General features: G+C 37.5%; 2 protein-coding genes and 1 pseudogene across 2 annotated transcripts; 1 reads left to right on the top strand and 2 right to left on the bottom strand.

Annotated features, from left to right (window-relative positions):
- The first annotated feature begins 11583 nt into the window (after positions 1-11583).
- On the top strand, positions 11584-13455 carry LOC134751814 (uncharacterized; annotated as a pseudogene).
- Positions 13456-27822: 14367 nt separating this feature from the next.
- LOC134751697 (uncharacterized) lies at positions 27823-45116 on the bottom strand. Its single transcript, XM_063687141.1, has 14 exons — positions 44834-45116; positions 44419-44466; positions 43474-43539; positions 41997-42038; positions 41542-41583; positions 39531-39563; positions 39328-39366; positions 38281-38322; positions 37916-38065; positions 36665-36691; positions 30554-30580; positions 29429-29455; positions 28443-28469; positions 27823-28002 (listed from the first exon to the last, which is right to left on the bottom strand). Exons 1-14 carry the CDS (start codon positions 45065-45067, stop codon positions 27823-27825), a joined length of 984 nt encoding a protein of 327 aa, XP_063543211.1. The 5' UTR covers positions 45068-45116.
- A 163-nt stretch (positions 45117-45279) lies between these two features.
- LOC134751696 (uncharacterized) lies at positions 45280-57542 on the bottom strand. The gene is made up of 10 exons (XM_063687140.1): positions 57537-57542; positions 56284-56343; positions 56136-56171; positions 54620-54670; positions 52927-52992; positions 52565-52609; positions 52267-52377; positions 48910-48960; positions 45789-45844; positions 45280-45556 (listed from the first exon to the last, which is right to left on the bottom strand). Exons 1-10 carry the CDS (start codon positions 57540-57542, stop codon positions 45280-45282), a joined length of 759 nt encoding a protein of 252 aa, XP_063543210.1.
- Between the last annotated feature and the right edge of the window lie 14547 nt (positions 57543-72089).

Here is a 72089-nt window from a genome sequence, read left to right as displayed (position 1 = left end):
ATAAAAGTCATAAAGTGACAAGTAACACTTTGCAAAACCTAGGTTTCACAAAAAAAGTTAAAAATATTTTTCAGTGACTAATCTGTGTGTAAGGCACTGTTATCTGCCCGAGGATATGATGAAAACTGTAGTTATTCCTGTACCCAAAAATAAAACTGGAGATTTGTCCGACACCAATAACTACAGGCCTTTATTGCTACAGGACTTTGCGACTATTATTGCTAAGGTATTTGATAGTGTGCTTAATGTACAGTTAAATAAGTACTTATTTATTTATTTATTTATTTGGGAAACATACAGCACATAATAATACAATAAGGTAAAAGATATAGTAAGAACATAGGCCAAAAGAGTTTCCACTTATATATAGTTAATACAAAATTCCTTTGCTCCGAAAAAAAAAGTACAATTATTAGGTATTTTGAATTTAAAGTTGAATTTAACAATAACATTGAGTAATAATAACAAGCATAATTTAGAATTTGGAAAATAACAAGCACAATTTTCAATTTAGAATTTGAAATCAAATAGGTACAATTACAATAACAATCATAACAATACAACACAAGATTACAATTTTATTACTAGCTACGAGTTAACGAAATTTGCCATTTATTATATTTTTTTTATTTTGTTTGATGACAGAAACAAATCTATTACACCTATGCTGGAACAAATCAATGTGTGAATATTTCTTATTGTATATATTGCATGCTCTTGCTAAAAATTTGTTGTTTACATATTTTTTGCGAGTGAATGGAACTGATAGTAAAGCGGTGGACCGTGTACGATACGTAGGACATCTAAATGACACCTTGCTGAGAAGTTCTTCCGAATCAATTAAATTATTTAATATTTTGTACAAGAAAATTACATCCCGCTTTTCTCTTCTCACTTGCAAGGACTCAAATTTCTCGGGCTTAAAAGATTTGAATTTATACTTCATACGATTAAGAAACTTTTTTTGAACACTTTCTAATGAATTAATGTGCACTAAATAGTTGGGACTCCAAACTGTAGATGCGTATTCCAAATATGACCTTACATATGCATTATATAAAAGAAGTAACGTTGTGGGGTTTTTAAAATCTTTACTTTGCCTAAAAATGAAACCAAGCATTTTGTAGGCTTTAGATGTTATCTTATCTATGTGTGAAACCAATTGAATTTTACTGTCTAAATATACTCCCAAATCTCTAACCTCCGTAACTCTAGTAAGCTGTTGGTTTCCGATGGTATAATTAAAGTTAATAGGGTCAAGCTTCCGCGTAAATGTAATAATTGAACATTTATTTATGTTTAAGTACAGGTTATTACATAATAATCTATTAAGGTCATCCTGCAAATTGACACAATCAGCCTCGGACCTCACAATGGTAAATATCTTAGTATCGTCAGCATACAACAATACTTTAGAATTCAAAAAACAGTCAATGACATCATTGATATATATGTTAAATAGTAGTGGTCCTAAATGCGAGCCCTGTGGGACCCCTACGTACCCCTAGTACGTGAGCCTTAACCCCAACCAGTTTGGTTTTCGACCAGGATTATCAACGGAAAGTGCAATACTGTGCCTTAAGCACACTGTCAATTACTATTTAAACAGAAAGACGCCAGTTTATGCGTGCTTCTTAGACCTGTCTAAGGCTTTTGACCTGGTTTCCTACAATATCCTATGGAAAAAACTAGAAGCCATTAAATTACCTAATGAGACCATACAAATCCTGAGGTACTGGTATGGAAATCAGGTCAATAGCGTTAGATGGTCAGGTACCTTATCGGACCCGTATCGGTTGGAGTGTGGGGTGAGACAGGGGGGTTTGACCTCGCCCACACTTTTTAACCTTTACATAAATGAGCTTCTCGAGGCGCTCGGCAAAACTCATGTCGGCTGCCATATCGACACAGTTTGTCTGAATAATTTGAGTTATGCCGACGATATGGTTTTGTTGAGCGCATCGGCTTGTGGTTTGCGAAAACTTTTATGTATTTGCGAGACCTACGCCATCCATCATGGGCTAAAATATAATGTGGGTAAAACACAATACATGGTGTTTGAACCTACTGGGTATCGGATACCCAAGGTACCTCCCATCAACCTGAGTGGTACTCCACTGGAAAGGGTGAGGGCTTTTAAATATTTAGGCCATGTTGTCACCTCAGACCTAAAAGACAACATGGATATCGAGCGTGAACGGAGGGCCCTGTCGGTGAGGGCAAACATGATTGCGCGTAAGTTTGCGCGATGTACTAGGGAGGCGAAATTAACTCTCTTTAGAGCATATTGCACTTCCCTCTATACGTGCAGCTTATGGACATACTACACGCAGCGGGCCTATGGGGCTCTCCGGGTCCAATATAACAACGCGTTCCGGGTCCTGGTGGGGCTGCCCCGCTTCTGCAGCGCGACAGGGATGTTTGCTGAAACACGCATAGATTGCTTTTATACGACTATGCGCAAACGATGCACATCCCTGGTCCGCCGGGTGCGGGCCAGCCCCAACCCCATCCTGCGGTTGATAGCCGAGAGGTTTGACTGCCCATATATGAGGCACTGTGAGGACATGCATGTTTCTAGAAGTCCTTATTATGTATAAGCTATTTGGGTATGTACTTCTAGAAGCATAACTCAGTTCATTTCGATATTGTTTATTTTTATTATTTTTATTATTTATTGTAATGTTAATTTTGTGTTAATAATTATTCTGTATATATACCGATAGATGTAAGCACTAACATAGCTATAAGTACTTACTAACACAAGCTATATGAGTCTGTAAAGTTACTCGAAATAAAAATGATTTATTTATTTATTTTATTTAAATCGCATTTACATTTTATATACAAATACAAAAAATAAATAAAAAAAATATTTTTGGGTAAATTGACCTAAACTCATTTTTTCCGTCTTTTGGCTTCAGACATGCGTGGTTAAATCTCTCGGGTTCCTAGTGGCCCCTTTATACCTTGCTATACATGTGTCGCTTAACTTCAAACTCGGGTAAATCCATTCGACCCTCTCAGCAAATATCTACCCTATTACCTTTTCTTAATACCTAAATCGCAGAATCTGGCAGGTGGATTTACCCGACTTTGAAGTTAAGCGACTAGCGACTCACATGTGCAAGCTGCGGAAAGTTTCCAACAAGTGGAAAAATCAGGAAAAATTTACAAGAAATATGAAGTCAGAATTTAAATAAAATCGGTCGCCATTCGTAAATATGAGGTGTCCAAAATTTCTTTTTTTTTTTGTTTATTTATTTATTAAATTGTTACAAGACATATATGCTTGTACAAAAAATATGTTATCGCCGAACTGTAAGCAGTGATGTTTGGAAACATCCAACGGCACATTAGAATATACAGTAATACCTTCACAACTGGAATGTAACCTTAACACTACGCACGTGCAAACTTCCAGATGAGTGCAATAAACAATTCTAATTCTAATTCTAATTCAGATAGTCCCGTCACTCATACTGATCCATGCTTTTAACATCAATCATCTACGAATTTGTGCCTCTGTTGTTATTTATTTTTACAGCAATACTTTCACAACTGAAATGTAACCTTAACACTACGCACGTGCAAACTTCCAGATATCCCCGTCAATCATAATGATCAATGCTTTTAGCATCAATCATCTAGGAATTTGTGCCTTTGTAAATAACAATATTTATGTTTGTCCCAGCCTTTATAGGAAAAAAATACTGGAATATAGGTAATGAAAATGTTTAATATTGCCGTAATAATATTTGTCGCATAATTGAAAAAACCGGCCGAGATCATGTCGGGCCATGCGCAGTGTAGGGTTCTGTAGTTGCCAGTCCGTCACAATAACAGCGAAATAAAATTTCATCCTCACGTCTACGGAAGCTACCCTATTTATTTATTTTCTACTTTTTACTTTACTCCTTTGCACATAAAAACTGCGAATAGCTACAATTCTTTCGTACTCAAACATAAAAAATACCTAGTCTCTGCTGCCTTTTACTCGTTAAACGAATCCTTCTGATAGGAATAGAATGTCACATGAGTCCTGCATATTTAAAACATTATAATATTATATATAATAAACATTTGGTTAACAATTTGGTAGGTAAAGTTTTTAAACTTAGGCAAATTATATTTTTATCCGATAGTATTCATCGTAATGATCACGGAAATGCAGGTCTTTTATTTTTATTTCGTATTATTTATTAAATATATTTTTTATAAGTGACCGAGATGACGTTTGTGAAATTTAATAGCAGATCAGGCACTAATGCCTGTGCACGTGATTTAATTGATGAGATAGAAAAAAAAACGATGTCAACTGTCAGTGTCACTTAGCTGTCATTGCCGAAAAATAACAGACATAACGGCCCAACCCTTTCTGTTACCTTGCGATTTAGTGTTATCCATCTTATCATTGAAATTTTTGACGACCTCAGCACGACCCAAGGACTTCTGATTCCCCACGACATCTGCGAGTATTTGGACAAAGATTGAATCTACTTTCGACAACTTGGCACTGCTTATTGGACAACATTTTCTTCCCTTACGACGACCCGACCCCTGCGCTGACCCTTGGACTGAGTTTTGTAAGAAGGATGAGCGAGTTTATGCGAGCAGATTCTACAAAATTGCCCCACATGGACCTAGTTATGATTTTAAATTATTATCATAACAGTGATAAGCACAATGCCGCCGAAATTAGAGGAGCGAAGGCCCTCCTGTACGTATCCGTGAAATACGATACATTAAACATTTTGTTATTAACATTTTTCGGCAATGACAGCTAAGTGACACTGACAGTTGACATCGTTTTTTTTCTATCTCATCAATTAAATCACGTGCACAGGCATTAGTGCCTGATCAGCTATTAAATTTCACAAACGTCATCTCGGTCACTTAAAAAAATATATTTAATAAATAATACGAAATAAAAATAAAAGAGCTGCATTTCCGTGATCGTTATGACGAATACTATTGGATAAAAATATAATTTGCCTATCTTCAAAAAACCTTACCTACCCAATTGTGTACCGAATTTATAATAATGCATTGTAATTTTAATAATTTAATGTATGTGAATAATAATGTAATTTAGAATAGCATTGTAAATTACCTATACTATGACGTGTAAAATTTTAATTTTATTAATAATTGATTGTATTGTATTGTATTGTATTGTATTGTATTGCACCACAGCACTTTTTGAAAACTAGTTTTGACTGAAAAAATCTCAGTTAAAACTAGTTTTCACCAAGCTGTTTCGTAAAACTAGTTACGACGAGTGAAAGCGCGTTTCCGCTAACGCAATTCAAAAAACTAGTTTCAACTAGCTAAAACAATGTAACGCTGCGTCTTTCGTAAGCGAAAAACTCGCGAACGCGAAGCGGCGCGGCGGGCCCATGGCGTTCGCGTTCGCAACGAGATTGCCCACGTAGGATACTTCTATAGGTTGTAGCATCTCATACCTGGGTCCTAACTCCCAGTCCTTACTCCCACGGGCTGATGCTCTGGATTCTCCAATCGGCTATAATTCCTTAACGCTTTTGCGTTCTCTTTCTGTCTGATTCTCGTCTTCCAAATTACTCCCTGAAACTTTTGATATAAAATGTTTACTTTCTGGCTATCATTTCTAAATTCTCCCTAAACTCCTTCTACCCTAATACGGCCCTGACCCGTCCGGTTACTTACCTTGCTGTTTTTCTAATCATTTCATGTTTTTATAATAATTTCGAAGCTAATCGACCTAAAATTCACTATAAATTTTCCATTGACATATTTGTTTCTTTGTTTTGACATTATCCGTCAAACTAATAATTTACTCAAAATTCTTTAGCATGAAGTTTAGGTCGTATAGTTTTCAAATAGTTTGTTCTAAATTTTATCTAAAAATTGTTACTGGTGAACAAATATTTTCAAATATTTTCAAAATTAATAATAAGGTAAACAATAATTCTAGAAAATGTTATCGCTAGCTATATAAGCGGCCCAGCGGACATCTGAATTCAGTTTGCTTCTAGTTCCCAATAAAGGAACGTCAGTTGTAAGGGTCCGTGCGGGGCCAAGCCAGGCCCCGCACCATCAAGAAACCCTCGCTCGCGCTCCTTAAAAAGTTACCTGTGTTCCTGGCGAAGTCTGGCGCTCTCTGCACGCGCCCAAGTCCGGTGGTGCTTTGCGGTTGCTCTAGCGGAGCGCCTCGTCTCCTAGGCGCGCGCTATCGGCGCGCCTCGCCTCAACAGGCGCGTGCTGTCACCGCGCCTCGCCCGCTATCGGCGCGACTCGCCTCAACAGGCGCGTGTTGTCACCGCGCCTCGCCTCTTCGAAGAGCGTGCTTATCAGCGCGCCTTACCCAGCGCGCCTTACCGTGCGCGCGCTATCAGCGCGCCTTACCCAGCGAGCCTTACCGTGCGCGTGCTACCAGCGCGCCTTACTGTGCGCGTGCTGCCAGCACGCCTCACCTTTGCGCGTGCTATCTGCGCGCCTTACCTTTGCGCGTGCTATCTGCGTGCCTTACCCTTGCGCGTGCTATCTGCGCGCCTTACTGTGTGCGTGCTACCAGCGCGCCTCACCTTGCGCGTGCTATCTGCGCGCCTTACCTTTGCGCGTGCTATCTGCGCGCCTTACCTTTGCGCGTGCTATCTGCGCGCCTTACTGTGCGCGTGCTACCAGCGCGCCTCACCTTGCGCGTGCTATCAGCGCGCCTATCCGTGTGCGTGCTCCTGCCTTGCGCGTGCTACTAGCGCAACTATAAACGTATTTTTTATTCTTTTTGTAATTTAAACCATCTGTTAGCGTGTCATATTTAGACTATAGCCGATAAATAAAGAACCTACCCCTGTTATATCTATCCTTTCCTTTCTACCTCCTCACTCCCAGCTCCGTTACTCACTCCTCCAATATACGTGGAGGAGGGAGTAACGTGACAGTTTTGGCGCCCAACTTTTAAATTTACCGGCTTTCTTAACCCACTAAATTCTAAATTATAGACAGCATCCTTGTCTTTAAATCTTAAATAACTTTTCGGCCTCTTTCTGTTTAATTTTCTATTTCCTTAGTCAATATGGCACGTTTTTTAGATTATCTTATTATAGCAATCAGACTAGATAGCTACTTTTTTATCACTTTTATTTCTAATGATGTATTTTTCATAGGTCTTTAACTTTATAATAATTGTACTTCTTTTACTCTTCAGCTCAGCCCGTCCTCCTTCTCCCCTTTTTTCTTCTTCAAGCTCGTTTTCATTCTTCATTAACTGCCATTTTCCATTTCTTTCATTTTGAGTGAGTGTGTCATCTGTAAATATTTTTTCATATTCTCGGGTGGCTTAATAAGCCAGGTGCCCTTCTTTTTCTTTTCTTCACCCTGCAGAGCGGTAGTCCAACTCTGAAGAAAAAAATAAGCCTTATGGTCAAACACTCTTCTTTTTTACTCTACTGTGGTAGGTCTACCCCTACCACAACCTAGAAGTAGGTTCTACCCCTACTCTCTATTCTCGTCGGCTCTAAACCGACTAGAACTTGTACATAAACTTATCTTCGCGGAGCGGCTGACTACTCCCTTAAAATAAGCCTTAGGTCGTTCATTATTATTTTATTATCTTTTCCAGTGGAGCGGCTGACTACTCCCTTCTATAAAGAAGCCTCAGGTCATAGCGAGGACTTCTTAGGAGTGTGCGTCATAGAGCGTGAACCACATCCCCTTCCTTTGCCAGAGACTTATGAATGCGTGATTATGACAGGCGATGTATGAGTGCAGGGAAGTTCCTCGATCTATTCATCTTCTTCTCCATTATATCACTCATCCTCTCATTCCATTTATTAATCCCCATTAACGAGCTTGCTCTTTCTTCTGACTTACTGACTTACCTACCTACTTAATTACTTACCTACCTACTTACTTACTTACTTAACTACTTACTTCCTTTACTTTCCCCTAAACTTAACTCTTCACAAAAAAAAAAAACTTTTCCGTTTAAGATTACGACAAAGTTTTTTTTCCGTGGTTTTTGGGGTAATGTAGCATCTCATACCTGGGTCCTAACTCCCAGTCCTTACTCCCACGGGCTGATGCTCTGGATTCTCCAATCGGCTATAATTCCTTAACGCTTTTGCGTTCTCTTTCTGTCTGATTCTCGTCTTCCAAATTACTCCCTGAAACTTTTGATATAAAATGTTTACTTTCTGGCTATCATTTCTAAATTCTCCCTAAACTCCTTCTACCCTAATACGGCCCTGACCCGTCCGGTTACTTACCTTGCTGTTTTTCTAATCATTTCATGTTTTTATAATAATTTCGAAGCTAATCGACCTAAAATTCACTATAAATTTTCCATTGACATATTTGTTTCTTTGTTTTGACATTATCCGTCAAACTAATAATTTACTCAAAATTCTTTAGCATGAAGTTTAGGTCGTATAGTTTTCAAATAGTTTGTTCTAAATTTTATCTAAAAATTGTTACTGGTGAACAAATATTTTCAAATATTTTCAAAATTAATAATAAGGTAAACAATAATTCTAGAAAATGTTATCGCTAGCTATATAAGCGGCCCAGCGGACATCTGAATTCAGTTTGCTTCTAGTTCCCAATAAAGGAACGTCAGTTGTAAGGGTCCGTGCGGGGCCAAGCCAGGCCCCGCACCATCAAGAAACCCTCGCTCGCGCTCCTTAAAAAGTTACCTGTGTTCCTGGCGAAGTCTGGCGCTCTCTGCACGCGCCCAAGTCCGGTGGTGCTTTGCGGTTGCTCTAGCGGAGCGCCTCGTCTCCTAGGCGCGCGCTATCGGCGCGCCTCGCCTCAACAGGCGCGTGCTGTCACCGCGCCTCGCCCGCTATCGGCGCGACTCGCCTCAACAGGCGCGTGTTGTCACCGCGCCTCGCCTCTTCGAAGAGCGTGCTTATCAGCGCGCCTTACCCAGCGCGCCTTACCGTGCGCGCGCTATCAGCGCGCCTTACCCAGCGAGCCTTACCGTGCGCGTGCTACCAGCGCGCCTTACTGTGCGCGTGCTGCCAGCACGCCTCACCTTTGCGCGTGCTATCTGCGCGCCTTACCTTTGCGCGTGCTATCTGCGTGCCTTACCCTTGCGCGTGCTATCTGCGCGCCTTACTGTGTGCGTGCTACCAGCGCGCCTCACCTTGCGCGTGCTATCTGCGCGCCTTACCTTTGCGCGTGCTATCTGCGCGCCTTACCTTTGCGCGTGCTATCTGCGCGCCTTACTGTGCGCGTGCTACCAGCGCGCCTCACCTTGCGCGTGCTATCAGCGCGCCTATCCGTGTGCGTGCTCCTGCCTTGCGCGTGCTACTAGCGCAACTATAAACGTATTTTTTATTCTTTTTGTAATTTAAACCATCTGTTAGCGTGTCATATTTAGACTATAGCCGATAAATAAAGAACCTACCCCTGTTATATCTATCCTTTCCTTTCTACCTCCTCACTCCCAGCTCCGTTACTCACTCCTCCAATATACGTGGAGGAGGGAGTAACGTGACAAGGTATCAAAATGGTATCAAAGGACTGATTCACCCCGCGCCACTTCGCGTTCGTATGTTGTTCGCCTACGTGGTACGCTGCATTAGGTATATACTTACGAGCGTTTTCCAAAAAAAAAATACATTGTATTCATGTCTTCAAAATATTAACTTCTTGGGCTCATTTTACTCAGAATCATTTGTATATTCACGCCTGATACATAAAAAAATGTCCCAAAGTTTTGTATGAAAAAATATTTTTCCAGTGCGTCACGTTCATACAAATAAATAAATTATTCATAACAAAATGTGACGATCTAAAAAGGAATTCTTGGGACACAATTTTTCATATATAGGATGAAATTTGAACTACCGTTCATACTCTGCGTAGTGACCTTATAGGTCATACCGAGCAGCTTTTATTATGGGACCAATGCCGAAATCGCGAATTTTTTTTGGTTGTCCCATAGAAATCAGCGGCATCACATCAGCCGGAATGTATGAAACAGACAAATTTTTTTCGCTATTTCGGCATTGGTCCCATAATAAAAGTTGTTCAGTATGACCTATAAAGTGACTACGTAGAGTATGAACGGTAGTTAAAATTTCATCCTGTATGAGGCGTGAATATACAAATGATTCTGAATAAAATGAGCCCAAGAAGTCAATAATAGTTTGAAGACATTAATGAAATGTACATTTTATTTGGAAAACGCTCATACACGGTACCAAACAGAAACCCTATTAACTGTTAATCGATGGACCTTATGCCCTTTATAATAAGGATTACCGATGGCCAGTTAACTGCATGGGCGATGGTACCTACCAATGAAACTATAAGGTTTCCTAGTTGACTACGGAACCCTTCAACAAGCAAGCTTTTATAGCGAATAATAAACTCTTAAGTATCTTACACGTGGTTGGATTGCTCAAATTGCCTAGATGGGCGATTCTCTGTAAACTCGTAAACGGCTGTCCTGGTAATTTTTTCCGAAAATAAATATTATTTTCGAAATTAAAAAATTGCAGATAAAAGCATAACAATACAAATCTAATAAAAAATTACATCTAATTATTATTTCTGGTCATTATAATAAATATAAATAAATAAATATAGGACATTCTTACACAGATTGACTAAGTCCCACAGTAAGCTCAAGAAGGCTTGTGTTGTGGGTACTTAGACAACGATATATATAATATACAAATACATAAATACATAGAAAACACCCAAGACTCAGGAACAAATATCTGTGCTCATCACACAAATAAATGCCCTTACCGGGATTCGAACCCAGGACCATCGGCTTCACAGGCAGGGTCACTACCCACTAGGCCAGACCGGTCGTCAAAATTAATATATAATTTTTTATATTTGACATTATATATTTCAAGTACGTTTTATATGGTTATGCCCCCTTTCTTTATTTTATTTTACTTCTGATCTGAAGGTATTGCATATTATTATTTAAATTACGTTGTTGTTTTAACTATAATTGTAAATAAAATTGTTATTTAATCAAATTATATTTTATATTTAGGCTAGTTTGTATGATTTGCATGCTGTGGATGGACGGCTAAAACATGGAATTTCTTACAAATATAATGTACCAACTTTTGTAACTCTTTTTTTTGCAAATAAATTATTATGAATTATTTATATTTGGAGCGCTTGTAATTAAAACGAAATAATTTTTAGTTTTTTATATAAAAAATCTTGAACTACCTAAAGCACAGTCCCCTGGGCTGTCCCTTTTCCAGAATTGAGACTGAGAATTAATTTCAAGATGTTCATGTATATAATATAACTTATAGTCTTCCAAAATAAATAATAGCTAATATTTATTTATTTTTAATTCATTTAATTAAAGTTGTCCTGGCTTTTAAAAAACAGTCCCCTGACAAAAGCTCAAAACCAAAAATAAAATTTTCCGTTGCACTTATTTATATTATTATTATCTTGCACGTAAGTACAAGATTTTGACAGCACACGCAGTGCAAGTGTTATTTATACGTCATAATTTCATAGAAGTTTGACCTTTAAAATAACACCTGCACTGCGTATGCTGTCAAAATCTCTGCACTTTTCTTGGTTTGACTCAATTTCAGTTTATTATATCATTATCCTGTCTTCGTCCTTCGAGATTTAATCCTTTACTATGTAGTAGTAGCCTATGCTACGCGCAAACCTAATCGCACAAGTTTTAGCGTAGAGAGAGAGAAAAAACACATTCATTTCTCCCTCTCCTATCCCACCCGGCGCAGTAGTCAATCCAACTGTCAACTTCATTCTTGTCCGTGCGCGCGCGGCGCTCGGTTCGCACAAGTGCAATTTTCTACTGAAATAAATAAATTATGTCGAAGCGACCGCATGGAGAGTCTCAAGAAGAGAGATGGATGAGGAAATTGAAAATGTATGAACAAAAACTTGAAGCCAAACGTAAGCGGCGCGCTGAAAAGTCTGAAAATATAGCTCCAAATCAGCAGGATGTGCAAAACGAAGGTGATTTGTTTTTTCCATAGTAAAGTATTTTCGGTGCATTCACCGGAAATGCGTTTTTTATAAGGGTGATATTTGTTATTTCTGGAACCCGTTGCATTCATCGGGCAAGTATTTCATGAAAAACAAGTACCTAAGTATTTTCGTTGCATTCATCGGAAATACGCCATTTACGTCCGTTGTATTCTTCGGATGACATTTCATAATTTTTTTTCAAAAAACCGTTGCATTCATCGGTACCTATGTGTTTTGTTAAAATTAAGTATTTCCCTTGCATTCATTGGAAATACGCTATTTATATTTGTGATGTTCTTCGAATAAAGTCCATTGCATTCATTGGGCGTTGGGCGATGCAAGTACCTATTTAAAATTAAGGGATTCTCTATATAGGTACTTATTTATTTTTTCACTCGGATTTCAGAACATACCGAGCACAATGAGGCTTTATATGACCAGACACCAAATGAATCTGAGAATATAACAGATGTCGACAACACCGAAGAACATCAAATGCGTGATGTTGAATACGACGATTACTCGTACGGGCATATCGAATTTGATGATGCTAGTGAGATTACTGATACCACATGCACCAGCCCGGGCTACACGGCAAATGGCCAAGACAAGGAGATAAAGGAGAACGTCACAGAAGGTGACTTTGACCCTAGTCTTTTACAAGAACTGGGGATTGTAGAAGCGGATCCCATTGAGTTCGGTGATGACTTGCAGGTTGACGTAGCGGCAAGATTCCAAAAAATTTTGTTGGAAGGACTTAAAAAAGAAAAGAAAGAAGAACTTTTGAAAAAATATCCATTTTCCCAAAAACGTTCCTCTAGCAAAAAGCCCGTCTCTAAACCCGGAAATTGGAGCCATGCTGGCCGAAGCATGCAAGCTGAGAGACAAAAGGCTGCTCACGAAGCAGGACCAGCTTGGCAAAGCGCTTTCAGCGCTAGGCAAGGCGCTAACTGGCCTTTTGAAACGAACTCCGGATATCCCAGATATTATTCGGACACTCAATGATGCGGGCATTATGTTAGCTGATTCCCATTATGTTGAAACTGATACCCGCCGCTCAGTCATTATGCCACTAATAGATAAATCCTTTGTGGAGACTTTCAAAGACAGAAAAAGAGACACCTTTCTTTTTGGAGAAAAATTGGGTGAGTTGGTGAAGGACTCTCGTGGTATAAAAAAGACAGGACAGTTAATTCAACCACCATCAACGACTTCTAATTTAAATGGCAGAGGTCCATCGACGTCCCGAGGAATGCGATATCAGCGGGGAGGCCACACATACCAACACCGACCCGGTGGACCGAGAGCAGCAATGTCGGCCCAAGCATACCAATACCAATACCAAGGTCGCAGACGAGCAGCTCCGCCGCCGCCACCGCCTCCGCTGAGCCGCCGTCACCCTCCACATCCACCTTCAACACGCCGACCACCACCTCCTGCGCAGCGCTCCTCAACCAGTCGGCGGACTTAACTGCGCAATGTCAGGTACATGGTGGGCGCTTAAAATACTTTCTTAATGAATGGAAATTAATTACGGATGATGATTTTATACTATCCGCTGTATCAGGCTATAAGATCCCTTTCATTGTGAAACCTGTTCAAAACCTTTCTGATTATCCACGACGTTCCTTTACGTCGAACGAATTAACTGACATGTATAATGAAATACAACACTTAATGCAAATAAATGCTATAAGGCGTTGTAATCCTGTAACAGGTCAATTTATATCTGATATTTTTTTAATCCCTAAGAGTGATGGTAGCAAAAGATTTATTTTGAATTTAAAAAAATTAAATAATTACATCTATACAGAACACTTCAAAATGGAAGATGTGAGAACAGCTACTAAGCTAATGTTTCCGGGTTGTCACATGATTAATATAGATCTTAAGGAAGCATATTTTTTAGTTCCTATACACGAAAGTCATACAAAGTTTTTGCGGTTCTATTTAGAAGACAATTTATTTAAATTTGTTTCTCTCCCCTTTGGAATCTGTTCTGCACCATACATATTTACAAAGATTTTACAACCTGTGGCTGCATATTTAAGATCTCAAGGTCTACTCTCAGTTAGGTATTTGGACGATATTCTGTGTTTAGGAATCTCTGCAATAGATTGCCTAGAAAACGCAAAAACTACTATTAATTGCTTGACTAGGTTAGGTTTTGTTATCAACTACGAAAAGTCTAATCTGATACCCCAAACTACTTGCAAATTCTTGGGCTTCTTATTAAATTCTAAACCAATGTCTATACAATTGCCAGACACAAAGAGACAAACAATTTGGCAACAAATAATTAAATTACTGAAATCAAACAGAATGCGTATTCGTGATTTCGCTCGTATTTTGGGTTCGATTACTGCGGCGTGTCCAGCAATTGTATATGGATGGCTTCACACAAAGTCCCTAGAAAGAGCTAAGTATTTAGCTTTACTCAATAATAATGAAAATTATGATTCATTCATGGAAATCGCAGACAATTTACATGATGATCTTCTTTGGTGGAAGAATAACATTTTAGTTGCCATTAATCCAATAAGAGACCAAAACTATGAGCTTGAAATCTACACTGATGCCTCAACAACAGGCTGGGGTGCAGCATGCGGTACTAACAAAACTGGCGGACATTGGACTGCCACAGAACGTATCAATCATATAAATTATCTGGAACTGTTGGCAGCCTATTTCGGACTTATGACCTTCGCTAATAATAAAAAAGAATGTGCTATCCTTTTGCGTGTGGATAACACAACAGCAATTTCTTACATAAATAGAATGGGTGGCGTCCAGTATCCACATTTAAACAAAATTACTAGGGAAATTTGGAATTGGTGTGAGGAAAGGAACATTTTTATTTTTGCTTCCTATATTCGATCATCCCTTAATATCGAGGCCGATAGCGAATCTAGAAAATTAAATATTGACACGGAATGGGAGTTAGGTTCGCAAGAATTCGCTAGAATCGTGCATTGTTTTGGGGAACCGGGAATAGATTTATTCGCTTCTCGCGTAAATGCTAAGTGTGCCCTATACATAGCCTGGAAAAAAGATCCTTTTGCATATAACATTGATGCTTTTACAATTGATTGGTCTCAATTGTATTTCTACGCATTCCCTCCCTTTGCCTTGATCTTAAAAACCTTGAAAAAGATCGTTTCAGACAAGGCAACAGGTATTGTGGTTGTCCCACAATGGCCATCTCAGCCGTGGTACCCATTCTACATGTCTCTATGTATCAAAGAAACTATAATATTTCCACCTAGTGAATATCTTCTTTCTTCTCCTTTCAGATCAACACACCCGCTACACCGTCATCTTTCCCTGGTAGCGTGTGTGTTATCCGGGAAGGGTTCCGTAGACAATGTGTACCTGAAACGGCATTAGAGGTCATGCTGTCATCAATATCAGAGAAGACTAGAATTCAGTATACAACGAGCCTTAAGTTGTGGTGGGAATTTTGTTCTCAGAGTAATGTAGATTTTTATGATTTCAAAATATCATCTCTGTTAGAATTTCTTACGAATTGTTTTCAAATGGGGGCGTCATATGGCACGTTAAACAGTCATCGGTCGGCTATTTCTTTAATATCTTTAAATAGGATAAGTGATGATTTGAGTTTAAAACGGTTTTTCAAAGGAATCTTTCGGTTAAAACCAACATTCCCACGGTATGCTTGTACATGGGATGTTAACGTGGTTCTGAATTACTTAGAGAACATGAATAATGATGCAGTTAATTTAGAACAGTTGTCTAAGAAGTTAGTCATGTTGCTAGCTCTCGCAACGGGGCAGAGAATGCAAACGTTGTCCTTTATTAAAATGTCAAATATAAAAGTTTTTGAAGATCGAATAGTTATTACTATTAGTAACTTAATTAAAACCTCATCAATTGGCAGAGCTCAACCAATTTTAAATTTACCTTTTTTCCGCTCTCGACCTGGTATTTGCCCAGCTTCGGCTTTACAAAAGTACGCCTCAGTAACATCATCTTTACGATCAAATACCGAGGAGCACCTTATTCTGACTTATAAGAAACCGCACAGGCCAGCTTCATCGCAAAGTCTAGGGCGTTGGATAAAGCAGACCCTCACAGAGAGTGGCATCGACACTTCTATTTTCACCGCACACAGCACGAGGCACGCATCAACTTCGGCTGCCTCGCGCGCTGGTCTAAGCGTCGATGTCATTCGAAAGTCAGCTGGTTGGACTGAGCGATCAACTGTCTTTGCGAATTTTTATAATAGGCCTATAATTAATTCAGAAACAAGCTTATTTGATTCTTTATTATTGCAGTAGAGTCACACTCACTGTTTATTTTGTTGAAATATCATAAGTTGATAATTATTATTGTGAAATAATATAATATTACGTTGATTTGTTATAAGTATTACGTTGCTTTATTATAAGTCGATCTTTACGAACAGATAAATAAATGATAATTGTGAATTTTTATTTATTTACTTTAACAACATTGAATACTCTCTGAACATCTACATAGTAAAGGATTAAATCTCGAAGGACGAAGACAGGATAATTACATGATCAAACGAACTTACCTGAAGTGAAGTTCGATCATAATTATCCTGTCTTCGCCGAAGAGATTTAACTACCCACCCTACCCAGGAAGGTCACAACCTGTACACTTCTTCCCTGATTATCAATGTTGTTAGTTGTTATCCTTTGTTACTCCTTCGTACTCTAAAAAGAATGAAGTTGACAGTTGGATTGACTACTGCGCCGGGTGGGATAGGAGAGGGAGAAATGAATGTGTTTTTTCTCTCTCTCTACGCTAAAACTTGTGCGATTAGGTTTGCGCGTAGCATAGGCTACTACTACATAGTAAAGGATTAAATCTCTTCGGCGAAGACAGGATAATTATGATCGAACTTCACTTCAGGTAAGTTCGTTTGATCATGTAATTATCATTCGCTTGCCCTTGTCCCATTCACTTGGGGTCGGCGCAGCATGTCTTTTTCTTCCATACCTCTCTGTCACCCGTCATCTCATCATTCACTTGCGTTCGTTTCATATCATCTTTCACACAGTCCATCCACCTTTTCCTCGGTTTTCCTCTCCTCGTACCTCCCTCCACATTCATTCTTAATACTTTTCTGGTCACATGACTTTCATCCTTTCGCATCACATGCCCGTACCACGCTAGTCGATTTGCCCTTACTTTTTCTGTAATGGGTGCAACTTATATATTCAGTTTTAATAATTTATTTTGCTATTTATTTTTCCAGTAGGTTCCTATTTATTTTTCCAGTACTTCGAAAACTTCGAACAACGTTTTACCCTCCATATTGTTGAATTGCCAGGAGGTAGATTCTGTTTTATCAGTTTGATTGGTTTTCATTCATACGACCTTGACCGCGAGCACCAATCAGCGTTAGCGGGAGTAGTCTCATAAGGCATCTCGCTCACTCTTATTGGTGTGCGTGAGATGCCTGTAGGCCAATTCAAACTTACATTGTGATACTTTAGGAGTATATATAGTATTATATAATCTGTGCTCAAGCCTTATTATCATTTGCCCGTGCGTCTGGCTCGGGCCAATACATGTACGAACAAGTACGAGCGAAATGCGATTTGACGATCTGTCTGGCCTAGTGGGTCCGATATCCCTATGAAGCCCATGGACCCGGGTTCAAATCCTGGTAAGGGCATTTATTTGTGTGATGAGCACGAATATTTGTTCCTGAGTCATGGGTGTTTTCTATGTATTTAAATATTTGTCTGAGTATCCACAATGCAAGCCTTTTTGAGCTTACTGTGGGGTTTAGTCAATTTGTGTAAATATGTCCTAAAAAAATGCACGCACGAATGACATCATTTTGATATCACAATGTAAGTTTGAATTTGCCTCCAGATGACTCAAGGTCGTATCAAAATAATATAAAAACTTCACCAAATCGATATAATAGAATTGGCCTCGAGCAAACAAAAGCCATCGTGTTGATGATTGAAACAAAAGGGAAGATTGACGAGCTATCAGGAAGTTTGCACGTGCGTAGGGAGCGATTGATCGCTAAACAATAGGGAATATATTACGCAAAACTCTGCGTATAGGGCGTCACTAGCACAAACACAGGGCCTACCGCGAAACACGAAAATCTAGTTCCGTTTCTGCCTCTCTATCACTCCTGCATGTTCGATTGATAGAGAGGCAGATAACGAAATTTCGATTTTCGCATTTCGCGGTAGGCCACTTGTAAACAAACCGCCTTGATGAAACAATGTCATAGTGAAAACTTGTCAAAACTGTTTAAGGCACAGTATGTATAAGTTTATGGTTAAGGATGTGCACTAGTGCTGTACTCTGGCGGCGGGCTCCCTATTGTGAAGAGTTTAGTTTTTTTCCCCTCACTAGCTCGGAAAGCCGTCTTTTATCCTTTAAAACAAGCGGGGAAAAACGCATTTTATCCACTAGTGGGGAAAGTAATTTGACCTTGGATGGAGCGTGTTTAAGTAGCTTTTGACAGATAACAAAACGTAAAACGCTCATAATAATGGTTCGTTCGATATTAATTATCATAAATAAATGGTTTGAGAATTTAATAAAAAAATACCAAATTTAGCTTTATTTAATTATTTTAAGTCATAAACCTTAAATTCCATAAGAAACATTTGTTTTTTTAAATGATGTTGAATGTAATTCTGAACGTACAAGTTGAGTCGATGCAATTTCAAAACGCATTGCCAGAAATGTCAAAAATGTCAACAAAAATTTTCTCACCGACTCCGACACGTAAAAATACACAACTTCCAGAGTTTTCTGTTATAATATCGTATTATCGTAAAAAAATGAGTGATTCCAGTGATGAAGATGATCTAACGCCTGTGGATGTTGCACTTTCCTCGCTATAGTGAGGAGAAAAGTTTTGTGTTACACACGGGTGCAAATGTATTTTACTTCTCGTGTGTTGAAACACTTGCTAGGCTCAGGATTATATTTAAGAACCACTCGCTTCGCTCGTGGTTCAACTATAGAATCCTTTCACTTGCTCGTGTTTCAATTCCACACTCACGGGTAAAATACAACTTTGCACCCTTGTATAACAAATAACTATTGTAAATGGCAGAGCGTCCTTTGTGGACTTAAAATGTAATAAGAATCGCCTGTTGCTTAATGTAAGTACGTACCTATCTAGGTTTTTTTGTCCTAATGTTACTGACAACATTGATTTGCCAGACTATAACTGTAGCTACGAGTATTATATTATTCTGTTTATCGAAGTACTTGTAAAAGGTGAGACCTATTCCAATTTAGAATTTCCAGTGAAAGTCGGGCGTGCTACTGAGGTCCCCTTTGTGAGCCGCGTGAAACTGTTTCGACCGCAGGAACGGCGGCATGCAGTAGAGAACCACTTCTTAAAAATACAATAAAAAAGCACAGTTATCGGAATAGGGGATGATACTGCAATGTTCTGCCACCAGAGTGCACTGTTAAAGGTTAGTTTTGCACATTGTAGTTTTTTCCTCAGTCACCCGTAGACCACGAACGCTGCAAAGGGTTCGAAACGTCGGGATGTATCATAAATTCAATATACGCGATATAATCCGATTTCATAGTTTTATTTCATTAGTAACTATCGCGGTAACCGAAGACAATATTATGAAGTTAATTATTATTTGGGCTGGAATGGAATTAAAATTTTCGCTGTACGGTTCCATCGAAACTCTTCCTATTAGACGAATCTATCGAATTCTAATATACAATCATTTTACTTCTTTAAAAGGTAGTACTTAATCTTTTCTCAAATTATGTTTAGCTTTTCGTTGCGTTAGCGATATTATGTACAAACCGCACCGAGGAGAAAAATCTTCTAATGGCTATTCCGCTGTGTGTGCATAAATCAGCAATTTCAAATTGAATCGAAGCGGCTCCTTTCCGCATAAAACCGACCAAACATCAGTTCTCAAACTGCGCCATTCAGGAGAAATTGGCGAGCTGTGACAGATATTCAAACCCGGCGACTGTTTAAGTGGCGTGTGCTATATGTCCACTGTTGATTTGTGACCTTACTTTATGCTACAAAGTAACTTTAAAGTACGAGTTTATTCATATCAAAATGAGGTTAGAAAAACCGGACAAGTGCGAGTCGGACTCGCGCACCGAGGGTTCCGTACTTTTTAGTATTTGTTGTTATAGCGGCAACAGAAACACATATTCATAGATCAGCGCTGGAAGTCGCCAGCAACATCGTCGTGGCACTTTTTCTTTTTTATGTTTCTCTGTTTTGTATAATTTTCTATTTGTGTGTGCTTACGAATAAATTATTTCTATTCTATATTCTGTGAAGTTTTCAACTGTCTAGCTATCACGGTTCATGCGATACAGCCTGGTGACAGACAGACGGACAGACAGACAGCGGAGTCTTAGTAATAGGGTCCCGTTTTTACGCTTTGGGTACGGAACCCTAAAAATCAGGCTTGTACGACTACCATCAGTTTGGCACTGACATAAACGCTAGCGTGAACGTAACTTACTTTCTATGCATCTCGCTCGTACTGACATTAGTGTGAGCGAGATGTATAGAAAGTAAATTACGTAGACGTTAGAGTATATGTCAGTTTTGACACTGTCAGTGACTCATGGTACGGGTACAGTTTGAACGTACACTGACATCAGAATGACATCTGAATGATGTAAGTAATTTAGTTAATGTCGATCTTGCTCACGCCAATATATATCCAGACAAGTACGAGCCAAATGCACTATAACTGAATGACATCATCATTTGGATATCATTCTGATATCAGTGTACGTTCGAGTTGGCCTATGGCTCCTTTCAGCATAAAGTCATCCAAACATCAGTTCTCAAACTGCGAATTCAAGAGAAATTGGCGAGCTGTGACAAATATTCAAACCCGGCGCTTGTGATTTGTGACTTTGCTACGGTGTTCTTTTTAGGGTTCCTTGCCCAAAAAAACACCCATGACTCAGGAACAAATAGAGTTGAATGATTCACGGTTAGTTTCAAAAAACAACAAAGGTAATCACGGTCTAATATATCCCGGTCAATATAAGTCAGGAACAAATATTTGTGTTCATCACACAAATAAATACAATACAATACAATACAATACAATACAATTCAATACAATACGTTTATTTGTCGAAAAGCAGGTAGTGTTACAAACTTGCCCTTGCTTGCTTGAAATGCCCTTACCGGGATTCGAACCCAGGACCATCGGCTTCACAGGCAGGGTCACCCACTAGGCCAAACCTTCTTCTTCTTCTGCTACCATGCCCTAGCGGGCGTCGGTGGCCACCTTTCCAACCAAACCAAACCACTAACTAACCAAACTAGGCCAAACCGGTCTTCGTGATATAAATTATTATTATTAAAATAGAAAAGTGGTTCAGTTATGCATTCAAAATTGAATTGACCTTAGCTAAAATGCCTAAAATCCGATGAAAATTCAGTCACTTTTAGTAAAATAACATCAAAACATTGAGAAAATCTGATAATTTCGACAACAACTTCAGACTGGGTCTGATTATCTTTTAATGAAACGAGCGATAATCCCACCCGATAATACTAATTTAATTAAAATATAAGTTCCCTACGGAAAAATAAGCTATCAATTAACGATCAAAACAATCCATCAGAAGATAACTTGATTAAGGGATAATCGTCTCACGTTCAGAAAGAACAACAAATGAATCTATTTCTGACTAATCTAATAATCTCAATGAAAACACTATCCATTGCTTCCTATAAACCTTCTCAACGTATTTAGCCATCAAGTCAAGAAGCAATTTATTTAAGGTGCAGTAAAATCATCAACAGCAGAGTGCGTAGGTAGGTAAAAGGACCAGCAAAATCAATACTACAAAACCGAAATGGCTTAAGATACTTAAAGTTATATGAAACTTAGTTCTTTTTGTAAGTAATGATTAGTTTATCCTTTTATCCGATTAGTCAAGTAATTAAACGAAAGGAATTGTCAAGACGACGGTATTGATGGTTATCGTTTATTAATGATATTGTAGAAAGGGATCGTTACGACTTACGAATATTGAGTTTCCTTAAATACCCTTCAGAGCCATAGGCGGATTATATTTGTTGTTCAATATCATCTCATAAACTGAAATAGATGTCATATACTATGGAAGAAAAAGTGACGAAAAGCTGTGCAATATTAACTCGATAGATCGATTTTTTTTATTAAACTGTTGAAAAAGGTTTGGATACTAGTACCCGCACCATGTGTCACTGACAGTGTCAAACTGACATTTACGCTAACGTCTAAGTAATTTACTTTCTAAGCATCTCGCTTGCACTAATATGCGAGTACGAGCGAGATGCATAGAAATTAAGTTACGTTCTCGATAGCGTTTATGTCAGTGCCAAACTGGTGGTGGTGAGTTAATTAATAATTACACCAACTTAAGGAGGACTCACGCTAAAAACGGCCCGGGCCGGGGCGTCCGGCACTTTAGTTCTACATAGAAAGCGACACGTGATCATCGTCACATTTCATAGAAAAACTCGGAGTTTATACAGGGTTAAACTGTACCGTTAACTCAATGTTAAACGGTTAACTCCGAGTTTATTGGCTAACCCGGGAACGCGCAAGTGGCACTTTGCTAGCGATACATCACATGTGATGAATTTAATAAACGGTTTTTTTAAGTTAATTTCATCATAAGCGAAAATATACTTTACTATCAATTAATTCGGTAGGTACTGTATTAAAAACAGAAACCTATGCGTAAGATTAACATTTGATCGTATTTGTCGAGATCAATGGAAACAGGACAATGGCGCGAAGTGCTGGGATACTGGCGCGATCCAAGTCATAAACAGACGTCGGATTTCAGGGGGCAAATATTAATATTAATAGTGGCTTCCTATACTACTAATCCCAATAAGGCCTAGTTTCCCCTCTGGGTTGGAAGGTCAGATGGCAGTCGATTCCTGGAATTAATTGCCAAGCGGACCCGCGGCTCCCATGATAAACAAGACCAAGTGCGGGTAGTTCGAAAAACTCGCGCTCCTAGATGCTGATGTCAACTTTAGCCAGTCTTCTCCAAGACCACGGGGACAACGCCGTCCTCGAAACGTCGGTCGGAGGTAAATTTTATTAATTTTACGCTATTAAATCCCGTCGTTGTAAATAATTATCTAGCGGTTATTTTATCATAATTATCATATCATTTATTCCATTGTAATCATTTGTACATTCTGGTCTTACATTTTGGTCAAGTAGGTACATGATACCTTGCTAGGGTGTACAATATTGGATCTTAAACTACTTATTTTAAATGAAATAAAACTATGAAAACGGATTATATCGCGTATATTGAATTTATAATACATCCCGACGTTTCAAACCCTTTACAGCGTTCGTGGTCAACGGGTGACTGAGGAAAAATTATAAAGTGCACAAATACCCACATACTAAAAATAATGAACAATCATAGACTATAAACTTTAAGGCTGGTTGTACATGCAAAAACGGTTCATAAGGCTAGTTATACACTACAATTATTTTCAAATAAAGATATATATATATACACGCGATAAAAACTATGCCGGCTCCAACTCTACACCACGGACCCGAGAAGATTTAATTCCCTCCTAAATTGTAGGAGGGTATCCCAATATGGGACCGGCAACAAACTCGGTTCGGCTCGGTTTTCTTAGTTTTATTTCATGAGTAACTGTCGCGGTAACCGAAGACAATATTATACTTATTTTAAACTTATACCTAGTTTTAATTTCTTACTTTTATAAACTTTTAAATAAAATAAAATTAAATGTCAAAAAAAAAGAACAATAATAAGGTAAAAACTAATTCATGCATTAAAGATATTAACATAATCAAATCAATGAATCAATTTTAAAGACAGTAGCTCATGTCTCGGACCACAAATAGGCTTTTATAGTAAACACAGAATTAATCTGACGCCATGAATTTCAATTTAGCATTAAGCGATGTATTCACGAGATATCAGCTGTAAGCTAGTCCTAGGTAACTTGACTATGAGATGCATAACAATAGGCTTATAGGATATTGAGCAGGATATCAGAGCTGCCTTGGAATCCAATTTACGGAAATATACTTAGTGAAATAACAGTAAATACTTACATAAAAGTACGTAATTATTTATGGACAGCAATATTATTTTTGTTTTTTTTTTGAGTTTTTACTCCCATTCATAAAAAATTTGGTATCAGAACTGAGAAATTGAATTAAATGCCACCGGTGGACTTGGTCACTTTTTCTTTGGTGTATGATATCTATTTCAGTTCATAATTGATATATAGTAGTGTAACTACTTAAAAAACGCAAATCAAAATATTTCATAAAAATAATTTGATTTGTTCCCTAGTTGGTCACAATAATATGCCCCACATATTTAAATTGTGACACTTCAGTTAGTACCTCCCCTACAAGAGTATTTTGTGTTAGAGTGAATGACTGTGTCACACGTCACACGGAAGTTTCGTTATTGAAATTACTACAAAAGCTTATTGAAATCTTTAAGCCAACATAAAGGAACCTTTAACTGTACTATACGTACACACAAACCAATGTCGTTTTAATCCATTTATAATTTCTCCAACACTCCCCAAAATATAAAACGGCGTTTTGCACGCGGCCTCCGTGAGAGGAATGGTAACAAAATCATCCATTTGCGGATCTTAATTCAAATTCAGCCTGTTCACGCTTTAAGTGGATCATATTGTTAAACCCAGTTTAAAAGAGCTTAAGGGAGTGTAGGTTTTTGAAGAAATTGCACTTTTTGTAAGCGAAGCGTGGAGGGACTTTACTCTTTAGAGTACAATCTGGCAAAAAAGAGTAGAAATTAAAAAGTGGCAACACCGTAGTGTCGTCCCTTTCAAATCAATTAAAGAAAAACGGGACGACACTACAGTGCCACTTTTTAATTTTCTACTCTTTTTTGCCAGACTGTAGATTCGGCAACAGACCTGTAATTTTACGCGTAAAGTGATTGTGTCGTTGCTATCTCAATTCTGGCAACCGTATTATGATCTAAAAAAGCGCTGTGAAAGTAGTAGGTGCCATTCATTTATTACATAAGACGAGTTTTGCCAGTTTTTGACCGCCTCCCCCCATTTAGGAAAAAATAAGAAAAGGCTGACCCCCTCCCCCCTATATTGACTATATTACCTAAGAATCTACAGGAAAAAATGAATACACGTTTGGTCTGTTTTAGTGATTATTTAAAAAAAATATATATTTTTGGAACGTTTATTTGTACTTACCTTCAATGGTACTGGAGCCCGTTTAAGCTAACTCTGCACCGTGTTTAACAAGAGTGTTATTTTAAACGTTATAATTTCACAGGAATTTAAAAAATACTTATCAATCTTTGTGATCTTACGTAAGAACTATGAGAACCCCTCCCACCCCTTTGTAAGAAAATATAAGATATATATGTTCGACCCTCCCTCCCCCCTAAATCGTCTTACGTAATAAATGAACGGCACCCAATTGAAAAAATAGTCCCTCTTCTCTGAGGGCTGTGGGTGTAGGTTAGAACCGGTTGTAATTTTTGGCATTGATATATTATTACAATATTAAATTAAAAATTAAAATTTTCATTAAAACACATCACAGTTAAATGCAAAGATACACAAAGTATGCATTGAGGGTTAAGAAACTCATTCCGAAAACATGAAGATGTTAACATTATCTAATTAGCCTTAAACCAAGAATTTAATAAGGCTACAAGGAAAATTATTATAATTAATCTGTGTTTCTCCGTAAATCTCTGTAATGTAACTTAATTACTTACCATTTCTTTTCCTTTTGCCTTGTACCAAAATGGGATTCCAAGGTATGATGTTATTATTATTTTATTTATTTTCAGTCTTAGGCTAGGCTTTTTACAATATGAGTATAAAAGTAAAATATAAAAACACTTACAAAAAATATATAAACACATTATAAAAAACCTAACCTAGGGTGCCGCCGGTAGCGGGGCAGGGCCCAAGCTCAATGTTATTATTATTATTATGAGCCCATATTGTCCCACTGGTGGGCAAAGGCCTCCCTCTTATTTCTCCACGTATCCCTATCCCTTGAAGTACCCCACCAGTCTCTGTCAAAGGCGTCAAGCTCGTAGCGCCATCTCGGACGAGGTCTACCGGGCCGTGACGCCTTACAATTTGTGGGACCCAACGGGTGGCTGATTTGGCCCACAAAGCATCTGGATGCGGCATTCGTGTCCCGCCCAGTCCCATTTAGACCGCGGGCCAGGAACAGATTTCCATGACCAATCGCCTCCCGGGCGAAAACTCGTATAGTGGTTAACGGCTATGTATGATGAACCCTCGTGAACGTCAGCTGCCGCTCCGTTGGTGGGTTGAGGAATAGCAGCAAATAGTCTATAAAAAAAAATTTAGTCATCGCCTCCCGCTTGATATTTTGTCACATGATAGTTCAGATGCTATTGTGAATAAACAAAATGTCAGCCGATTGTATCGCTGTGGAAAGACCGTCAGCTGGTCACATGAACATGTATAAAAGAAAATTCTTTTCAGTCATCGGCATCATCGCCTCCCGTTTGATACTTTGTCAGATGATAGTTTAGATGCTATTGTTAATAAAACAAATCGTCAGCCGGTTATATCGCGGTGGAAAGACCGTGTTACGTGCTTCGGCGGCTGCCATTCCTCAACCCACCAACGGAGCGGCAGCTGACGTTCACGAGGGTTCATCATACATAATCGTTAACCGCTATACGAGTTTTCGCCCGGGAGGCGATGACTAACGAAATTTGCGCCTGGCTCGCGGTCCAATTTAAGCTTGGCGGCAGTTTCAGCTACATCAATGATCCGCGTTTAGTTAAGTAGCGCAGCATATGATGTAATTTAATTAAATTACAAGATAAATATTCAGCTATAAAGGACCTATTTTCCGCGATTTGTTCAATTCAGGACCCATTCGTACAAACTTAAAAGTATTTTCTCAACTATACACTCTTTTATCGCCGACTGTACTCCTTTTATCAATTGTGGTATTTTCTATAAAAAGGGACCTTATTGTCGATGGCGCTTACGCCATTATTAACGATGCTCCGATATAAATACAATGCCGCGCGACGCTGTGCGGCGTAAGCGCCATCGACAATAAGGTCCCTTTTCATAGAAAATGCCCCAATTAACCTTTCATGTGTGTGGTGGTCAATAATCGTGGGTTCAAAAGTGCAGAAAAAAATCGTTCTCGAAAGGTAAAAATTTTTTTTGCCAATAAAATTTAATTTTACAACTTTGTAAAGCTTTTTTATTAAATTAAATTATAAAACAGGACTTAATCCAATATTCATTGACCTCGACTTAATTGACCTCCGACGTTTCGAGGACGGCGTTGTCCCCGTGGTCTCGGAGAAGACTGGCTAAAGTTGATATCAACATCTAGGCGCGCGAGTTTTTCGAACTATTACCCGCACTTGGTTTTGTTTATCAACTTGAACGTTTTGCGCACTAGGAATGTTACTCTGTCGACACACACTACTAACGATATTCGATTTTTCGACTGTCGATATTCGTTTCCTCTTATTTTTTGTGAGTGCAATATTTTTTAATTGTCCTATTTTCTAATTTAATAATGTGTAAACATCGTGAAAGTTTTAATCAGTGTTTTTTTATGAAATATTTATAATTATTGATGTTTTTATCCCTTTGCCATCCGTTCACTAGATTCTATAGTATTTTTAGTCACTCTCGCGACATGTTTCGGAAAGGCTAGTTCTCCATTTCCAAGTACATAGCGTCATGATAGCCGGGCGCCGCGTACTGCTGCACGCCGCGCCGCGCGCATCAACATTTTTATACTGGAGATCGAAGGAAACAAGTTTTATTCAAGCCCATTTATTTAATCCTTGGTCTATCCGTTCACTAGATTCTAGTTGAAGCTCGTCATCTTCCACACTAGTCCTGGCAATAGGTCTCGTCCGCTGATGTTGCTGGTTCCGGACTTGCTGGATCATGCCACTTTTCACTTCGCCGTTTGTGGTGTAACGGCATGAGACGCTGTCACACTGGAACGAAAAACGTCAAATAACTAGAGTTAAACTAATAAAAATGTTCAGAGATTTAGACAGCACACGCAGTGCAGGTGTTATGTCAAACGTCAAACTTCTATGAAATTATGACGTATAAATAACACCGGCACTGCGTGTGATATCATAATCTTTGCACTTTTCTTGGTCTAACTCTAAGATATACATTGGCTAGTCAATTCTTTCAGTAGAAGTAGAGCAAAGACCAAATTTTGTATGAGAGATAAAGCCTTAGCGCCTTTAATTTTTAAAATTGACGCGAGACTTATTTTTGCTTAAAAATGCGCGGTAATTTTGATGTTTTATCCCTTTCGCAATTTGGTAATTTATAACTATTCTCTGACAATTCTTTTATAAATTCAGTGTAGCTGCTTAACTATGCCAAATTTACTAGAAAGGTTTATAGCGAAATAACTTACATATGCTTCGCACCCTTTGCCGATGCACTATTAAAAAACATGTAAACCAAATTAAGGAAACAACGCGGAAACGCGGCAAGCGTGATGGGCACCTTTGCGTCGGGAGCTATGCGGGGGGGGGGTTGTTCGACTAGTTTTTGGTGGGTTAGTTTAGATTTAGTTTTTTTTTATTGGAATTTTATTGTGTTGTAAATTAATAAATAGATTATAAAATTATTTCAGTACAAAAAACAAACTGTACTGTAATAATTAAAAAACACTTATTTTTATTTAGGTATGGTTATTACCTGGACTTAGCATACCATACAATTTCTCTAGTCTAAATAACATAATCCCCCTTTTCGGGGGAGTGGGGGGCTTTTTGGTAAATATATGTTTGTATTTTAAATCTGTACCTAAGTAAGTTATAACAAGATAAGATAATCATTTATTTCATTTCAATCTTAGTTGGTAAATACCTATACATAGTGGTGAGTCCTCCTACTAGGTATGAAGTACCTGTGTCAGGAGACCTCGCTCTTCGAGAATTACATTTTTTTTTACCTATACTAAGATAAGTAAATGAAATTAAAATTATAATTTTATAATGAATTAACTTAGTTGATCGAATTTACAAAATATAAGTATGTAAAATTAATAAATGTAAATAAATGTAAAATATATTGTGATAATAATAATTCAGCCTATTTACGTCCCACAGGCCTCCTCTCATGCGCAAGAGGGCAGAGGGCTTGAGCTATAGTCCCCACACTAACCCAATGCAGATTGGGGACTTCAAATACACCTTTGAATTTCTTCGCAGATGCATGCAGGTTTCCTCGCGATGTTTTCCTTCACCGGAAAGCTTTCGTACATGAGTTCCGGAAAACTCATTGGTACGAGCCAGGATTTGAACCCGCGACCTCCGGATTGAAAGACGGACGTCATATCCACTCGGCCATCACCGCTTCGGCAAGTAAGTTATAAATAATTATGTAAATACGAACCCGAGCATCACATGAATGACCTTTACACTAGAAAAGCAAAACAATTAAATCAAACGTTTTCACACATACACTACAATCATAATAATATATATTTATATTTATTTATGTATTTATATAAAGATATTTATTTATATTTAGGTAGTTTATAGTATTTAATATTATATATCTAATTACTTTAGGTCTAGATTTTAATAATTTCTTTAGGGTAACTGGAAGAGATCCCTCTTAGGGATAAGTTCGCCTTTGTACTACTTTTATCTGATGTAACCTTGATTCCTCTCTTTTTCGTACAATAAAGTACTTACTTACTTATTTACAATCGAGCAGAAAAATATAATAGTTCCTAAATTCCTGATTGAACTAAGATACCTACAATAAGAGCCTTTTCACATTGTCCGACGCGATATCTGATGTAGGATCCTACAATTCCTACACCCAAAAGTTTTCGGGCCGTGAGGTGTACTGGGTGTCAGAGTCGCACCGCCTCTGCCGTTCCCATGTATACGCACATACAAAAAATAGTGGTGAGACAGCTGACGGGGGTCCGATATGTCTGAAATTATCGAAAGTTCAAATCAGATTTCGGGTGTGGCCCCTATGGGAGAGACGGGTCTCTATTGTTTCCCACATAGTTTTAAGTCATAATGTATTGTTTGTCCACATTTTTGTTAGTCATAATTTGGTTTTTCTCAGAAACGCGTAACTTTTCAGAATTGCCATAGGGGCCCACTGACTATCAGTCCGCCGGACGACATCGGCCTGTCAGTTGTTCGGAACTGTCAAATTTTTGTTCTAACTGACAGGCCGATATCGTCCGGCAGACTGATAGTCAGTGGGCTCCTTAAAACAAACCTAACCTAACCAAACCTATCTATAGGATTACCTGAGGTAAATCCTGAAAAGTTAACGGTGTCAGAATCATGACTAATGATAATATTACAATCATTACATTATGACTTTCAATAATTATGTCAAACAAAGGGACCCTGGGAGGGGTAGATGTTAAAGAGTGCCCTGTGGGATGAAGTCGACAGAGAAAAACCGATATCCGATATCGGATCGTACAGTGTGAAAGCGATCTAAAGAAAAAATTGTGTGAAATATAAACAATATTAAACTATTTACCTGTGTCTTACAGTTGTCCCCGATGCACTGAAAATTTAAGATACAATTTTATAAAAAAAATTAAAGTTCAATAAAAGGTAAACATTTGGGGCGTTTTCTATGAAAAGGGACCTTATTGTCGATCGCGCTTACGCCGCACAGCGTCGCGCGGCATTGTATTTATATCGGAGCATCGTTAATAATGGCGTAAGCGCCATCGACAGTTAGGTCCCTTTGTATAGAAAATAACACATTTATCAGAAATGAGACTAGTAGAGGCGCGGCTAGAAAAGTCGCCAATTAGGAATTAAGACGAAAGTGGACGACCGCCCCGAAACCGCCTTTTCATACAAACGCAGTCCCCGTTTTCCTCTCTGAATATTTAAATTATTGAAAAAATACAATTTGATTTGATGTATCTCAACCACAGGTTGATGACAACCTTTTGTTTGATGTTTTTCTAATTATTAATTATTATAAGAGTTAGGAGCATTAATTTTTTTTATATATGAATTTGTTTTGTGCTTATAACTGGTATAATAATAAAAAAATCGAAAAACGTCAAACGAAGGGGCATAGATGGGCATAGCTATGGTCAATGTACACCAAATTGTATAGACATATGTTCAGAAACGTTCAAAAATTGATTAATTTTTGATCCTTTTTCTTTAGCTTAATTTTAATGTTTGCAATCAAAAACGCGCTTCATTAATCTTCTAAATAATTTTAATTTCATGCAACAAATAGTCTTATTACCAGCCACTAAGCAAAGTCGACCATTTTAAATACCTGGGATCTGTTGTTTCAAACGACGGAACAATCGACGCTGATATAACCCACCGAATTAACACTGGCTGGATGAAGTGGCGAGAATTATCGAGCGTACTATGTGACAACAGAATGCCAGTGCGCATAAAGGGAAAAATATATAAAACGGCTGTGCGCCCCGCCCTTACATACGGTGCTGAATGCTGGCCAGTGAAAAAAGTCCATACCACTAAAGTGCATACGACGGAGATGAAGATGCTGAGATGGGCGGGAGGTGTCACCTTGTTAGACAGGGTCAGAAATGAGTTCATCCGTGGCAGTTTTAAAGTCAGGCCCATTGAGGAGAAACTCGCTGAAACCCGTCTAAGGTGGTATGGACACGTAATGAGGAGACCCGAGGATCATATGACCAGAAAGGTCCTCATAAACACCGTCAGGTATAAACACCGGTCCGAAGAATCCCGGTAGACCCCTTCAAACTTGGATGTCTGTCATCAACAATGACCTAAAGAAAGCCCAAATCAACGACACGACGACCCAGAACCGAAGAGTGTGGCGAAGATTGACGAGGAGAGCCGACCCCAAATGAAATGGGACGTGGCTAGGCAAAGAGAGAGAGAGAGAAATAGTCTTATTATTAATTATAAACAAATTACATATTTTTTAAATAAAATATTCATTGATATGTATAAATTCAATTATCATTCAAATTTATATGTTCAATATTTAATTATGGCAATTTTGTATTCAAAACTTTGACAGTTAGAGCTTTCAAAAACTTACCATTCATCTCGATTCCTAACGACAATTCACTTTGCCACTTTTTGTATTTTTAGTAATTTGGAAAATAAACCAGCGTTAATACTACAGTCCACTCTTATTTCACCACCTAAACAACACCTGAGACCAGCGAAGATTTTACACATATTATAGATAATGTTAATACTCAAAGAAGAAAATAAGGACTACGTTCGCATGGGGAAGCGGTCGTCCGCTTCTTTTAAGGTCTGAGATACACTTGTAAGATTTACTTAGCTAAGTAGGGCCACAGCTATACTACAGAATGAGATATGAATATCGTTATCTCATTCTAACAAATAGCTCTGTCCCTACTAACGTAAGTAAAACTCACAAGTGTAAGGCTGATAAATTCGCGCGCGCCAAAGGCAACTCAACCTCGCACCAATTTCTAAATACCTTCACTAATTTCTAGTGAATACTCAAACTTAATAGATTGATGAACGTATACTTACCATAGTTAAACAACCTGGGCCTCCACACTGTAGAAAGTCGAGTTTAAAAAAATATGCCAAAAAGTATGATTATTCAAAATATAATTGCCACGCAAAGGAGACGAATGGGTCAAATGATTAATGAATTACACGCTATAAAAAAACATGGAGATAAGAATTCTGAAAACGCTTTAGGCCTTTCCAAACGCGGGACAGCTCAAAAATGATTATTATGTCAACTGTCTCGCAACTGGCAAATTACAGCTCTAAAGGGGCCTGTTAGTACAGGAAAAATAGCATATTTTGGCGGCAAAATATGTACATCCATGAAAATTTGTTTTTTATCTTTATCTTGGCACTAGGAATGAGGATCTGCCGAGTCCTATCAAAATTTAGGCGTCCTAACCCCTTTTGGGGGGGTATGTACAGGGGGTTCATTTAAAAAAAAAAACACATTTCACATGCTGAACCGAATGACCACACCCATACTTATAGGATCAGTATGTCAGTTGTTCGGAACTGTAAAATTTTTGTTCAAACTGACAGGCCGATATCGTCCGGCGGACTGATAGTCAGTGGGCCCCTTAACACGAATGTGTAAAATGCAAATGTGTATTTGGCATAATTTTAAAGTAATTCGTGGATAATGTCGTTGGCTATGCATGTGTTTGTAATAAAAACTTGATTATAAAAAACATTTAAAAATAGTAATGTCCAATTGGTCCGCATCAGGTAGGTACTTCGTTTCATTTCTCAAAAATAATTTATATAATCGCTTACCATTGCTTTGCAAGATGATCCTATACACTGTAACGGATAAACTATTAGTACTTATTGAATTAATGAAAATCTTTACAAATTATAAACATATATTTTCAAGCAAAACACTACAAATCACATTATGGTTGCGATACTTGCGATGCATTACGCAACCCCGCAGTGTCAGGAAGTCGGCCGCGGAAGCGCGGAACCGCCCACCGGACCACCGGGCCACGCGGAGTATTAGCACAAATCACTTGCGTTTCTATGTGTGAACGGCACGTCTGCGGCATGCGTCATAGTGTAAGTTGCTTAAAAACAGTACTGAGTGGCCGGCAAAAGGCCGACAATCTGCTGTCGCCCGGCGAGGTAATTCGAGTCGGGGCGGGGCGGTGCGTGGCCGTTCTGAATGATAATACTATACTTATTCTGTGGTATTAGGCCCACTTGCACCATCCCACTAACCCGGGGTTAAGCGGTTATAGATATAGCACAATTATTACCCCGGGCACCGTCCAAGGGGGGGCGCCAAATCGGGCGAAAAATATAAAATTATTTTCAAAAACATTGTTTGTTCCCGCCGCGTCGAACGGGGGTCTACAGGCTACGTTTGGGGGGGCGCAAATTTGGTGCCTGCCCCGGGCGCTATTTCCTCTAGCGACGCCCCTGAAACCAGGTAGATATGCAAATACTTAATAGAAATAAAGCTATTCACCCCGCTTGCGCAAGTGTCGCCCCGGCACTGAAATCAACATTAGTTTACGTTAAAACATAGTGATGTGCAGCTCAAGCCTTTTTATATTTATATCAAACAGATCGTATTTTTTGGCCCAGTCTTCTTCTTCTTCCTCCTTCCCTTAGTCCCAGTTATATCTCTAGGACAGTGGTTCCTAACCTTTTTAGTACGTACTGTGACCCCTTTGACTAACTAGGGAACTCGATTTTACCCCTCCTCCATAATCATTAATATTTTTTCTTATAGGTAGGTACCCCCGTAAAATGCCAGTTTTACTCCCACGGGGTAATTACCCCCAGGTTAGGAACCGCTGCTCTAGGAGGTTCTAGCGCCAGGACGCTTCTATGCTGGGTTGTCATAGGGGTAAGGTTCTGGGCTTTCATCTCCATTGCTATTGGACCACAATGTGTCGGGAGGTCTTCCTCTTCCCAGGGATTTTCTGGCACAGTAATAAATAAAATAACTAAATACTTAGTGATTCTGATCATATTCTGAGAGGTGAATATATAGATCATAGGTACTGAACAACTTTTACTATAGCGCCAACGCTAAAATCGCGAAAATAAAATTTGTTCTGTAGAAAACATTGACATGTGTTTCGCCGAAATGTGTGAGGCAGGGATTTTTTTGCGTTTTCGAGGTTTGGTATATGAAGAATGTTATGAAAGTGGAGGAAGCGAAAGAGCTATGTCAGGATCGTAGCAAGCGCAAGTGAAAATCCGTGGTCTCTGCCTACCACTCCGGGAAACAGGCGTGATTGTATGTAGGTATGTATGTATGTTCGAGGTTTGGCCTATAGTAAAAAAAATTCAGTATGACCTACTAGTTCACCCCTAATACATAAAATTAACACAAAATCCCACATGATATTTATTATGTGTTATAAATATTAAACAAACAAACAAAATAATTTATGTTGTTATTTAATATTATGAAATAGATAAATCTAAACTTAACTAATACCTAATCCTTATTTAAAGGTTATGCTTAAAAATAAAAAGTACTACTTTAATGGTCATTAAACTGAAAGTAACTCGCACCACAACTCCAGTCTAAAAAATAATACTCACGAGACGTTTCCACCTTTTTACAAACTCGAGCTCTCGACTTAATGATCAAGTACATCCCTAAATGGCGGTTAAAAATTGTCCAAGAGACGGTCTCACGCAAATGATTGTAAATGACCATCGTTTTTCTCAAACTCGAGAAGTGCTTGTTTTCCGCAATTTTTCTTGATTATCTAATGGGCTAATATTTTATGTTTTTAGCGCGATTCTTAAATAAGTTATATAGAACTTAGAAGTTCTGGAAGCGTGAGCGGGACTGCTGTGCGTACCCGGGATCGTGGATAATCAATCATGTTTTTGATTTGTGGTTTTTAGAGTTTAAACAAAAAAAGTCATCTATGAGTTCGATCAAAAATATAATTGCGCATTTTTAGAATCACTTCATATTTTGTGTAAAAATTGTTACAAATTATTAAGGCGCGTTTTAGACCACGTTTTTGCCTGACGGTCTTCCGAACCAAAAATGTTATATGCCGTCTTCTCCACATTGACCTTACGAACAATAATACATTGTGACACAAGTGTGCTAAGTTGGTTAATACACACGAGGCGATATTTTGCGCAATAAAAAAGCCGATGTGTGTAATGATCAATACACGCGTTTCATACGACGTTTTTCAACACACTTGCACACAAAAAAAGAAACTCATATTAATCAAATTTTAATTGTTAAAACAGTTAGTATGCAGTCTTGCATCTGTCATTCTGCCGGCCGCCCCTAGCCCTGGCCGCGACAGGCGGTCGGGGGGCGCCGGTGCCCGCCAGTCCAACCAATTAAAGAAGGCTCCGTTTCCATGCATATTATTAGCAATCAGTTACCTTCTTACCTCAGTCGGATAATAGAATGAAAAAGCACGAGTGTTATAATATACCTACTGAAAGTACTGAAAAGGCACGCGTGTTTAATATCTAGGATTATGAGCCAAAAATCGGTGGAATAAAAACGTCGTTTTGAGCAAGTGTGTTGAAAAATGCTAAAACGTTTATTGGACGTTTCAGGGGGCCTAGCAATGATGACAATCATTTACAGAAAACAATACGAAACACTCTCTCTGTCGCACTAATATGGAAGAGTGATTGTCATCTAGGCCCATAGGTTATATTTAATATTTTGTCAATTCTTACCGCTGTTTGACACTCATCTTTGTGGCACTGTGACGAAAGACATCGTGATAAATTAATTAAACCAGTATGAATATCTTCTTATTAGCTACAAGAAACACAATCCTCACCATCGTGAGGATTGCGTCTCTTAACCTTTCATATATGTGTGGTGGTCAAAAACGTCAGTTGTGCTGTATAGAGCAGAAAAAATCGTTCTTTGAATATGCAAAATTATGACTAAATAAAGGAAGACAAAAGGTTTAAATTGAAGCTCACAAGCTTAGTATTGAATCATAGTTGAGCGATCTTCAAGCTGATAAACTGGTGATTGAACGCGAAGGATGTGCGCAGGAATCAAATAACGAGCATTCAAGTTTGAGGCCAAGCCTCATTTTGGGTCACTGAACTGAGTTATGCCACACTTTGATTCTAGCTTGTCCAAACTGAATTTTTAAATTATAATTACCCTTGCTTGACATCCGTCTGAGTCGCACTGAAACATTGAAATTAAACTTAACGTTAACACAGATACTAAGGTACACTTGATGATGAATATAACAAACGTTTTTAAATCAAAAAGGGTACGTTATTTTGATTATTATGTGAATTATGTCTTAACTTTTAAGTAGTCTGTATGTTGTTCTTTTAGGTTATTTATGTAAGATTGGAATAGATCGAAGGTCACATTGTTCTTACTGATGCCGTATAAATGGCACGACCTGTTGCTGCTCTCGAACACCGCTTTTTGAATGGGTACATCAAAGACAAAAGGATGGAAACAAAAAGTAAAGTCAAAACTTTGCTGGTCAAGACCTTTAGCACTATAAAGCCTTCTTCAAAATAAGAAACTGATGAGCCTGGAGAACAAGTAACGACACACTGAAACTATAGTTTGGTAACCCATCTCCGTCAGTAAAAAAAGGCCACAAATTTAAAAAATGTAGATGCGATTGTCCTCCTATGGAAATTTGAGATCACTACGCTACGCAACAACAGAAGACACTACACAGAAGACACTTCACTGAAGATACACCAAGAAACACATCACAATCACGTAGAAGCCAAGCTGTCCGCAAAATGACAGCAAATAGCCCGGCCCATGATTGTGGGACCGCGACTAGCCACCACCTCTGTGACGAAAGTCAGAAAAGGCCACCCCACCGTCGTAAACGCAGACGCTTGTGGAAGACGAGAGCGCTATAACATACTGTCTTAAGCATCCTCTTTCTACTCAAGGTCACGTCGAAAACCAGCCAGTCTTCCGGCTTCAAGTTCCGAGGAGTCACGAACTGGAGCAGTGATTTTAATTTAGGGTCTGTGGGGATTTACGGCTTCGAAAAGACAAGTTTTAGTAGTATATACTGTATCAGGCGCCCTTTTCCTATCCAATATCGCGTCGAAAGATATTAGCTAGTCCTCTTGCTTCAAGTTTGTGAGGAGTCACGAATTGAAACTCACTGTCTCGTGACTGGGTCCAGAGCTGTTGGGGATTTTAGGCCTCGAAAAGACAAGTGTTAGTAATACATACCATCTCAGACGCTCTCTTCCTATTCAAGGTCCTATTGAAAACTAGCCAGTTCTTTTGTACCATGTTCCGAGTTCAAGTGTAGAAGTGATTCAAGTGCCGAGGAGTCCCAAATTGCAGCAGTGATTCCATGACCGGGTCCAGGGTTGTGAGGATTTAGGCCTCGAAAAGTCAAATTTTAGTTAGAAATACCATTTCAGGTGCCTTCTTCTTGTTCAAGGTCACATCGAAAGCCAGCCAGTCTTCCGGCTTCAAGTTCCGAGGAGTCACGAACTGGAGCAGTGATTCCATGACCGGGTCCGGAGTTGTGGTGACTTCGGTTGTGGTGGTTGTGGCTTCAGTCTGAAATTAATTTAACATGTCGAGCGTTTTTCGACTTAAAATAAGGTGAGTGGTCCGTTTTAATATATATTTAATAATTAATTTATCTAAGAAAAGGGACCAAGTGTATATGACGTTCGACTTTCAATCCGGAGAGCGGGTTAAAATCTTGACTCGTACCATTGAGTTTTTCGGAACGTATGTACGGAATATAATAAATAATTATCAATATTTACCGTTGTAGTTGGGTGGTAACTAACAGGAACGAAAACTGTGCCCTGAAATACAGATTTTTTATATGAAAACTGTTTTGCTAGAATAAATTTCTTATCTGTGTTATTGTTATTATTTCGTAATAACAGCATCGAATTCGATTCAATAATGAAATATCTGGAAAACAAAGGAATTTTATTTAACCTTGCTATTTGAAAAATTACAATTGCAAGCAGTTTGATCAATCGCAAAAGCGATCGTAATATGCGGTTCCTGAACCCTTCATAGAGCGCTTATAACTACTATTATAATAAAACAAAAAAGTCACCGCGACGACTAAGACGTAGACGGGTTTATATATTTGCGAAGCATTGGTAATCTGAAGTAAATCTGAGTTGATGAGCATCAGAAAATCTTGGTAACCGTTTCGCTTTGTCGTATTTTTGTTAGACTTTGAAATGGAAATGAATGTATTTCTGGGAAAAGCAACAGGCTATTTTTCAACAAAAATCAAATAACAAAACACCAAACGCAGCCGCAAGTAAAAACGACAAATTACTTACCAAAAAGACGCCTAAGTCTAATTTCGAAGTAACAACCGTTTTTATACTTAACCTTAAACCCGTCTTAATAAGACTGAAATTTGCATGCAGGAATTTTGGAATCTAGTCCTTTTGTAACAAGGGTACAGTTATTACGTCAACATTCCTACATTTTAACGGCACAGTCATATATTTTGTCAAAGAATATTATGTTGCTGGCCTAAGTTAGTGCCTGAGGGATTGCAATTGAACTCGAAAAATACAAAAGTAACAAAACTTATTAATATAGATAATTTTTAGTTCTTAGGTAGTTTTTAAGGATTGTATTTTTTTTTATTGTAAGTATCCAATAATGGTATATGGAATAAATGATTTAATTGATATAAGTACTTACGTTCTATGTTAAATCTTAAATCTAATTAAGTGCTAAAATTCATAGAACTTATACTGTATTAATAATCATTGTGATTTGCTTGCCTTGCTTTATTATATCAAAAGATTTTATTCATTGTACGAGAAATAACTTACATTTATTCTAGTCTGCATGTTTCTTCCAGTTTTCCTGTCCTAAATAAAAGGTATTTTATATTAGTTATGCTTTAAAAAAAGTTATAAATACAATTTTAGAATGTCTTCAGTCTACGCGGCTAACTCCTTGACCTCTAGCCAATCTTCAAAAGTTTAGAAAAGTAAGTAAGTACTTGAGTAAACTTGAAAATAGACAAACTCACAGTGACTCTCGCAAGACCGTCCTCTGTGTTAGCCTGTATCAAAGAATTCAAAGATAAGCGGTGATTAAATGAATTGAAATAATTGATACATATATTTTTATTTTGTTATGATTTGTTTGTTTTTTTTTTTTTTTTATTATTTTACTGAATTATTATTTTTTACAATTTGACGAACTTTTTGTGAGTTCATGTTATTTAGATACATTGTGACATTGTTAAATATCATGTAATTCCCAATAAGAAATAAATTAATCTAATCTAATCTAATCTAATCTAATCTAATCTAATCTAATCTAATCTAATCTAATCATATTGTTTACTACTACATGGGTCATTTGTATTGGTACTAATGGTTGAAAATTCGTTGGTTAAACGCATCTTAGATTAATATTTATTAGAGCGTTTTTACATTGTCTGATTCGATATCGGATGTCGGAAGGAAGTAAAATGTAAGATATTACATACATACATACACATACATATAATCACGCCTATTTCCCGGAGGGAGTAGGCAGAGACCACGGATTTCCACTTGCTACGATCCTGTCCTAATCCTGTACCTCTTTCGCTTCCTTCACTTTCATAACATTCCTCATACACGCTCGCCGGTTTAGGGTGCTCTTGACCTGGCCTTTCTTCAGGATTTCGCCGATCTGATCAGAGAAAGTCCGCCGAGGTCTGCCCCTTCCAACTCCCGTTTCTACCTCTCCCTTATACACTCTCTTTGTTAGCCTTCTTTCACTCATTCTTTCCACGTGTCCAAACCATCTCAACATACCTTTCTCAATTTTTGTCACTACATCTTCGCTCAGTCCACACTTTTCCCTTATCACACTGTTCCTAATGTGTTGTAAGATATTATCACAGTACTATTAGTTATTCTGTGATATTATGTGGTTCTCTGTATTTATTTATGCATTTAATAAATCATTATTACTAACAAACGATAAATAACGCAAAAGAGGCGGACTTAATGCCAATGGCACTCTCCTGCAACTGTTTTTGTCATAGGCGCCTTCCGACATACGATATCGGAAAGGCGCTTCCGATAAATTCAGCCATGTCGAAGCCCCCCGTCAGCTGTCGAACCGATAATATTTTTTTGCGTATGTGTAGGCATAATGTTTGTTGTAGTGTGCGTGACCGCTAAATACGGCGACCGGGCGCGACCCCGCGGTCTGACTACGCGGATGTAGGATCCTACATCCGATATCGGATCGGACAATGTGAAAACGCTCTTACTGTAATAAAGTCCAAAATACCTTTTTTTCTTGCAAAGGTTAGAAAATCCAATAACTAAGTTCCCAAATCCAATAAGCACGAAAAATTTAGTACATTGACCCGCGATTTCCTATCTCTATCGCACGTGCATAATTCAATTGCTTTCCCACTCACACAGTAGCATTGACTGTGATCTTCGGCGGGACAGCGATATAATTATGTTGGTCAAACCATTTTTTTTTTTTTTTTGGGAAACAAACAGCTTACAATAAATACAAGATATAGATATTATGACTAATACATGAGCCAAAACAGTTTCCACTAATGGAATAAAACATAAATGCTCAAAGGGAACTAGAGTAAAAATACATTATAACATATCATTTCAATCGTTCTAGGAAACAGAGAAAAAGAAAAGAAAAAGAAAAGAAAAAAAAAGAAAAAAATTATCAGTAAATAAGAACAAAAAAACTATACTCATCCTTTTCTTTTGGGTGCTAGTACTAGTGTAAGACAAAGATAGTAGGGTTCTGTCTGTCTATGTTTGAAATGAGACAGTCCTTTGACAAACTATATGCGCGTGCGTTAGAGATATAAAAAGACGGGTCCCTGTACGAAATTCTTTGGGCTTAGCGTCCTTACTTTAGATATTTATTTTTAATACTTAAATATTTAACAAACCCTTTTCAATTTTATTAAAATTTAAAACAGGGGCCAAGTATTTGAAAATATGCGTAGCGGGGAATAATTTTGCTGTCTAAAATGGCGTACGTGATTTTGTTATATTTACCGCAGTTAAAGCCACCCATTGAATCGGCTCACCAAAGTCATCCTGCAAAATCACTTTTTATAAAATTAAACTATTATTTACATGTAATGAATATGATGGAGTTGACATGTGCTGCTGCTGTTATTAGGTTACTATGTGGGTGGGTGTGGCCCGCCTGAGGATAAGCAATCACCGTAGCCTATGGACGCCTGCAACTCCAGAGAGAGGTGTTACATGCGCGTTGCCGAACCTAACACTCCGCAACCTCGTTGAGCTCTGGCAACCTTACTCACCGCCAGGAACACAACACTATGAGTAGGGTCTAGTGTTTGCCGGTATGTAAGGAACACACGGCTGCTGTTTTGGTTTGACTTTTGGTTTATTTTACGGTTTAACAATAATTTGTACGCAGATCTCAACCTTTTCGGGAACCTTCTCACTCTCCTTTTGCTAGTATGAAACTTTCAAATACTAACCGCTTGAGGCAACTCACGAAATGGATCAGGGGGCTTTAATTCCTAAAACAAACAAAATTGAGCTGCTAGACTACCAAACGTGGCTTTCCATCCGAGAAGGGTCCTTAATCCTTATGCTTCATGTGCAATAAGTACGTTTCTATCAGAATTTATGTTGGAATTTCAGATGGAGTGGACCTTATTGCACTTGAATGACTTGATGAATTTTTTGACTATTTCAAATATGGCTAGATTCTGACAATTATAATTAGATTAAGTATGACATTTGTTTTTAACGTTGTAATTATGAGAAGTGACATGTATAATATTAAGATTTATAAGCATTATCAATGAGGATAGAATAAGATAGAGCGGTACTGTCATAGTAAATTTTGTAACAACATTAAATTCACTGCCATCTATCGACACACGTTAAAACTAAAAATGAAGGTTTATAAAAATACGATAAAATGTATTTAAATATGGATAAATGATTTTTTTATTTGCATTAATTATTTTTATGATTTTGACCCATGTTCTTTCACTGATATGCGTTAAAATTGTTAAATAACAAACGAAACCGTCAGCGCCCTCTATACGAGAGTAGGCCAAAGGTAGTGGCGCCATCTGATCGAGAATCAAATTTTCGTGATTTTCGAGGCACGTTTTTTCCTTAGACTGTATCCATCTATTACGGAGTTATATCTATCTTTGGCATTATTAATTTTATGTATCATATTTTGCGTTTGTGTCTTTTGCATGCCAGTTGCTGGTGAAGTGATGCGTTGGTGGTTGGTGGTGCTTTCTTAGTTGCAAAGTCCATCTTTTGTGCCAAAAAAAAACAGAAAACAGGTTCCATAATATGGTTAGTAGCAATAAAAAATCAAATCAAATTAAATCAAATTAGTTCTAATTAAATTAATATATAAATAGGTAACAAAACAAAAACATATTAAACCGCACAGTATGCGACCATTTAGTTTCTAGGGTGTGAGGATGAACACCCTGCCGATGGCGAGCGGTGCGGAACTTTATCTGGGTTCTAAATTATTCGATATCAATATTATCAATAAATAAGCCTTTAAGTGGAGTTTCTATTTCCACGAACCGTTAATTGGAAAATGAAGCGGAATGGTTTTACTATCAATAGTTTGCGAATGAGAATGTATTTTCTATTTCGAATTATTTATGTTTGACTTGTTTTTGTTTGATGGAATACTGGTATAGTTGGTTGATAAATATTTGCATGTCTACGTTAGAAAGCTTATTTAAAAACATCTAATGCAAAAGTTTTAGTATTTGGCAGCCTAATTCCAATAGATAAGTAATAGCCTATTCACTCTTGCTTTAAAAAGACCGAGGTCATATATGGTATGTTGTTATAAAAAAGCGCTACGATTTTTCAAAAACTCTGCTCTCTGAACCTAGGGCACCTAAAGCAATATGGCGGTCGGTGTCAGCGTTAATTAGTAATACAAAACAATTAATATAAGCATACTCTCAATAGGTCTCTCGCAGACTGTGGGCCCTGGCCGTTTGGCTGTTGTCGTGAAACATCCCAGTTCTGAAACAATAATTCATTACCGATACAAATTTTTATCGGAAGCTAAACAGCTGACAAAGTATTATCTAATGAGGATAATGACGTTTAGTTTACATGTGTGAGTGTGTATACATAATACAAACGTCAAACCTATTTGTGCGACATCTGACGTCACATTGATGGTATAGAGGCTTATTAGGGCATAGGTATAATTTATTTAAATCTAAAAAAATATTAATCTTGTTTCGGTCGGAGCGGAGTATTTCTACCTATAGCTGATTCGATAGTCACGTTCGGTCTCCATCATAAGACATTGAAATAGGTAATCAATAATTATCAACTTTAACCAACAAAAGTACAATCAACATTCACAATAGGTAATCAAGACAACGTTGTCGCTCGAAGTCAAGTTTTAGTAATTTCTTCAACCAAAAACGTCACTTTTGACACTGACAGATCAGTATCATATCGGAAACAGATCGAATAACTAAATCTCGAATTGGCCCGTGAGGCGCGCCGGTCTTCTCCTTTCACAAGTTGTAAGACTTGTAAGTGATCTAAAAATCTTTAATAAATAAATATCAAAACACTGATTGACTTTCGTGATTTTTGCAATAATAGCAAACTTGATAGCTAGTTGATTTTACGCTTTTTGACAGCTGCGATAAATAATTAAATTAAGTTTCGTTTTCGTAAATATTAAAGTATAACTCGAACAACATCCTTTGTTGTAATTTGTAATACCTACAATTACGTGTTCTTAAGTAATAGATATGTAAATATGTAGTTAGTTAGTTAATAAGTTTGTGTGTGTACCTACTATTAGTTCTAAGATTGTGTCAGTAACGAAATTGATCCTTTGTTGGTTTTAAATCAATTAAATAAAATTTATGTTCTTACCCATGTATCTGGAGGTGGACCTGCCGATCCTAGATATCGTAGTTTAGACTGAAATGAACAACTAATGTTAAAATAAATAATTTACAAGTAACTGAAAAAAAAAAAATGTGACACACTTTTATTTCTGACTGTACGTCTAATATGCATGTCTATCAAGTACTTCTAAAGACCTTTTTAATGAGCCTAAGCTCGATGTGTTTGTGCTCTTCAATCAAGGAACTCCTTTCCAAGATATCGCATCGCAAGTTGAAAAATCGAATATCGTGAGGGTTTTGTGTCGATCCGGTGACATCCCTAGTGAGATCCCATAAGTGTTCCGTGAACAATCTACGGAACACAAAAAATCATACTACGGTCCGTTTTGCCCTTCCTTATTCTAGAAATCAGTAAAGTGGAACAAGTAATGGTAACTCACAGGCGGTTGATATTGTGAATAACGTGGCGGTCCATACTGGCTTCCTCCAGGGCCTTGTGATCCTTGAAGTCCAAAATGCGCTCCACTTCCAAGTCCAGAAGATCCATATTGTGCTCCTGGTGGTCTAAATCCTGGACCATACTGTCCAGGCGGCGGTCCATAATCTTGAGGCCCAAATTGGCCAGGTGGTCCATTTTGTCTGAGTAGTGGTCCATATTTTTCAGATAAATCCATCGGTCCACCAAAATTATATTGCCTTGGTAGTCCATTTTGTGCAACAGGTGGTACAAGTCTAGATGGTCCATAAGGGTGTTGCCCAGGCGGCATAGCGCCTCCATATAAGTCACCAGTTGATTGTCCACCAGGTGGTCCAAAAGGTCCATATGGTCCTTGTTCCCCTGGTAAAAAAGCTGATCCGGGTCCACCTGGCGGTTCCTCAGCTGGACCTAATCCACCACGTGGTACATGAGGCCCATAGGGTTGTTCCCCTGGCGGGACAGCGGGTGGTCCACGTTGCGGTTCATCGGGTGGTCCATAATAAGGTCCAGATGGTCCATATGGCGACTCTGCGGGTACTCCTTGTCCACCAGGGGGTCCAGGAGGTTCGGGAGGTCCATAAGGTCCAGGTCCCTGTGGTCCAGGTGGTCCATTAGGAGTCTCAAGTGGTGCCCAGGGTGGTCTGTCAGATGCTGGTGGTGAAAATCGCGGTCTTGGTGGTTCGCCCTGAAGAAAAAAAATTGAGTTAGAAGAATTTATGTATTCACCATGATATTGTTAAGCGAAAGTAATCGCTTGACCTTAAGGCGTGTACTGTAATGATAAAAAATGGTTTAATAGAGGATACGAGGAAGAAGAAGATTAAGTTAAAATTCATGGTCGAAAATATAATTTAGAAAATTAAATTCTTTGATACATCTAGGGTATCAAAGAATTTAATTTTCGTACCATTTCGTACCTTGTCACAGTCGCCATGTCTCTTTTTAAAATGCAAACTAGTAACGGTCTGTTTTCCTGAAACAATGTAGTCGAATAGTTTTCAATGTCAAATCAGTAACCAAAAATAAACAGCCAGGTGCGAATATATCGTCACAGTGACAATAAGGTACGAAATGGTACTTAACTTTAATTCGTTGACCGTATTACAGCGTATTGTACAGCTTAATCATACCCAATACTTACATCTGAGTTTTCTGGGGACGGAGATGGTGGACCCAGTACTCCCTAGTAAAGAACGGTTAACAATTACTTACTGTAAAGTTAATTTAATTGTAAAATTCCCGTGAACCAAGAACATAATTATTAAAATGATGAAGATCCTCGAAAATTGAAATCTTAAACATGTCGAGCGTTTGTTCGACTTAATAATACGTGAGTGAGTACCCCGCCTTTGTCCATAAATTAGTCTTTATATTGTCCATAAATTAGTATTTATATTAGTATATATAGCTCGCGCTTTCAATTGTAAGTGTTTTAATAAATCGTATTTTTGACGTGCAACAGGTTTTTTTAGTAACCACACAAAAAAAAAATGTTTTTCATTTTATCCTTCGGGATATTCATATAAAACACAATAATTATGATGATACTAACAATGTTTTATGGAATTTTTTGTTTTCCGAAATAAAGATATATATATTTTTTATAATATAACATACACGAACGTATATAGTTGTTTTTTTTGTATCACTTAAAGTGCTGCTTTAAAATTTGCAGTGGTAAAAATATGTTTGTATTTTATAGTCTATCTAGTCTTTCCATAGGAACATATTTAAACAAAATATGACCTGGACATGGACATATGACCTGACCGGGATTCTAACCCAGGACCAAAACTTTCACGGGCAAATTTACTACTGTACAGTCTAAACCGATAGTCGAACGTCGAAATAAATAATAAATTAAAACAAATGCTTACGTTTTCAAGCTCCTCTGGTGTCGGTGGAATCTATACACAAGATCAAGTTTGTATTTAGCCACCATTACAAAACGAACTATGCAATTAGAAGATTTAAATACGAAATAACATAAATTATTTTACGATTTCAGTCACGTCAGGGCCATTAGGGACACGTTGTCGTCCCTAAATTTATAGTAGATGTGAAAAAACTGTAATCAGCCACGGATTCGCTTTGTATAACCTCTATTTTTCAAGTCATTAAACTCGCTTACAAGCAAATTCGAATGTACATTGACATCAAAATGATGTCATACAGTTATCGTGCGTTTCTCTCATACTTGTTTGTAGTCACGCTCCGATCCATTTAGGGTTCTAGCTAAATTGGACATTCCATAGCGTAAGTATTGACAACCAATTTAGCTAGGACTCCCAACTGCTCTGAATTACGATCCATTGAAAAATAATGGGCTCGTATGAAGCAGAAACTCTTATAACATAAAACTAAAGCCATATCAGTTGAAAAATTCAAGTCGAAATGGAAAAAAGCTTAAAAATTAATAACGAGTCCTATGTACAAAACCTGATGGCAGCCATTACAACAAAATTACGAAATTTCTGGATTTGTAAAGTCAAAAACTCAAAACATGCGTACATGTTGTTAATAAATTTGTAACAAGAATTTACCATGAAATAAAACTATGAAAACGGTTTATATCGTGTAAATTGAATTTATAATACATCCCGACGTTTCGAACCCTTTACAGTGTTCGTGGTCAACGGGTGTCACCCTGTCAATATACGCGATATAATCCGTTTTCATAGTTTTATTTCGTGAACTATCGCGGTATTAACCGAAGACAATTTAAGAATTTACCATAAAATAGTTAATTTTTAACTGTTGTGTAAGATTTTGTGAAAATTAAAATATTAGGTACGTCATTTTTTTCTGGGACAAGCTTTATCACAGACTCATTTTACATTACATATGGTGCTACTTTCTGGCACTAGTGCGTAAAGACAATTTTCGTGCATATGTCGAAAGTTTAAAGGGCCATATGTACTGTAAAACGTTGCACTCCCTGCGGTCGTGTTTTAATTTATCGCCACTCGTTTCGAATTCCCTCTTTTCCGCACTTGTATCGTAAATAACTATTTCAGTCGTGGATATTTTAAGAGTCACATGAACCTAGCCGCCGCCATACAATCGAAGTAACGCTATCAGTGTAAAATGACATGCATCATTTTATTTCAGCATGTCGTTTTAAAATGAGAGTATTTCCTAGTTTGTATGGGAGCGCATATTTTTGCGGATTTAAATAGGATAACTTACATATTATTTTCTAAATAGAAATATAAACACTCACTTCATCAGCAGCCTCATGACTATTTTTTGACCAATAACTTGCCATCTGAGAAGAGTAATTAATATTTTTAAGGTGACTCGCGGATTCATTTATTTATTTCTTCATTTCTAGGCGAGGTAACAAAATGTATAAGTAAATTGGAATAATTGGATACATACAGTCGAAGATCGATCCAGACAAATAGCTCAAAAATATGTGAACACGAATTTATTGTCTAATGTGTAAGAGCGTACACATGTTCTTGAAACTTTGGGAATGTATATATATTTATGCCCTTGACTGTACATACATCTTAGTATTATATCACTTACTAGGTACAGGCCCGCGTCAAGGCCGCAGCTGTAACGTCGCAACAGTAATGCAGCAATTGCCATCCGAACGTCACCTTATGACCTAACTGATATTAAAAAAGCAAAGGAACTTACCCCAGGACTTGGGCCCAACACGGGCTGAAAATACATTCACATAAAATAATGACGTAAAAGTTGGACTCGAACGAGAAGAAAGGTAACAGCGTACTCCCATCTTAAAGGCCGGCAACACACTTACAACCACTGTGATGTTGCGGGTGTTTATGGGCGACGGTAATCGCTTACCATCAGGCGATTCATCTGCTGGTTTGCCTTCTATATATCAATAAAAAAATATATTTTACGTTTTACTGCTAACGTCCATTTTATTTCTGGGGGTGCCGGTAGACCGAAAAGGAGAAGGCGAAATGACTTTTGGATCATACCTACATGAAATGGTAGAAACATACAAACAAACTAAAAACTTAGAGGTAGGAATAGAAAACAGCCTGTGTAGAAAATAACCTGTGATTTCGGTGGACTCCACTGTTTTCTAGCTCGCGCAGGGCGCTGATTCTGCAAAATATTAGGGATTTTTTACTTTCTACTTATGTATCACAGATAACAACCGAGTCTCTGTATTATAAATGGAGCTAATGAGATTATTTTAAAACAACAAACTATTTTTAGTAGATAGACCACTCCTCAGTATTACAAATATCAATTACGTAAGTTTACTCCGTTTATCAAAACCCAAAGGCATTATAAATCGTGTTTCTTGACAGCTCTACACTTGACATATAGTTCAACAAAGACAAGTATCAAGTATGTGGCATCCCTAACCACAAAGGGGTCTATAAATCGATCATCCCAATACACGGTCAGACCACAATCTGGGGACCCTTCGTCGTTAGTGTGTGTGGCAGACCATTCATTATGTCTTCCACAGAATAGATATACGGTTTATTAGATAGAATAGAGATACAGCGGAAGGTACAGTGAGGTTCGAAATTTCATGGAGAAATTATGAATGTTATATCTTATCTTATCTATCTTTATCTTATCATTTCTCCATGCAATGTCGAACCTCACTGTAAATTTCATTCGATAGGGTGACGTGACGTTACGTTTGTATGTGATTTTAAGTTTCCAAAACGTCCCGCTTGGCGCGCTGTTCAAAATCCTTATAAAATAGTAGTGCGAGCTCATACATACATACATACATATAATTACGCCTATTTCCCGGAGGGGTAGGCAGAGACCACGGATTTCCACTTGCTACTTACGATCCTGACATACCTCTTTCGCTTCCTTCACTTCATGACATTCTTCATACACGCTCGCCGGTTTAGGGTGCTCTTGACCTGGCCTTTCTTCAGGATTTCCCCGATTTGATCAGAGAAAGTCCTCCGCGGTCTACCCCTTCTAACTCCAGCTTCTACTTCTCCCTTATACACTCTTTGTTAGCCTTCTTTCACTCATTTTTTCCACGTGTCCAAACCATCTCAACATACCTTTGGCTTAGAACGCACTGCGGTTTTTCAAAAGCGGTCCCGCAACCGCAAAAAATGTAACGTATGGTATTCTTTATAAGCGCACGCACTTAAAAGACTGAAACCGCAAGAAATTAGACTGAAACCGCATCACTACATCTTCGTTTAGCCCACATTTTTCCCTTATCACACCGTTCCTAATTCTATCTTGCAATCTCACACCACACACACACTTCTCAACGCACGCATTCTCTTGGCTCTGATGCCTCTTCTGTCATACCCAACTTTCGCTACCATACATAAGTGTAGGCACCAACACCCCTCTATGCACAGCCAACCGTGCTTTTTGCGGCACCTTCTGGCTGCTCATAAAAGCGTTAAGTGGACCATTCACGCGATTTCCAGCATTCACTCTCCTTTCAATATCTTTATCATGCTTACCGTCCCTAGTGAACAAGGTTTCCAGATACATAATCTTTCACTTGTTCCACTCTTTCTTGACCAATCAAAATTATTATATAGTAGTAGTATTTGTATGAGATTTACCGAAAAGTTGTTCGGTATGACAGGCATATTCACCCCTTAGCGCCACTTGCACCATCCCACTAACCCGAGGTTAACCGGTTAAACCTGGAGTTACCATGGTTACCAGTACAATTTGACACTGGGTTAACAGTTTAACCGATTAACCCCGGATTAGCGGGATGGTGCAAGGGGGCCTTAGATAGTCATTTATTTGTAACCAAGTAGATACAGTTTACACATAAACACATGCAACTTAATGTTAGGTAGGTACATACATAACTACTAGGACCCGGTTAGGACTTAGCAAAATAGGGTTTTAAAATATTCCTTATCTAGATTTCTTTGGCAATAATTATTCATTCATTCTTTGATCCAATTGGTACATAATTGGGGCATTTTCTATAAAAAGGGACCTTATTGTCGATGGCGCTTACGCCGCACAGCCGTCGCGCGGCATTGTATTTATATCGGAGCATCGTTAATAATGGCGTAAGCGCCATCGACAATAAAGTCCCTTTTTATAGAAAATACCACAATTCATTAGTATTTTTAGGTAAAATAAAATTTTCGTCAAAAACATAATGACAATAAATAATTTAAAAATTAAAAGCTATGACACGAAATTCACTACAATTATGATAATAATGGTAAAACATTGTGAAAATAAATCAGTAAAGCATTGGTAAAATTGTCAAAGTAATATAATAAAATAAATTTTATAAATAAAATAAATAAAATAAATAAAATAAATAAAATAAATAAAATAAATAAAATAAATAAAATAAATAAAATAAAATAATAACAATACGGTATTTAAAGTTGGATGGGAGGTGAACATAATATTGTCATTGTCATGTGTATACTTTAATGTCAGGATGAGTTTAAGTATTCATTAACGTAATTCATATAACAAAACCACTCCGTATATCATACCCTTGAAACCTTCATAAGAACCTTGCATTCGAAGAGTCACTGACCCGGATAATTGATATCATCAATCTCAATCACATTGATATGGGTGAGAGAAATGACATTTGATCAAGCAATTTACGTAATATAGCCATAATTCTGTACAAATTGACGGATGCTTATATAAAGTTAGGATACAAGTTAGATAAATGAGTTATAAATGTATTTGGATTAATACTATTCCAAGCTAACATGTTTATTAACATTATAACATAAATTAATTTTGGAATATAGTTATTTGTTTTAGGGAGCAAAGTTGTTATTTAACCCCTTGTGCTAATATTGGTTAAACACTAAGGGTATCCGAAGAACAGAAAGTGAATGCACTAGAGATGTAGTGCTGGATACGAATGCTGGGTATATCTTGAGGAGCTAACTATTCTTGAGGAGGAGCTTGGCAATCTTGGCATAAAAGAGCGTTTGCTTTCTAAGGTCAAAACTCGGATCCTCAACTTCTTTGGACACGTGTCTCGGCGAGACGGAACATCCATAGAACGTCTGATTGTGCAAGGAAGAGTGGGAGGTGACAGGGCTAGAGAAAGATCGCCAATGAGATGGACCGACCAAATCAAAGCCAGTGTGTCGGCCACAGTAAGCGAATGCTCACGGAAACCAGCTCTACGGGAGGAATGGCGACGTATTGTTAAGCGAGTCGCTCAAAAGATTACATAATGGCCACGACCACTCTGTAAAGAGTGCAACGAAGAAGAAGAAAAGCTAATATTGAACCACGTGTAGCTAGGAATATTAAACGATGAGAGGGTTTCAAGGCACGAGTTAACAAACCTTGCTACCGAGTAAAGCACAATTTTTTTAATTACACCAACGCGCGGATAGTAATCTGTAAAACATTTCAAGTCAAATCGAAATGAACGTTGTTAAAATAATAACTTACAGCGACATTTTGACGTCTTCCATCTATTCTAGAACGCGATCTTCTGTGGGTGTTTTTAGTTTCCGTTGCTGGAAACGTAACATTTGTCATAGCCTTCGCCATTGCTGCGTTCTGCAAAAATAAGGTGAAGAAAGGTCAATACAGGTAAATGTGGCATTGTGTGGGAGTGTGTATTGATTATGACCAGTGAATATTTCGCGCCTACATTTTTAAAATTTTCCGTCTTTTTCTACTGACAGAAATGGCTTACCAAACTATACCTTCATTTCAAGCAAAAGTAAATTGAGATACTGCTTACCTCCATTCTTTGTATTGCCATTTCCATCATTTGAGTGGCTGATATCTATAAAAGAAAAAGGGTTTTAAAAACCAATATGTTTTATTTTTATTTTAGAAAATTGTATGAAAAACCGTGAAAAAGTGCGAGTCGGACTCGCCCACCGAGGGTTTCGTACTTTTTAGTACTTATTTGTTGTTAAAGCGGCAACAGAAATAACATCATCTGCGAAATTTTTAACTGTCTAGCTATCACGGTTCATGAGACAGCCTGGTGACAGACAGCCAGACGGACAGACGGACAGTGGAGTCTTAGTAATAGGGTCCCGTTTTCACCCTTTGGGTACGGAACCCTAAAACTGTATGCCAATACATATAACATACCATTCGCTGTTGCTGTAAATCGAATCTTGGTTTTTGCGTTGTTGCAAATTGACTGTCAATATCATCCTGCAAATCGTTAAGTACATTAAATTAATAAATATTTGGCGACAGCCTTACACAAATAAACCTGTCCCCAAACTAAAAAAATAAAATAAATAAATAAAAACAAACTAAAAAATAAATAAATTAAGTAACTTAAGAGGCCGTAGTCGATTTTGGAGCAAAAATGTAAAATTGATAGATTTAGTCGTTGAAATTATACACGTTTTGTTACGTAATATCTAAATAACAAGTATTGATTTCTATTAGCACGTCTTCTCATCTTGCCTTATAATAATGAGGTCGCGAGCGTGCGTCACCGGTAATGCATGAAGAGAAGGGGCAGTTTTTAAAAATTCATCAAAAAATCATGGAGGTAAATTATACAAATTGATGTATAAGTGTAGTTTCAGCAAATGTTGTAGATTGTTTAAGTATCAAAATTACGTTGAAATTAAGTCGATTTTCAGAGAAATTGTCACTTGTTTTGAAGTAATTTCTGGATAAAATTGATTTCGTCTAACTTTCATTTACACTACTTCAAAGTCATAATAATAAAAATGTAGTCTGATAAGTCAGTGCTTTACGCGCGTTTACCTAAACGTCCATCAGAAAAGCAAACATTACTAATTTAGTGAGTCTGTTTTCAAAAAACTGATCTGATAAAAGGTAAGATAAGAAGACGTGCTAATAGAAACCAGTACTTGTTTTTTCAATTAGGTAACAAAAGGTGTAAAATTTCACGGACTAAATCTATCAATTTTACATTTTTGCGACTAAAATCGACACCGGCCTCTTAACTAAAAACTGTAATAGATGTCATATATTAAAGAAAAAGTGACGCAGCCCTCCAGTGGTGAAGGCCGGATTCGAACCGGCATCTTTAGCTATCGCGCTTGCACCTCCTAAACGAACTCCTTACGGATTTACGTTGTAGCGAAAGAGACTGGTGCTGCCATCTATGAACAAGTTTTGGGAACAAATCAAATTATTTTTATTAAATATTTTGATTTGTGTTTTTTAAGTAGTCACACTACTATATATAACATTAAAAACTGTAATAGATGTCATATATTAAAGAAAAAGTGACGAAGCCCTCCAGTGGTGAAAGCCGGATTCGAACCGGCGTCTTTAGCTTAGCTTATTTTTTTTTATGATGTTGGTCAACAAGACTGTAAAATGTAAATTCCTCCAGTAAGTGCTCTCCTTCCATCAGGATACGTTTTTCGTTGACATTAAAACACATGATGAGACATTCTGTACCCGTACCATGAGTCACTGACAGTGTTAAAACTGACATATACTCTAACTTCTACGTTATTTACTTTCTATACATCTCGCATAGAAAGTAGTAGTTACGTTCACGCTGGCGTTTATGTCAGTGCCGAACTGATGGTAGCCGTACTGACATCCATATGCTGTTTTGAATATTTGGAGAGCGCTGAAAATTTGTTTTCGAATCCCTTATCTTTTGATTTAAATACGTATTTTTTTTTAGGGAATTGCCTAGGAAGCGATTTTAGATTTGGTTTGTAATATTGATACGGAATAATTCGGTAAGATATTTGGCCAAATATTTGTATTCGGCAAAATATATTTTCCGCCCATTTCTAGTTTACAGTAAAAAAACTGCATAAATTTTAAGAGGATTAACCTGTATCGCAAGATTAGCCCGCAGTACTTCAGGATTCCAATATGGTGAAAACTAAAAAAACAAACAGTACCAGATTTAAGTCAGCATGTTTTTTTTGCATTTCGATTTAGAGGAAAAGGGACGACCGCTTCTCCATGCAAACGTAGTCCTCATTTTCCTCTCTGGATACTGACATATGGAAAATAAGTTTACATAAGTAAATAGCCTCTTCGTTAAAGGGGCCCACTGATTACCTAGTCTACCGAACGATATCGGCCTGTCAGTTGGTGGAACTGTCAAATTTTTGTTCTAACCTAACTGACAGGACCCTTTAAGTTGAAAGTGGACGACCGGTCTGCTAGAACAAAAATTTAACAGTTCCGAACAACTGACAGGCCGATATCGGCCGGCGGACTGGTAATGGGTGGTCCCCTTAAAGGGTCGAACCCTAAAACGGTCCGCCTGCAGTCTTTGGTCCTATCGGGCGGCCTGCCGTCCCAGCAGCGGTATCATGGTCGCATTTTTATCACCTATCATGCCATGCGTCACTTTCGCACTTACGTATTTGTTAGAACGTGACAGGCATGGTGACAAATGATAAAGAGCCGACCATCTTAGCCCTTCAGGCCACAATAACGTCTACACCCTGCGATTATTGCGTGCCGGTAATGGCCTGTTGCCACCTCTGCGACTACACACTTTTCATTATTCACGACGACGGGACTTAATCGCGATTAAGTCCCGTCGTTGTGAATAATAATGAGTAAAAATCGAGAAAGTTAAAATCAGTGTTTTACACACTTTTCGCCCCAAGACCACGGACAGTCCGGCCGATATCATTCGACGCTGCGGAATCGTCAAGCGGCCACACACACTCGGTTCGATTTAGGCATCAGGCCGAAACCGTGACCTTTTGCGATTAACTGACAGACTATACTATCCGTCAACCAAACTGACGACCGAGGTCATATCACTATCTCTCTCACTCTTGCCATGATCACGTAAGCATGAATGAGAAGTTTTACGACCCCGGTCGTCAGTTTGGTTGGGGGATACTATGGTAATCTGTGGGCCCCTTAAGGTATCCTCATATTGTTTATCTTACCCCATTAGATATATATGTATATATTACAGAACATTCTTACGCAAATTCTCTATACCCCATAGTACGCTTAGGAAGACTTGTAAATATTGTGGATACACAGACAGCGATATATAAAATATAATTTACAAATATTTATCCATCACTCAGGAACAAATATCTGTGTTTATTACCTACATAAATAAATGCCCTTACCGGGATTTGAACCCAGGACCATCGGCTTCAAAGGGTCACTACCGGTCAAAACCATATGATCTAATACTTTATCTAATAAAATGGGGCATTTTCTATGAAAAGGGAGTTTATTGTCGATGGCGCTTACGCCGCACTGAGTCGCGCGGCATTGTATTTATATCGGAGCATCGTTAATAATGGCGTAAGCGCCATCGACAATAAGGTCCGTTTTTATAAAAAAAAAACACAAATAGTACCTACCCCAGAACTAGGCAGCTCCGGTTTTCTTGGCATAGACTGAAAAACAAAGGCTTTTGTTTAACGGATTAGGGTCTGACGTCTAAAAATCATTTGAGAGAATTCATACTATACATGAGATGAGTTTAGTTTAGTACAAAACTCTAGGTACCCTTTGTTCTTCCTCCCACGCCTCACGCGCGTGCTGTATCTTCAATTGCCTGGTCCATTCCTAAACATACACAAAAATTGTACGTAATTGTCAAATATGTACATATTTTTTTTAAATCAGCATCAAGTCAAAAAGTACGATTTTTCTTAAGTTTCTAAGTATCCTGACGAGAACTTACGTTTAAATCGTTTTTCAGAAGTTGTTTCTAAAATAAAATATAATAAAAAAAACAGTATTAAATTGAAATAGATGTCTGACTGAATAATACGAAAGAAAAGTGTTAAAGAGATTGCATAATACACTCGAGTAAATTCAACAACAACATATTCATAGAATATACTTCTAATAATTTAAATGGAGAATTAGGTAATAACAATAAACAATTGCAAATTTATGGATAATAACAATACTTTACGATACTTTCGGCCCAATTCGAACAATGCTTAGGTATAAGATGTCACAGCGATACTACGATACCGATAATCGAATTTAATACGATACCGATCTGTCAGTGTCAAAAGTGACGTTTTTAGTTGAAAGATTTCAGTTTTGACACTGACAGATGAATATCGTATCGCTGTGTGTGACATCTTACAAGCATTGTTCGAATTGGGCCGTTTGTATAATACGTACATGGTAGTCGTCTTTGGGACTATCGGCGTATTTTTGCTGCGAGTAAATAAAAAAAATTGTATCTTTTTTGATCCTGTTTGACTACGAAGTCAATAATCGTCTCTCGATATCAGCCTATCAGTTAGAACAAAAATTTGACAGTTCCGAACAACTGATAGGCCGATATCGTCCGGCGGGCTGGTAATGGGTGGGCCCCTTTAGTGAATTTCTTTGGCTGGTGGACTTCAGCAAATTTCAACGAAATATTTATAAACATATTACCTGAACGTGACCTTATAAAACAACCGCCCGCTTTACACCTGAGTAACGTCAGGCGTGGCTCACTCCGCGATCTCGTCGTGTCGCTACAAGTACATGCGGCCCACACCAATTTTGGTGTCTAGCTATAGTAGTTGCCGCGTACCGCTACGGAACGGACGCCTGCGATCATATCTGTCGTAATAGACGCGTTTTGTTAGAGAGAGAACCTTCTGTACCAAGTACTATTATTTATTCTGTGGTAAAGTGAGAATTCGTATCAGTTTGATTACCGCGTAATAGTAACCTACCACGAATTTGACACTGACAATCGCTAGCGTTTGCGTAACTTACTTTCTATGCATCTCGCTCGTAAGTCGTACCGGCATATTAATGCGAGCGAGATGTATAATAAGTTACGCAGACGTTAGCGAATATATCAGTGTCAATGTCAAACTCGCGGTAAGGTTACACTGATACGAATTCGCACGTTACTACGGTGTAAGAGCGTGACAGCGTTTTGTGCGTATATAACTAAGTCCCGCTCGCACAACGAAGCAGCGTGCACTATGCAGTTCCCCATCCAATTTGTAAACATCGCCTTACCTTTTCAAACCCCACAGAGTAGCAATTATTACCCAAAAGAAAAACCTAACCATAAAGATTTCAAATTGAAAATACCTTCAAAGGGTGCAAAAATTAAAAAAGTTATTAATATTTATAATAAAAGAACTTACCCGCAACAATGAGCTTTCTCTCCGGAATTCACCCCACTAAAAGGATAACATAAATTACAATCTCAGGGGGCCTAGCCAAGATGCCAATCGTGATAAAAAAATTGGAAGAATTCACTATCTCGGGGTACGATTGTCATCGTGGCTAGTACAAATTTGTTGCAAATATTGAAATATAAAATACTCACCTTATCCAACTCATTTAATGTCGAATACTGAAACATTCAACAAGTTATTCATGTAATAACACTAATAACAACTATCATTATTGAAGTAACAAAGTAAATACCTAAGATGTATGACTTGTCTGTCAGGTCAATTCGAACGTACACTGATATCAGAATGGCATCTAATTGATGTCAGTTAGTTAGTCCTACATATGTCGGAAAGTGCGAATAGGTATTTCGCAACTCGTGTCGATTTAAAACACTCCCTGCGGTCGTGTTTTAATTTATCGCCACTCGTTTCGAATTTCCTCTTTTCCGCACTTGTATCGAAAATAACTATTTCTAATTTCTATCAGTTTTTTTCGATTCCGCGTCGACATATGTAGGGAGACCCTTATCGTGCATTTCGTACTTACCTCAAATAAATATAAAGTAAAGCAAATAAAAAGTTATTGTAACTGTAGTAAAATGAATCAATGAATAATCTTACTAAATCACGGATATTATCGCCCCCTTCTAGTTCCGGTGGTGGTGGTTTTTTCTACAAAAAAATATACTTTTAATTACTTGCTAAAGTTTTCATGCCAGGTGCTACGTCAAGTACGGAGCATATAGGGGATATTATGCATTCTTACTTCCAAGTTAGTGCAAAGTTAGCGTGGTCAGAGCTAAACTGGGCGAATCCAAAACAATTCCAACCAAACAGAGGACGCGGACGCGTAGTGAGGGATGTGTTTGTTAATAACCAATTCAAATTAAAAATAAGTAAGAATTGTAAGCATTCTTATAACTTATTCAACATTCTTACATACACCAATTTACGTTAGCCCCCTCTTAAAAAAAATATGTATCGCCTATACTCTGATTTGTAATTAGATTCCAAAAAACTAACCTCACTTTTTCTCTTTTCCGTATGTTTTAAGAAACTAAACAAAGCTAAAAGGATACATCTATATTTATTTTAAATGCTAGAGTATGCAAAAGGGAAATTTGAGTTTACTTCTTTACATATTTTCCACTATTACGAAAGAAAAAGGATCTGAGTGAGGTTAGTTTTTTGGAATCTAATTAGAAATCAGAGTATAGTATGTATGTACTTACAGGTCTATTGTAGCCGTTATTATAGTAATCGTCGTATGTATGATCATCGCTATTTACCAATGGAAGCCAACTCTGAAAAAAAAACTCAATTAAAGCATAAATAGATCTACTAGAAGACATGGGGGGGGGGAGAAGACCGAACGGTATGTTCTGGTCTTATGGAACTTTCAGCAGGGGTGCGAAACTCCTCGCTTCGAGCAAACTCGGCTCCGTTCGGCTCAGCATTGCTCCGAGCAATTATTAGCGTTGGCACAACTTAACGTCCCTTTTATGAATGGTATACATAGAAAGGATGCCAATCTCTTATGGCAGAATTGTTGCAAAAGTGACCGCTTTAAGCTTTAAATAATAGTTGCTAATCTCTCCGGTGGCGCTAGTTAGGCTCTGGGACGTAAGTATAACATGAAAGGCAACAAATAACCGGACCAAATTACGTAGGTTGTTTTTGGTAGTATTTCGGTGTATGGTGGCGCCGCCTAATTACTGTTTTTTGATGGACACTTTTCATACATAGAGATTTGGCTCCTTTATATAGTCTCCATGGTCCCTTTGCGTGCACGACCACAGATAAGATAATGACTTGAATTTTGACAACCCTAAATAGCCGAAAGGCCTTATATTATCATTGGATAGATGGATAGCATAATTCGACCCTGAACCACTGTCAAACTTCGGTTTTGTAGGAAGTTTCCTTTCTGTACGGTAGTACTATTATTTATTCTGTGCTTTCAGTAGGTAGCAGAGAAAGCGCTACTATTTTTTGTCCTTCTCTAACTTTTCATTTCCGCCTACTTCTAAAATGTTCTAAGTTCCACGTCAACTCTAGACTTAACTAGAGTGTCAAAATTTCAACACGTCTGTTCGCATCAAGGGCCTGACACTCTTTGATAGAGAAAGATAGTCTTATTGCGATTCCTATAAGAGGAAAGAGAAAATAGTGCCATGCTTTGTCTTTATCACCGACCGGGCATTTTTTCATGGTCGGGTTATGTTATAACATAGCTAGGAGGCGATGGCAAAATAACAAAATTTATAAGAATGAAAGAGAAAAAGGATTATGCTGCCATACATGAAACTGTCAATACATGAATATGTCTTTCTCTTACCCCTGGTCGCTCGATTTTTGTCTATAACTACTTATATATACTATATCTATGGTTCGCATCGATAGTCGAATCTAATATGAGTAGGGTATAGTAGCGTACATTGAAGATAATTATTAATTTGTATGAAAAATATTTTTTTAAAGTTGTTAAACAATAGAAGTTTATGCAACTGATACATAATTATTGAGTATAGAAATTTGCTATTGGCTGAATACAATAGCTGTCATAGACAGCGCTTTAGTTTTAATGTTTAGTTCCTAAACGAGCCATCTGTCGCTTGTTGTACGATGGTAGAGGTTCTGTCGTATGCGTTTACTTACCGGTGTTCAATATAATATATTGATTAAATAAGAAAGTTTTCTTGTTTTACTAATTATCCAATTGGTTACGGGCCCAGAGCCCACGCGAGTGATAGTTTAACAAAGAAAAACGGTAAAGTATTGTTTTAAATTCAGTGAAAAAGTGCCTCGAAGAGAAAACAAAACACGGCGTGTGTGAACAAAAATGGAGGTTACTGGAAAAGTCGAAAAATTCGATGGGACGAATTTTAAGCAATGGAAGTTTCAAATTATGTGCGCATTACGAGCGAAAGGTTTAAATATAAACGAGGTTAAAACGGAATCGAATGCCACAAAATGGAACAAAGATGATGGGATGGCGATGTTTATCATGACATCGGCCATGCATCTTAACCAAATTGCGCTTATTGAAAATTGCGAGACTGCGCTACAAGTATTAACCAAACTCGAATCTATTTATGAGCAAAAGTCTGACCTTACGAAAATGATGATACACGAGAGATTTTATCAATACAAAATGAGTCCTACGGAAAGCATAGCTCAACATATCGCTAAAGTTGAAAGCTTGGCCAAACAACTCAAGGAGAGTGGAGAGACAATCAGTGATACTGCAATTATGACGAAGATTTTGAGTACTCTTCCTCCGAAGTTCAAATCTTTACGTCAAGCATGGATGTCTCTAGATCCCAAGTGTCAAACTATAGTGAACTTGACTGCTCGTTTACTGGATGAGGAGGCGAGCTTGAATGTGGAAGATGAGAATGAAACCGCCTTATTTGTATCAAAGCAGGTGAAAAAAAAAGTAACCACTTCTACAAAGTCAACTCCTAGTTCAAGTAAGAAAGATTCAAATAAGGGACAAGGTCATCGTTACCCTTGTTACAATTGTGGTGTTCGTGGTCATTTTGCAAAAGAGTGTCGAGCTTCGAAGAAAAGTCAGGGAAAAGGTGACATGTTAGCCTTCAATGTTACTCACTGTAAGTGGAAAGAACCTGAGGAAGATGACAAGTGGATATTAGACTCTGGTTGCTCTGGTCATATTTCTTTCAAAAAGGAATATTTTACAGAAATACATGAGTACATAGGTTCCCCATTGAAATTGGGCAATAAGGAAATTGTAGAAGTTGCCGGACAAGGAGACATTTTATTGAATAAATGGGTTGATGGTCAGTGGGAGACCAGTATCTTAAAAGGTGTTTTATATGCCCCTAAAATGAATCGAAACTTGATCTCTGAAGGTGTGATAACAAGACAAGGCTATGAAATTGTAAAAAAAGACTCTGATGCATTTATTTATCTGGACAGAAAAAAAATTATGTGTGCTTCTTTAAAAGGAAATAACTTATATGAAGTGAAAGTGAAGACTGTATTAAATCAGTGTAATTTTGTGCAAAAATCGGACTTGCGTACGTGGCACGAGCGTTTATGTCACATGGACATTAAAGAAATACAGAAAATGTGCAAGAATAATGTGATAAATGGTGTGGACCTAACTAACTGTGACAGTTTTGTGTGTGAGGGTTGTGCTTACGGAAAACAAGCTCGGAGACCATTTCAGAAATCCAGCAGAGGTCCACTGCAGCCAGGTGACATGGTTTATAGTGATCTCTGTGGGCCCATGAGCGAGCCCTCAGTACAAGGTATGAAATATTTCATATTATTCAAAGATGCTGCCACTGCTTATAGACATGTGTACTTTCTTAAGAATAAGAGTGATGCTTTAGAATATTTCAAGAAGTACAATGCCATAATAAAGAATAGATTCTTGCATAGTGTCCATGTGTTGCATACTGACAATGGTGGTGAATTCAAGAATAAAGCTTTTACAGAATATCTTGATAGTGAAGGCATCATGCATGAATTAACTGCACCATACACACCAGAAATGAATGGAAGGGCGGAACGCGAGATGAGGACGATTATGCAGAATGCTCGGTCTATGCTATATGCTCGTGACATATCCCTTGATCTTTGGGCAGAAGCAGTTAGTTGTGCTGTATATATATTGAATCGTACATCTTCAAGTCAAACCCCAAATGTTACACCTTATGAACTATGGACTGATATGAAACCTAGTTTAGATCATGTAAGAGTGTTTGGATGTGTGGGTTATGTTCATGTACCAGATCAACTAAGAACGAAGCTAGAAAGCAAAAGTCGGAAATTGATGTTAGTGGGATATGAACACACAAATTACAGGATGTATGACTCAGAAACGAAAAGAGTGACAGTGTCAAGAAATGTTATATTTGATGAGAAAAACACACCAAATTTTCAGAAAAGTGAAGCTGAAAAGTCACTTCAATTTGGTGATGATAATGATGATAGTGAAAATAATTCGGAACAAGTAGAGATAGAAAGGGTGACACAAGAAGAGGCTGATGAACCTGTGGATACCTCTTATGATGATGCAAATGAACAGGATGAGACTTATGTACCACCCCATGAAATCGAACAAGAAAATTTAAGCAATGATATGCCATACAACTTGAGACCCAGGAGAAACTGTATGTTTGAAGTTAATTTAGCAGGTAGTTTAGATGTACCAGTGACTTACAATGATGCTATCAACAGCCCAGAGTGTAAAGAATGGCTGAAGGCCATATCTGAAGAGCTGGAATCCCATCGTGAGAACAACACCTGGATTTTTGTTGACCGAGAAGATCATAGAACCATAACATCTAAATGGGTTTTCAACATTAAGAGAAATAAAGATGGTGAAGTAGAGAGATATAAAGCCCGCCTTTGTGCTCGTGGCTTTACACAAATTCAAGGACTTGATTACTATGAAACTTTTTCACCAACCACTAGATATGAGTCAATTAGAATATTGCTAAGCATTGCTGCTCAATTGAATTGGAATATAAGACAATTGGACGTTAAAACAGCATTCTTATATGGAGTCCTAGAAGAGGACATATTCATGGAAGTGCCTGAAGGTGTTACAGCACCAGCACCTAATAATATATGCAAATTGGAAAAGTCCCTCTATGGGTTGAAACAAGCGTCCAGATGCTGGAATAAGAAATTTACAGATTTTTTAGTGAAATTTGGTTTCAAACAGTCACAGGCAGATAGTTGTGTTTTTGTAGGTAATTTTGAGGAAGTTAAAGCACTGTTAATCTTGTATGTTGATGACGCTCTGGTTTTGTCTGAGTCTACTAGAGTTTTGGACCTGATTGTTGACCATTTGAAGACAGGTTTTCAAATTAAAGAATAGATTTGAACAAATATGTAGGATTAGAAATAGTCAAGAGCAATAATGGCGCTATCTGTGTCCATCAGAAAAGATATATTGAGCAGATAATAGGTAAGTTCAATATGAATACTGCTAATGCATGCAATACACCTGTTGATGTTAATGTGCCTATTCAAAAAAATGAAACTGAGAATGATAGGATTGACTTTCCATACCGTGAAGCTATTGGCTCCCTATTGTTCTTGGCAAATGCAACTAGGCCTGACATATGTTTCGGTGTAAATGTTTTAAGTAGATATATTAATAATCCTAGTTTGCAGCATGTAGCTCAAGTAAAAAGAATAATCAAATACCTTATAAAAACAAAAGATGTTTGTATTAAATATGAGAAACAGTCAGACTTGGTTGGTTATTCTGACTCAGATTTTGCCGGGGATTTAGACACTAGAAAGTCAACTACGGGTTATTTGTTCATGTTAAATGGTGGGCCTATTTCTTGGGCTAGTCAGAAGCAGCCCTGTGTGGCCTTATCGACATGCGAAGCTGAATTTTTGGCTGGTTGTGAAGCCGCCAAGAATCTTTTATGGCTTAAGCAATTTTTTAAAGACATAGATTTTGACATGAATTGTACAATTTTGTGTATGGACAATCAAAGTGCTATAAAACTGATAAATAACCCAGTTTTTCATAAGAAAAGTAAGCACATAGATGTAAAATTTAATTTCATTCGTGAGAAGGTCCAACAAAAGTTGATTGATATTAAATATGTGCCTAGTTCAGAACAACTTGCGGACATTTTTACCAAGGCTTTACCGGCTGTTCAGTTTATGAACATTAGAGATCAGATACTTTCAGTATTGTAATTTTCTTTGTTTTACAGTGAAGAAGTTGTTCTGTTGATTTATAGTTTTGTTTTAGTTAACTATGTACTGTGAGTAATGAACTATATTGTATTAGTCATTTCAAATTTAGTGGGAGTATTGAGTATAGAAATTTGCTATTGGCTGAATACAATAGCTGTCATAGACAGCGCTTTAGTTTTAATGTTTAGTTCCTAAACGAGCCATCTGTCGCTTGTTGTACGATGGTAGAGGTTCTGTCGTATGCGTTTACTTACCGGTGTTCAATATAATATATTGATTAAATAAGAAAGTTTTCTTGTTTTACTAATTATCCAATTATAATGAGAGGCCCCAAAAGACAAATGTGGTTTTATGAAACGAGCGTCAGCGAGTTTCATAATAGAATTACACGAGTGTTTTAAGGCCTAATTATGTAGAGTTGCATACACTACTTTATCTACACACATATCATTAGTACTCTAAGATGGGTTCAGTTCAGAAGCCGTAGGGAATTGACCTGCATTGCTACTAGGTAACACTACCTGTAAAATATCTATAGACTCTAGATATTAAAATGATGCAATAAAAAATAAATTTGAATAAATACAGTAACAAACTACTCATATTTTCAACTAAAATGTAAATTACGAACAACTTTTCACAATTTTACATTCGTAAGAGCAAAAAACCAACAAACAAATGACAACAGTAATGGCCGCAATTCGATCCTCCGTCAAGACGAATGTTTTTTTTATAATTATAGACAAACGAATGAAGTCCCTATTCTCATGTCACTCGAGATCAAAAATGTCGTGCGGTTTATATTAAAAAAACATACTGAATTGACATTTCGTATCGATAACTATTTTTTAATATCTATGGATACTAGAATTGAGACCCACTTGAGTTCCGACAGCTGTTTCAAATTTAAACTCATAACCTTACAAAAATCTATAATGTAATAACATTAAAGTACAGATTTTACCTACTACCACAGATAAGAAAGTTCTCATAGTAAAATTGGTTGTAATAATGCTGGTCATTTCCTACGGTTTCTAAACGCATTTTAGAGCACTAACGATACGTGCGTAGATAATAGTTATTTACGATACAAGTGCGGAAAAGAGAAAATTCGAAACGAGTGGCGATAAATTAAAACACGACCGCAGGGAGTGTTTTAAATCGACACGAGTTGCGAATTACCTTTTCGCACGTGTATCGTACAACGTTTTACAGTACATATGGCCCTTTAAACTTTCGACATATGGACTAAAAGTGCTCTTTACGCACTAGTGCGAGAAAGTAGCACCATATGTACTGTAAAAGTTTTATCGTTTGAAGAGTCAATGTTTTAATTATTTTCTTGTGTCACAGGGCCCACCCGGTATGAACTACAGACATTTAATCCATTAGTGATGTAAACTTCATAGTTTGAACATAATTCTCGATCGTTACCCTAACTTAGGTATAAGGTACGGCACAAATCTCGGACCCTTGGTAATGAGGGTTCCCAAGTTACAATGTTTGCTCAAGAAGTTACCTTAGTAACTTGTGAATTTATAATTGGGTAATAAAAATTATACGTCAGCTTCTAGTGAAATTATACACTTGGGAGCGATAAAACCCCGACAGTGACCCGATTTGAATACACTTTAGTGTACAGTCATTAACCCCACCTGACTACAAATTTCTATATCTACACAATAGTTTATAATAAACGCCGATTAAAACGTAACTTTTAGTTCGCATCTGGCGTACAATACATTTTTTACTTTTCGATTGGCGTCTATCGATAAGTGGTATTTTCTATAAAAAGGGAACTTATTGTCTATGGCGCTTATGCCATTATAAACGATGCTCTGATGTAAATAAGGTCCCTTTTCATAGAAAATGCCCCAAAATTTGGTTCGTATTTGTACTGGAACCGGAAATTTGTGGACGATGCCCCAGAGGCCTACCCTCTTATTCATAAACGTCTACTAAAGTTGAGAAGCCGCTAATAATCGTTTGTCCCTTTCCATCATAACAATACGTCGGAAAGGTACTCAATGTACTTACGACCCGTATCAGAACTCGAAGTTAAAAATATAATAAAAAACTTAAAAAACAAACGAAGCTATGGATACGATGAATTGCCACCTTACTTAATTAGACAATGTGCAGATATACTTTCAGGGCCCTTAGCGCTACTGATAAACCAATCATTCGCGGAAGGTGTTGTTCCGGACGCGGTAAAAATTTCAGTAATAAAACCCGTCCACAAAAAGGGTAATAAAAGTGACTGCAATAATTATCGACCAATAGCGCTTTTATCGACCTTTTCAAAAATATTCGAAACCGCGATGTCGAGGCGACTCTACTCCTTTTGCGAGAAATTTGACATCTTTAACGATGCTCAATACGGCTTCCGAGAGAAGCGATCTACAACCCTAGCAGTGTACAAGTTTGTTCGAGAAGTACTAAATATAATTAACGAAAGAAAATACGCTATAGGCGTTTTATTAGATATGAGCAAGGCTTACGACCGAGTTAAGTATAATATATTATTAAAAAAACTAAAAGATATAGGCATAAGAGGAAATGCTCATGACTGGTTTTCCTCGTACCTTTCAAACCGTGTACAATATGTCGAAATAGAGCATCACAATCACAACACTGATACAATAAACTATGTCCAATCACAAATAACAAAAGTAAACCAATCGATACCCCAGGGAAGTGTCCTTGGGTGTATTTTATTCCTTATCTACATAAATGATTTGCCCAAAATAATAAATAGCCCATGTACCTTGTTTGCTGACGATATTTCTTTTGTTATATCGTGCGAAAACGAACAAAACTTGAACAGTGATCTAAACTCTACCCTAAAAGAAGTTGTAACCTGGCTCAGCGACCACAACTTACAAGTTAATTACGAAAAAACTAAAATTATACAATTTAAACCTTTCCAAAAGCGAACATTAAACATTAATTACTCTTACAACAATAATAAAATAGAATCAATAAGTTCAACGATATTCTTGGGTGTTAACATTGACTCAGCCCTTAACTGGAAAGATCACATAAATAAAATAAGTAGCAAATTAAGTAGCTTCATTTACGCACTATATCACCTAAAAAAATGTACTGACATAAAAATAGCCACAAATGCATACTACGCCTATGCTCACTCTTGGTTACAATATGGAATTATACTGTGGGGTAATAGTCCAAGTGTGAACAATCTTTTTTTATTACAAAAACACTGCGTTAGGATCCTTGTGAACATTCATCAACTGGAAAGCTGCAAACCACACTTCATAAAGTTAAGAATCGTGACCTTAATCTCCATGTACATACTGGAAGTGTGTCTATTCGTAAAGAATAATGAAAACCTCTTTCCCCAATACTCGCGATCGGCCAACCTACGACCTAAAACTAGACTAGCCACACCAAACTCTACTTTGCAGATGATCCATAAAGGCCCCTTTGGCATGGCCATAAAAATATATAATAAAATCCCAAACGAAATAAAAGAAATAAATAATTATAGTAACTTTAAAAATGCATTAAAAAATTACCTAGTAAAAAAAGCATACTACACATTAAATGATTTTTTTAACGATAATATGGACTAATAACGTTACCGGCACCGATAAAAGTTTGAAAAAAAGGTTACAAGAGTGACCATTATAAATTATACACTAGTCTTTAGGAATTGGCTTATGCCTATGATGCATGTTATCTCATAAGTTAGTGTTAAGTATATTGCTATACCCTTACAGGGTTCATGTGGAACTGTATTAAATAGTTTTAAGAACTGTATACTAATATGAGTGCAATAAACAATTCTAATTCTAATTCTAAAGGGACAAACGATTATTAGCGGCTTCTCAACTTTAGTAGAAGTTTATGAATAAGGGGGTTAGCGTTACGTTCACGAAAATGTAAATATGTACAGCCCAATGAGTGAAGAATAAATAAAGAAGAGTATAATTAAAATTGTTAATTATTTTTTATAACAACCAATCATACGGCCCGCCCGGTAGTAGCCGTAACCGTAGCCTATGGATGCCTACATGCGCGTTGCCGACACTTTAAAAACCTGCATACCCACTGCATACCCCTTTTTGAAGATCTTTTAAGAACAATTCACGGCATATAAAACAAAAACTAGAAAACCTTTAGCGGAATCCAAGAATCTCCAGATATAATAGTCATAACCGCCATTAAAAACCTCATTCAATTGTGTGCCTTATTCCTGTGCAATACATTTTAAATTCCAATGGCTGTCGTGGCGATAGAATACGACGAAAAATGAAATGGGAAAAAATTGGATCAGATGTGTTGTAAAACTTGTAAAAGCACTCTCGAATGGCTCAATTTCAACACATGCCTATCGGGAATTGTTAGATGCCAATGTAATTTGTGTCTGATAATTCTTATATATAATACATGGCAGGTTTAAGGCCCCATGTTTCAGGGGGATTTCGACAAATGCCAATTTGATTTTTATTGAATGCGACACTTGAGGACTTTCTTAAGGGGGAGGTCTAAATGTCGTTACGCACTTTACGCAGGCAAATAGAAATGTACCGAGATTCGAATTTCGAACGTGAATTGTTAATAACATACACATTGCTAAGAAGGATTGTATGGAGGATGCAACTTGAAGATTTTTTTTAATGAGGGCTATCGTTTTTTTGCTCACCAGTTGGCGCCTCTGTTGATGGTGGTCCAAAAGACTAAAGAACAGCTGTCAGTCATTGAACTGACATTTGACATTTCGAACTATGGAAAAGACCACCATCTACACTAGCGCCCCTAGCGGCGAATTCATACGCGTTAGCCCTCATTGGCAAGGTGCGATTTCGGTGGAGGCAGAAGTGGCGCTGATTGTCACAAACACACGTAATCTTATGGAATGTCGCATTATTGCTAGCGGCAGCCGTTGAAACTAATTATAGGTAGGTTCTCCATATGATTTAACGTAGAAAAAGCAACAGAATGAGGGCAGCACCAGTCGTGCACCTAGCGAATAACAAGGTGTCACAAACTGCAAAATGGTATCTTATCTACTTATTTGAACAGTTAACCTATATTAGAACATTTTTAATAAAATACCTATGTCCCTGGTTTTGCCCGCGGACCGCTCATTTATTTTTATATGTTGCACTAGTCGTTGTGAACTTGTAAATGGGTATTTTATGGGTATACTCTGGCGGTGCGATATGAAATCGCACTCGTTTTATGGAAACCGGATACAAATGGGGACTTAAAACCCAAGAGGTGTCATGTAAACCTTTTATGGGGTCGCTGTGTTGACTGCTTGGCAAGCCAATACAGTGCCCTAAATTAAGTCAACAGTACATAATATACATACGTAACATCACGGAGTAAGCGAAAAAAAATTGGGTAGGTTACCCGACCAACAAAAAATTGGGTAGGTGCCAAGGCATTGACCACGAACGCTATAAAAGAGTTCGAAATGTCGGGATGTACTTTTACATTCATTGTATGCGATATAATCCGTTTAAATATTTTATTTCTTGAATAACTATCGCGGAGTGGAACGCCCTGCCCGAGTCTGTGTTTCCGCATGAGTACAATTTGGAGCTCTTCAAGGCAAGAGTTAATAGGTATCTCATAGGTAAGCGTGCTCCACCGTAGACCACATCATCACTTACCATCAGGTGGGATCGTGGTCAAACGCCTGCCTATTCATCATAAAAAAAAAAAAAGGTAACCGAAGACAATATTAGGTAAGGTATAAACTGAGAAATGCCTTAAAGAAAAATACTAACTAAAAATCAACAAATTAAAGACGATGAAATAAAACTAGATGTTTTAACATGCACCAAATGGACTGCGTTTATACAAGGATCAAGAGACTTGTAATGATAATGATAATTTTATTTGCATTAAATATGGTAACATAAACAGGTCTTAACCCTTAAATGCATGATTTTTTCTTTTTGCCCGGAATTAATATATGTCTTACATAATTGTTTACTGATTCTAGGAAAAATAAAAATAAAAATTAAAACATCGATTTTCACTGCTTAACCAGTATTAGAAGTTACATAGGGTAAATAATAATTTATGTAAATTTATACAATTATTGGTAAAAGATATATCAAAAATCTTACTACCATTAGAAATTTATACTATTTGTAATATACCTATAATAAAGATTTTAAATATAAATAATTACAAACCCCGAAAAAACCGCCTAAATTACATACTAAAAATCATCAAATTTTTCCAATTTTCCGCCATTTCGTGTTAAAAGAAATGTAATTTTTTTAAACTTAAATACTGCGCAAATTTGAATAAAACAACGGAAAGCGTATTAATTTACAATCAAAATAATTATACAGGACCAAATAGATTTTACCTAATTATGCATAAAATTATATGTTTTTTGTTGTGTACATACATACATCACTATGCATTCAAGGGTTAATAATTCAATGGATTCGTTCATTTTTATATTTAACCGTGAAACGGCATGCAAAATATACAATGTAAATGTCTTAATATTATATCAAGCAGAACTAAATTACCTATACTAATATTAACTAACTAAAACATAAACAAAACAAAATTTCCTATTGTCAGTAAACTTTATAAGTAAATAAGCAAACAAAGCTACAAAATTAATTAACTGAGAAAGGACAAGGTTATTGCTTATGTCAACAGTTCAACATCCTTGTCGACGGGCTACTCCCAGCTTCCATCAAGTTGTTTCCGAAGGCACCAGGTGTATAGCCAACGTGCCAACGGTTAACCCTCCGTAGCGTATCGTAGTCACCTTTCTCTATCGACTTCCATATAAGTGCGACAGTGACAGTTGCGTTTTACTTTTAAGTTTTAACGATTGGCACGTTTACGCACCCCATTCCCCATTCTCATTTTGACGCACACAAACGTCTATATAATATCTGTATACGATTTTTTGCACAATTTTGCAAGGTTTTTGACAAAGGGGTATGTTACTGAAAGACTAGTCCAGTTATCTATGGTCTAAAGCGAGGTTTAGACCAGCAATTACTTGCATGCAATTTACGTTACATTGCTGACTACTAAGGTTAACGCATTCAAAATGATTATCAGATACCGCCATGTAATGAGAATTGCATGCAAGTTCATGCTAGTCTAAACCTCGCTTAAGGATTTCATTTGCCCTTCTTGACTGGTGTACGTAATGTGTGTATAATAATTTCATAGTTAATGGCTTCCACGTGGCTAGGACCGTAAAGTTTAGGTCGTGAAATTTTAAACGTCTTACCCATGTTGTACTTAAGCACATTATGTGTAGATTAGGATAATGAAAAGGTTGTATAGTATAGACATGGGTCATACAGATTAATTTTCAGAATGAATTACTTATAGAGTAAGTAAACCCAGGGGTATGACCCAGGTCATACTGAAAAAATTTTGCTATTAGACCAACCCCTAACTTGTAAATGCTTCTTCCATAGAAAACATCAACATCTAATCTGCTAA

Source organism: Cydia strobilella, chromosome 23 (assembly GCF_947568885.1).
Source record: "Cydia strobilella chromosome 23, ilCydStro3.1, whole genome shotgun sequence".
Lineage (NCBI taxonomy): Eukaryota > Metazoa > Arthropoda > Insecta > Lepidoptera > Tortricidae > Cydia > Cydia strobilella.
Note: the sequence above shows the minus strand (reverse complement) of the source record. Positions and strands in the feature narration are given on the sequence as shown.

What these genes read in the sequence shown, in the direction of transcription:
- LOC134751697 (XM_063687141.1), bottom strand. Translation starts at nt 45,067, where the DNA reads ATGGATTTATCTGAAAAATATGGACCACTACTCAGACAAAATGGACCA. An exon ending in TTCGTGAGTTGCCTCAAGCG is followed by an intron (nt 41,584 to 41,996) that starts GTTAGTATTTGA and finishes GTGATTTTGCAG; the next exon opens with GATGACTTTGGTGAGCCGAT. An exon ending in CAGACGGATGTCAAGCAAGG is followed by an intron (nt 30,581 to 36,664) that starts GTAATTATAATT and finishes TTAAATTTTCAG; the next exon opens with TGCATCGGGGACAACTGTAA.
- LOC134751696 (XM_063687140.1), bottom strand. An exon ending in GAAGACGTCAAAATGTCGCT is followed by an intron (nt 48,961 to 52,266) that starts GTAAGTTATTAT and finishes AATATTTTGCAG; the next exon opens with AATCAGCGCCCTGCGCGAGC. An exon ending in GGAGTCCACCGAAATCACAG is followed by an intron (nt 45,845 to 48,909) that starts GTTATTTTCTAC and finishes ACATTGTTTCAG; the next exon opens with GAAAACAGACCGTTACTAGT.